Source organism: Gossypium hirsutum, chromosome D04 (assembly GCF_007990345.1).
Source record: "Gossypium hirsutum isolate 1008001.06 chromosome D04, Gossypium_hirsutum_v2.1, whole genome shotgun sequence".
NCBI classification, from domain to species: domain Eukaryota; kingdom Viridiplantae; phylum Streptophyta; class Magnoliopsida; order Malvales; family Malvaceae; genus Gossypium; species Gossypium hirsutum.
The window spans coordinates 4,254,623-4,326,711 of NC_053440.1; the positions used below are offsets into that span (position 1 = coordinate 4,254,623).

At 32.3% G+C, this 72,089-nt stretch overlaps 9 protein-coding genes across 10 annotated transcripts in view; 1 reads left to right on the top strand and 8 right to left on the bottom strand.

The window, feature by feature from the left end:
- Window positions 1-3,440: 3,440 nt before the first annotated feature.
- On the bottom strand, window positions 3,441-4,114 carry LOC107961399 (RING-H2 finger protein ATL78). The gene has a single exon (XM_016897542.2). It carries the CDS (start codon window positions 4,067-4,069, stop codon window positions 3,500-3,502), a length of 570 nt encoding a protein of 189 aa, XP_016753031.1. The 5' UTR covers window positions 4,070-4,114; the 3' UTR covers window positions 3,441-3,499.
- Window positions 4,115-11,546: 7,432 nt separating this feature from the next.
- Window positions 11,547-12,780, bottom strand: LOC107961401 (RING-H2 finger protein ATL78). 2 transcript variants are annotated; one of them, XM_041091728.1, is made up of 2 exons: window positions 12,079-12,780; window positions 11,547-11,997 (listed from the first exon to the last, which is right to left on the bottom strand). In XM_041091728.1, exon 1 carries the CDS (start codon window positions 12,733-12,735, stop codon window positions 12,127-12,129), a length of 609 nt encoding a protein of 202 aa, XP_040947662.1. In that variant the 5' UTR covers window positions 12,736-12,780; the 3' UTR covers window positions 11,547-11,997; window positions 12,079-12,126. The 2 variants fall into 2 exon arrangements, with proteins under 2 accessions (XP_040947662.1, XP_040947663.1); XM_041091729.1 differs by lacking the exon at window positions 11,547-11,997 and having other exon boundaries at window positions 12,068-12,488; window positions 12,528-12,780.
- A 3,647-nt stretch (window positions 12,781-16,427) lies between these two features.
- LOC121216255 (L10-interacting MYB domain-containing protein-like) lies at window positions 16,428-21,422 on the bottom strand. The gene is made up of 4 exons (XM_041091730.1): window positions 21,253-21,422; window positions 21,040-21,166; window positions 17,176-17,523; window positions 16,428-17,112 (listed from the first exon to the last, which is right to left on the bottom strand). Exons 3-4 carry the CDS (start codon window positions 17,521-17,523, stop codon window positions 16,435-16,437), a joined length of 1,026 nt encoding a protein of 341 aa, XP_040947664.1. The 5' UTR covers window positions 21,040-21,166; window positions 21,253-21,422; the 3' UTR covers window positions 16,428-16,434.
- Window positions 19,325-21,003, top strand: LOC107959439 (transcription factor HBI1). The gene is made up of 4 exons (XM_041091731.1): window positions 19,325-19,539; window positions 19,812-20,338; window positions 20,461-20,682; window positions 20,768-21,003. The coding sequence occupies exons 2-4, from the start codon at window positions 20,024-20,026 to the stop codon at window positions 20,912-20,914; spliced, it is 684 nt and encodes a 227-aa protein (XP_040947665.1). The 5' UTR covers window positions 19,325-19,539; window positions 19,812-20,023; the 3' UTR covers window positions 20,915-21,003.
- A 2,605-nt stretch (window positions 21,423-24,027) lies between the features above and the next one.
- LOC107960884 (RING-H2 finger protein ATL78-like) lies at window positions 24,028-24,779 on the bottom strand. Its single transcript, XM_016897139.1, has 3 exons — window positions 24,772-24,779; window positions 24,182-24,575; window positions 24,028-24,135 (listed from the first exon to the last, which is right to left on the bottom strand). Exons 1-3 carry the CDS (start codon window positions 24,777-24,779, stop codon window positions 24,028-24,030), a joined length of 510 nt encoding a protein of 169 aa, XP_016752628.1.
- Window positions 24,780-26,366: 1,587 nt separating this feature from the next.
- On the bottom strand, window positions 26,367-27,318 carry LOC107961403 (RING-H2 finger protein ATL78). The gene has a single exon (XM_016897544.2). The coding sequence runs from the start codon at window positions 27,185-27,187 to the stop codon at window positions 26,573-26,575; it is 615 nt and encodes a 204-aa protein (XP_016753033.1). The 5' UTR covers window positions 27,188-27,318; the 3' UTR covers window positions 26,367-26,572.
- Window positions 27,319-30,850: 3,532 nt separating this feature from the next.
- LOC107961404 (RING-H2 finger protein ATL78) lies at window positions 30,851-31,706 on the bottom strand. The gene has a single exon (XM_016897546.2). The coding sequence runs from the start codon at window positions 31,682-31,684 to the stop codon at window positions 31,031-31,033; it is 654 nt and encodes a 217-aa protein (XP_016753035.1). The 5' UTR covers window positions 31,685-31,706; the 3' UTR covers window positions 30,851-31,030.
- Window positions 31,707-51,506: 19,800 nt separating this feature from the next.
- Window positions 51,507-52,688, bottom strand: LOC107959441 (RING-H2 finger protein ATL78). Its single transcript, XM_016895507.2, has one exon. It carries the CDS (start codon window positions 52,633-52,635, stop codon window positions 52,003-52,005), a length of 633 nt encoding a protein of 210 aa, XP_016750996.1. The 5' UTR covers window positions 52,636-52,688; the 3' UTR covers window positions 51,507-52,002.
- Window positions 52,689-71,934: 19,246 nt separating this feature from the next.
- LOC107961405 (RING-H2 finger protein ATL78) overlaps window positions 71,935-72,089 on the bottom strand; it is a 1,049-nt gene continuing 894 nt past the window's right edge. The window contains exon 1 of the mRNA XM_016897547.2: window positions 71,935-72,089. This exon is cut by the window's right edge and continues 894 nt beyond it. The gene's annotated coding sequence lies outside the window, so the exon portion shown is untranslated.

Consider the following 72,089-nt stretch of genomic DNA (forward strand, 5'->3'; position numbering starts at 1 on the left):
ACCTCGTTTATATAAATTGAGTCGTAAATATTTTATTAAATATTTACGGAGCGTTATTAGGATCATATTAAAATTTGGTTAAGAAATTTTAAGGTTTAAATAGTTAATTTAGCAAAAAGAACTAAATCGTAAAAGTTACAAAAGTTAGTTTTAATCGTTAAAAGGAGTTAAATGGCTAATGAATCAAGCTACAAGGGCTTAAGTAGCAATTCTTCCATATTTAAAAGGCATACACGGCTAGTGACTATTTTTTTAGTTAATTCTATGTTATAAATTAATAATATAATTAAAAGAAAAGCAAGTTAAAAGAAAAGAAACAAACATATCACCTTTATTTCTTTTATGTTGATCCTTTTCAAACCGATAAAACACCATTGGAGAAGCCAAGGAGTTTCGGCAAACTTTCTTCATGATTGTTTTTTTAGCTTAGTTTTTAGTTATTTTTATGTTTTTTAGATCGATTTAGTTTAATCTAGCTAGCTTGGGGTCAATTTGTAAAATTGTTAAAAGTTTAGGGACTTTTCATGAATGAATTGGAAGTGTTTGGGAATTTAGTTGATAGATTGTTAAGGTTAGTAGTTAAATATAAATATTTTGTTAAGTGATTTTTGATGATTTTAATTAGTGGACTATTTAAGAAAATAGAAAAAAAAATTCAATGAAAATAGGGTGAATTGATGAAAGATATGGGTTGTATTGAACACCTAGGAAAATCGGCTAGTAGGGTTTCTCTTTAAAAATGGTTAAATTACGCATTTCGCGTTCAATGACTAAATTGCATAAAAAATAAAATATCGAGGTAATTTTGTAAAATGATAATGGAAGGACTTAATTGTATTAAACAACTTATTTAAGTGTTAGAATTGTTTTAATTGAATGACATATTATTATCTAGATCAAGAAACGCAATAGTTAGAATTAAATCAAGGAAAAACTAATGTATCAGATTATTCATCGACTTTGTTTTTGCAACCGTTTTAGTCGAGTTAAGTTCGTATTTCAATTAAAGTAGTTCATTTGAATTATAGAAGTGAATTAATATCTAAATGTACATATTTATGAATTAGTGATTGGATTACTTTATTTGAAAAAGGAAAAGATTATGATTAAAAGATATCATGACAATAAGTTCAAAAAGGAAAGACCATGGTTGAAATATACTATGGCATCATTTCGGGATTATGTAAGACCTTGGTTGAAAGTATAACAACCTATTTTCAGTAAAATCGAAATATTAGTTTCGGGACCACAAATTTGAAGTCAGAAAATTTATTTTATCATTATTTTATTGCCTACAGCATGATAGAAGTACCGTATAAAAAATTTGTTAAGAAATTTTACCGTTTACGTGCTTAATTTGATAAAAAAGACAAAATTGCGTAAAGTGAAAAAATTGAGTTTTAATATCTAAATGTATTAAATAGTTATAGAACTTTACTATATTATAATTTTACCCATACGCTTGAAGACACCACCAATTCAATTCTATATATTTTTGGTGTGCTATTTTACTATAAACAATAACATATGTTTATAAGGGGTCAAATATATTTAGAAATTTTTCGAAATAATTTTTTAGAGAATTTTTTTTACAACTTTTCTTTAATGACCTAGGCTCTCTTTAAAATTTATCATATTAATAAAATCATATTTAGATAAATATTAAATTAAATTAAATATCTTATATTAATATTAAATTAATAAAATACTATCTGGATAAATATTAAATTCATTAAAACAATATGATATTTGGAATACCCACTAGGAGCCTAGTCTTTTCACTGCTCTACTGTCGAAGAACCACTGCTGCTAGCCATCCGCCGATAGTCGGATCGCCTCTATCGCAACCACCATGCCCGGTGGTGCTGTTGTCGATGCTACTTCCCTTGACACCTCGAACCGTTGTTGTTTTGCATAAACGGGTTTGGGCGGTTCGACTACTACTGGTTTGGTCTTGGCCAGTGATGGCCTGACTAGTCCGGTTCAACTACTGGTTGGACTGTTGACCCAGTTTCATACATAGGGCCCAGTTCAACCAGTTTTGGGTTCAGTCTCGGGTTTTGGATTTCGAGTTCAATTTTTGATATCAGGTCTAATTTTTTTTAAAATTTTTTCAAATCGAATCGAGTTTTGTTTACTCTTAGCCTAGCTGGTGGCATTATTCTCTTTGGTTTTGTTAGTTTTCCTTTATTGTTTTTTATGTTTGTGTTTGTTTATGCGTTCCAGTTGGTTTCCATTGTAAATGATTTGAGGATTTATTTAACGAAGACGTTGTTTTATAAAAAAATAAATTATTTATTGATGGAGCATATAAGATAAATAATATCTCATTAGTGAAATTAACATGTAAATCATCACGGAGATAAAAATAAATGTGTAAACATACGTTAACGTATAAAGGCGAAAATTAGTGTTCAAAATGCTTAATCGATGCAATTTTCAAGTTTGAGATTTCAATTAAATAATATTTTCACAGAGAGTTTAAACATTATGAATGAATTATATAATTCTATAATTTAGACACAATTGCCTTGAAAGTTTGAGTTCTAAATTTTGCAAATTCTCTCATTCCCAAACTACAATTTTTTTTAACAAGGAAAAGGAAAAAAGTAATAGTTCTTTCCATATCCATAATTAGCAAAAGTTGGAGACATCACTTATACAAGGAAAAGAGGTTTCTTAACTGATTCATACATACTCTGAATCGAATAAACATGAATCACAACATATTAGGAATTGTTCCCAAATTTCCCTGTCGTTTTTTTCCTTCTTTTGTCGATAAGCTGAAAGTGAAAGGCAACCAGGAAAAGCGATATTACTAAACTCATAAAGGGTAGTGTGTCCCCATAAAAAATGCCAAAAAAGAGGCAATGAGATTAAGGTTTGGAGGGCAACTGGCCCCTTCCATTATTGTCTCCGCACTAATTAAGTAGAAAAATAGTTGCCTCATTGCTTTCTTTTAAGATCCTTACTTGGCATTTATTTTATATAAAAAAAAACTTTTTAATTTTTAAATTAGAAGATATATACATGCACAAATTTAATTTCTTTTAATTGTTACAATAACAACTATACTCAACTATAAATTCTAACCAGAGCTAACATTAATTATTTAGCTTTAGTTGCTTTTGCTAGATACTGTTTCTTAACAGTATAAAGTGCTTCTAGACTACTGCTTTTTCCCTTTTTTTTATTTAATTCCTCTTTGCCACTGCCACATTGGATTTCCCTTGTGCAAGAGACAAAAATCATCATACTACCTGTTGAACTTGAATATTTATTTTGATCCAATCACTGGATTTTACTCGATTAACTTTTTAATCAAAAATTGCAGTGCTTGTTTGACTTCACCCTTCGACAAGCTGCACGCCTGCAGTACATGAATCTTGAAGAAATTAGTTGACAGTTTAAGTGGTAAACTGATAAGTGATAACTACTCATGCTTTTCAACCTCTTAAGATGGTATTATTAATAACCACTTCACCAAAATGTTCAATTTCTAGTTCACTTCTATGTTCATGGTTTCCTGCATCGGCACAGGCACTTCCTGGCTACAATTATTGGCCTTTTGGTCCGTTTCAACCAGGGAGTGCCGGCATGTAGGGCATGAAGAATGTGAACTAAGCCATGTATCTATACATAGAATATGAAATCCATGATTGCACTTTGGCAAGATCCGCAGAATCTCTCCAGCAGCAAACTCGGACAAGCATATAGCACAAGTGGTGTCTAGGCTCGGCAGTTTCAACTCGGTTGCATATTTTACTATAGGGAAGGCATTTAAGGCTTTCCGCTTAACTCCTACATTGGCTGACTTGGTTGAACTGTTCTCACCAGATTCGGCAGCAACAGAACTTGAGCCTCTAAATGAACACTTGGCCATACAAAGCAACCCAAAAGAGGAAACGATGGCGCAACTGAGGACTAAGAGAACAGTGGCTGCATTTGCATGGAAGTAGTTAATGATGAAAAAATTGTGTTCTTGAGCTGGGTGGTAAAGAAGTTTTCTTGGATGGAAGCTATCAAGCAACTCTAGGGGGAAATGGGTGGATGTTGTTGAACTTGTCATATTTAATTTGCTAGTGTTTTTAGTTGAGATGGTTGAAGGAGTAGGTTCAATTGAAGGATTATATATATACACGAAAAGAAGTTAATTAAAAAATGGGTTAGAGCCATTATATTTTAGGATTAAGGGGAACCAAGTCTATCTTACAATATTTCTTGTGGATAATTAGTTCGTTCACTCAGTTAGGACTTTCAACCCCCACTATGTCTTCTGTGGTTTAATAGATAAGTCCATTTTAATATTGCTCAAAGGTCAATTCAACTTTCCAGCAGCCCAAAAAGGTAGCACGTGGTAGTTTCCACCTCTCCATGGAACATCTAGTCACTAGCCGGTATGAGCCATGAAAAATATCTTGTGGGATCAAGGAGATAGACTCACAGCCATGTAAAATATCTTGTGCACCCAGTGCAGTTTTCAAACTAATAGAAAGGAGACTTGTCAGCTGCGAACGGCATTTTCAAGTCTAAAGGAATACTGAAGGCATTTGTCTCAAATGTTTGCCAAAGAGTACTCGTAATCTGCTGGATATGACTTCTAGGACACCCTTTAGTCCTATCGTGAAGGCTAATACAGTAAGAATCATATTTATTCTTGTTGTCATACAACATTGAGAGGTACAACAGGGTGGACGTCAAAATATCTTCACACATTTATATACAATTTTGCAAACTACAAAAAGCTTCGTATGGGCTCAAACAAGCGCCTCATACTAGGTTTGAGAAGCTAAGAGTACTGTTTTTAGAACCCGATTAGATTAGTTGATTAGACTAGTAATTAATTAGAATATCAATCGAAATAAGGGGTTGGATTGATTAATCAGTACATTGGTACAAACCAGTTGAATCAATTTTTTTCTATTTTATAATAATTTATTCAATTAAACCAGACAAATTAATTAGATTAATCGAATCAGGAGTTGATGCTCTGATCAGTTCAACTAGACAAATAATGGCTCATGTTTGTTCTTTGCTATGCATATGGTTTAGGGGAATGTTCAATTTTCTCTTTTAAGGCTACTTTTTGATATTAGAGATGACTCGCAAGTATCTATTGGATGCTTAAAATAGGATTGCTAGATGAAAATCCTGTACTTCTTACACCAACGGCTAGCTTTCTACCATTGCCGTCATTGTTAGGTGTTCCCATTGAGGATGCTATAGGCATTAGGAGCATAGCTGGAGCCTTACGGTACATGTGCCCAACTAGACTTGATATTGCCTCTAGTGTGAACAAAGCAAGTCAATTCATGTTACAACCTCTTGACAGTCGTTGGTGCGCCGGTAAGAGAATCCTTAGTGATGGATGCTCATCATGACGATATTTGAACGGCCGATCAGCATCAGTGAGGAACGTTTTGAGGCAAATTTCGCTTGCAATGTCACAACATTGCTGTTTGGATGGGATTGGCCAATGCAATGAGGTTCTTCAAATCTCAGTGAAGGATCGTTGGGTTAACTGGAGCCTAAACCTTCAGTCAAGCACAGTGAGGCTGAATTTTTTTTTATTTGACGAAAATACTCATACTTTATGTTACTATATTTTCCTGTATGAAAATAATATTTCGCATTGTTATAAAAATTGAATTAATTATAAATAAATAAATTTAAAATATTTATCATTTAATATAATAAATAATTTAAAATGATTATATAATTAATTAAAATATTTATAAAAATGTCATAATGCATATTCATATTTTATGAAATAAAATTACAAATTCCCATATTTTTAGTAATTTCATAAAAATAAAATAATCTAAAAGAATTCTATTATATATCATTTTTAATATAATGTAAGGTCTTTAATAGTCATCTTTTACAACTGTATTTTAATCTAAACACACATCCCATGGTTCTTTTTAATCTCCTAAAATATTTAATCTCATTGCCACAATTGCTTTTAACCTCACCAAAATTAAATATATTAGGCATCCAAAGGAAGCCTTAATTTATTTCTTTTAAGTGTTTTTATACGTTTTAGTTTCATTTTAGTTGAACTTATATATTTTATATTTGCATTTTGCATTTTTTTATTTTTAGTGTTTTTTACATGTTTATTTTCAATAAGATGATTCGGGTGTTATTTGTAGATTAAATAAATTTGACAATGAAGATTTGAATGTGTGAATTTATGAAATTTGTTGATGGGAGGCCGATTTCTTTAGGAGAAAATTTGAAAGTATTATCCACTTGAAATTAACGGATCTCTCAACAAGTTAATGTTCTCCCCAGGTCGAATCAAAATTGTGTTGCTTAATTCCTTCTAGAACCCAACTCTAAGATAGAGTTCATAAAAGGAGAACATCTCATCAAATTTAGCTGTACGTCTCGTGCTTGGTAGGGTTAAGAAAATATGGTACCGCTTATCTATATGGAAGATTCAGCATATTAGAGGTTGTTGGATAACATGAAAGTGAGAGGCAACAGACAAAAGGTCAGAAAAAAGAGACGAAAAAACTGTTAAGGGAAGAGTAAAAAGGCGAAAAAAGAGGCAATGAGAATAACGTTGTGAGGGCGACCAACCCTTCCATTCTTTTCTCTGCAATAATTAAAATCACGTGGAAAGCAAAAAGCACCACCAAATAGTTAAAAGATAAGACTCAATGTATGCCACAAGTGAAGAGTTTGGACATCTAATGGCCTGCACTTTACTCTTTGCAAGAATGATTCTATTTAATTTAATTCTTTATTCAACAGAATTTGCTAGACTTTCGCGAATGGAAGCTAGAGTATATTTCGCGAGATTTCAACGTGAAAGTAATAAGGCTTTTCAAAGGAACGATAAGATATCTTCGATTAAATGAAGACCCTCGTTCCTTATGTGTTTCTACGACTTTATGAAGACTCTGAAATTTTGATAAATTTTTTTTTTCTTAAGAACACATATAAGATTTGTCACTACAAACAGGATAATGGTAATCCCACGATTAATTACTTATTTATGAATTTCATAGTAATAGAAATACATGTCTTACCGGAACAGAATTTATAACTTGCTATTCTCTTACCTTGCGGGCAAGGATTTACCTCGTGGAAAAGATATTCCTCTATATTGGATTAAAAGCATGTAATATTCTTGTTTGTTTTATCTCACACACACACAAAAAAAAAACCCGAAGTTTTTCCACTCAAAAAATTGTCAACAAATCAAAATGTAACTAACATAGTTTAAACTCAGACTATACTTGAGGCAGTGAACATCCTGAACCATCGAGCCATCACATGGGGTTTAAAGTGTAACTAACAGTAATACCCTATTATATAAATTATTAATATAGAAAATATATAATAAATTAAACATGATTATAAAAAACCAATAATGCAGGGATTATAAAATATTTTTGGTTGTCGCAAATTTTAACCACAGATAACATTATTAATTAATTCCTCCATTAATTACTTTTCTGCGTTTGCTGGATATTGTTTCTTAACAGTGTAAAGTGTGCTTCTAAACTACTCATTTTCAGCGATGGGTAAGGCTTCATTGCTTTTCATATTTAATCAATTTTAAAAAAAATAAAGTTTCGCTTTGCCACGGCCACATTGCATTTCCCTTGTGCAAGAGTGACCATACGCTCTGTTGAATATTTTGATCCAATCACTGGACTTTATTCGTTTAATCAGCACTTTGTTGCTTGCAATTTCGGTAATCGAAAATTGCAGTGCATGTTTTAGTTCATTGTTCCTCTAGCTGCAATACATGCATCTTGATGAAATTAGTTGAGAGTTTGAATTGTAAATTGATAATTGGTCATGATTTTCAACCTCTAGGTGGTTGTTATTATTATTAATCACTGCACCAAAATACACGATTTCTAGTTCACTTGTATGTTGATGGTTTCCTGCAGCGGCGGGGACTCTGCCTGGCTGCAATTATTGGTCTTTTGGTCCGTTTCAGCCAGGCAGTGCCGGCATGAAGAATGTGAAATAAGCCAAGTATCTATACATGGAGTATGAAATCCATGGTTGCACTTTGGCAAAATCCGAAGATGCTCCCCAGCAGTGATAATAGACGGTGTTAATAATAAAAAGTGATTTATGTACTAATTGGAACCTCTTTTTCAAATATGGTGTATCAATCACCAATGTCTCAAGATTTAAATTTAGCATTACAAACCAGTTATGCTGAAATTAGCAAAGGGTCGGAAAATTTGTTGAAAAAACAACAATTATATTTCTAAAACCCAACAAAAGGGATTGCAGCAACAAACTCCAAAAAATGATTTGTACCTGCACAAATTCCATTTTATCCTAATCAGGGATATTATATATAAGCCATATCCAATGGTAAACCAACCGGTTGTAACAAATATTTTAAATTATCCAATGGTAAACCAACCAATTGGAACCTCTTTTTCAAACATGGTGTATCAATCACCAATGTCTCAAGATTTAAATTTAGCATCACAAACCAATTATGCTAAAATTAGCAAAGGGTCGGAAATCTGAGGCAAATCTATACATAAATGGAAACTGAAGGACCAAATTGAACGCGCATATTACATGGAGGGACCGGAAGGGAAATTTCCCTTATTTCCCTAAACGGCGTCGTCCAATCAGGATCGAATTGAAATCGAAAATAAATAAAGGGGTAAATTTAAAAATAAAAAAAACTTAATTACAAAAACATTAAAAGGCGAAGGGGCTAAATAAAATAAATAAATAAAATTTGCCGTGGTATCACCTTCTCCCTTTTTTAAAATCGTAAATAAGTAAAAAATAATCGAAAGAAAAAAATAGTAAGTCACATTTAAAAAACTGCCAATCGCTCTCTTTTTTTATTCCTCCTTTTTTCTTTTACAATGAAGGGAGAGGCCTCTATTTATAGTTGAGCCTTCCCAAATCCAACAGTACAGATCAATTACATCAACGGTTGAGATTAAATGGTATCTACAAATTAAATCTCTAAGATTACAAAATCATATCTTCTAAGATTGCATATCATATCTAAGATTATATATCATATCTAAGATTGCATATCATATCTAAGATTATATATTATTTCTAAGATTGCATATCATATCTAAGATTGCATATCCCTGAAGATTATGTTTCCATAAGCTTGTAGATGGACCTTCAACCTTTTCAAGTAATGGGAAATTCCGATCGGGCCAAATGATATTACTTTGGGTTTTTTTTGTGAGCCCGGGCTAAAATTAGGTATTACAACATTATTTTCTATAGTTTTGTTAGTTTTCCTTTATTGTTTTTTATGTTTGTGTTTGCTTATGCGTGCCAGTTGGTTTCCATAGTAAATGATTTGAGGATTTATTTAATGAAGACATTGTTTTATAAAAAAAATTATTTATTGATGGGGCATATAAGGTAAGTAGTATATCGTTAGTGAAATTAACATGTAAATCATCACGGAGATAAAAATAAATGTGTAAACTGTTAGAGTATGCCCAAAGATCAATCATTAGATGATTGTAATAACATACTTGATTTATCATGTTTATTAATATAAGACGTTACCATTATTATTTCAGTTTCTTTTCTGTGTGTATAAATAAACTGTTTTATAATAATCTTCTGAGAATAATATGATTATTCTTAAAAAGTCCTTAGTCAAGTATTATTATTGGATAGGACAACAATAATGCATTAAGACTAACATGTAGTTGATTGATGATAAAGAGTTGTCATTGATATGGAATGTCAAAATCGATGCATGAATATGTGTGTTAGAGAACAACATATTGGACTGACCTGTTATGAGTATGTTTCTTGGATTGTTATGTAATTGTCACAACATTACTCATAGTGATTAATATGTATATGATCTTCAGACTTGAGATCATCATAATCCCAACATCGTGAGTTGTATATTTTGATACAGTCAAACATACACCATAACTGGTTGTTCTATAAAGGCTAATGTTGGATATACCACGATCTATGTAGAGGGATATGGTTGATCGATATAGGATAAGTCCCTCCTACATAATGGGAGTAATATCTTAGGCCATTTGATTGAGTGAGACTAGAAATTCATGGCCATGCTCAAATAAGCTGATATTAGATGTCATACTTATTTGTATATCATAATCTACTTAAGATATCAATGAACATGGAATAGATTTTGCAAGTGTGACTATTCCATTACTTGAGTCCAATCCAGAGATAAAGGATTTAAGGATTATTGCATGAAAGGTTAATCATAAAAATGTTATGTCGAATCATGTTTTCTTGTGACTTAGGTAGCAATGATGCATTGCTAGGTGTCACTCATTGTTTGTAACATTGGAATCGTTCTAGTATTACTGCTAACGTTACAAGAACCTCGAGGGTCACACCCTATAGTTGAAATGAACGGAATAAAACATAGTTGGTATTGTGTTTGGTTGTAGCTTGAATTAAATTAATTATAGAATTAATTTAATTGGGTAATCAAATATCGAACACATTATGTACAAGGTTGTTGTACGCATAATGGGAACATGAATTTGGTTAGTATATAAATTCAAATAAATATATAGTTTACCAAAATCATTATTATAATTAATGTAATTATAATTTTCGGTTTAAAACATTGTTATATTTATTTAATTTCTAGAAACCCTAAAAATAGATATAAAAATCCCGTTTTTTCTTTGCTTGGGGTCTAGCAGCCGTCAAAGCAAAGTCTTTTCCAAAAACAGTTTTGGGATTTCTTCCGTTCATTGTCAATTGGGTGGATTACGTAAAGGCCGGAGTCACGATAGATTGTGGCTTGGTTCGATAGTAGATCGATTACTCGTTGCTGAGGCGTTGCTGTCTACTCAGAAAAGATTCGGTAATTTCGAAACCTTTATTTCACCCCGTTTCGTTCCTCACACGTGGATCCATGGTTAGGATCGCCGAATGTTTTTTTTTCCATTGCGCCGTAGGAGTGCCGGCGTTCATAATTAACATGTAAATCGTCACGGAGATAAAAATAAATATGTGAAAACATCAGTTAACGTATAAAGGTGAAAATTAGTGTTCAAAATGTTTAATCGATGCAATTTTCAAGTTTGAGAGTTAAATTAAGTATAATTTTCCCAAAGGGTTTAAACATTATCAATGAATTATATAATTCTATAATTTAGACACAAGTGCCTAAATATATGCTTGAAAGTTTGAATTCTAAATTTTGCAAATTCTCTCATTCCCAAACTACAATTTTTTTTAACAAGGAAAAGGAAAAAAGTAATAGTTCTTTCCATATCCATAATTAGCAAAAGTTGGAGACATCACTTATACAAGGAAAAGAGGTTTCTTAACTGATTCATACATACTCTGAATCGAATAAACATGAATCACAACATATTAGGAATTGTTCCCAAATTTCCCTGTCGTTTTTTTCCTTCTTTTGTCGATAAGCTGAAAGTGAAAGGCAACCAGGAAAAGCGATATTACTAAACTCATAAAGGGTAGTGTGTCCCCATAAAAAATGCCAAAAAAGAGGCAATGAGATTAAGGTTTGGAGGGCAACTGGCCCCTTCCATTATTGTCTCCGCACTAATTAAGTAGAAAAATAGTTGCCTCATTGCTTTCTTTTAAGATCCTTACTTGGCATTTATTTTATATAAAAAAAAACTTTTTAATTTTTAAATTAGAAGATATATACATGCACAAATTTAATTTCTTTTAATTGTTACAATAACAACTATACTCAACTATAAATTCTAACCAGAGCTAACATTAATTATTTAGCTTTAGTTGCTTTTGCTAGATACTGTTTCTTAACAGTATAAAGTGCTTCTAGACTACTGCTTTTTCCCTTTTTTTTTATTTAATTCCTCTTTGCCACTGCCACATTGGATTTCCCTTGTGCAAGAGACAAAAATCATCATACTACCTGTTGAACTTGAATATTTATTTTGATCCAATCACTGGATTTTACTCGATTAACTTTTTAATCAAAAATTGCAGTGCTTGTTTGACTTCACCCTTCGACAAGCTGCACGCCTGCAGTACATGAATCTTGAAGAAATTAGTTGACAGTTTAAGTGGTAAACTGATAAGTGATAACTACTCATGCTTTTCAACCTCTTAAGATGGTATTATTAATAACCACTTCACCAAAATGTTCAATTTCTAGTTCACTTCTATGTTCATGGTTTCCTGCATCGGCACAGGCACTTCCTGGCTACAATTATTGGCCTTTTGGTCCGTTTCAACCAGGGAGTGCCGGCATGTAGGGCATGAAGAATGTGAACTAAGCCATGTATCTATACATAGAATATGAAATCCATGATTGCACTTTGGCAAGATCCGCAGAATCTCTCCAGCAGCAAACTCGGACAAGCATATAGCACAAGTGGTGTCTAGGCTCGGCAGTTTCAACTCGGTTGCATATTTTACTATAGGGAAGGCATTTAAGGCTTTCCGCTTAACTCCTACATTGGCTGACTTGGTTGAACTGTTCTCACCAGATTCGGCAGCAACAGAACTTGAGCCTCTAAATGAATCAGATTCGGCAGCAACAGAACCTGAGCCTCTAAATGAACACTTGGCCATACAAAGCAACCCAAAAGAGGAAACGATGGCGCAACTGAGGACTAAGAGAACAGTGGCTGCATTTGCATGGAAGTAGTTAATGATGAAAAAATTGTGTTCTTGAGCTGGGTGGTAAAGAAGTTTTCTTGGATGGAAGCTATCAAGCAACTCTAGGGGGAAATGGGTGGATGTTGTTGAACTTGTCATATTTAATTTGCTAGTGTTTTTAGTTGAGATGGTTGAAGGAGTAGGTTCAATTGAAGGATTATATATATACACGAAAAGAAGTTAATTAAAAAATGGGTTAGAGCCATTATATTTTAGGATTAAGGGGAACCAAGTCTATCTTACAATATTTCTTGTGGATAATTAGTTCGTTCACTCAGTTAGGACTTTCAACCCCCACTATGTCTTCTGTGGTTTAATAGATAAGTCCATTTTAATATTGCTCAAAGGTCAATTCAACTTTCCAGCAGCCCAAAAAGGTAGCACGTGGTAGTTTCCACCTCTCCATGGAACATCTAGTCACTAGCCGGTATGAGCCATGAAAAATATCTTGTGGGATCAAGGAGATAGACTCACAGCCATGTAAAATATCTTGTGCACCCAGTGCAGTTTTCAAACTAATAGAAAGGAGACTTGTCAGCTGCGAACGGCATTTTCAAGTCTAAAGGAATACTGAAGGCATTTGTCTCAAATGTTTGCCAAAGAGTACTCGTAATCTGCTGGATATGACTTCTAGGACACCCTTTAGTCCTATCGTGAAGGCTAATACAGTAAGAATCATATTTATTCTTGTTGTCATACAACATTGAGAGGTACAACAGGGTGGACGTCAAAATATCTTCACACATTTATATACAATTTTGCAAACTACAAAAAGCTTCGTATGGGCTCAAACAAGCGCCTCATACTAGGTTTGAGAAGCTAAGAGTACTGTTTTTAGAACCCGATTAGATTAGTTGATTAGACTAGTAATTAATTAGAATATCAATCGAAATAAGGGGTTGGATTGATTAATCAGTACATTGGTACAAACCAGTTGAATCAATTTTTTTCTATTTTATAATAATTTATTCAATTAAACCAGACAAATTAATTAGATTAATCGAATCAGGAGTTGATGCTCTGATCAGTTCAACCAGACAAATAATGGCTCATGTTTGTTCTTTGCTATGCATATGGTTTAGGGGAATGTTCAATTTTCTCTTTTAAGGCTACTTTTTGATATTAGAGATGACTCGCAAGTATCTATTGGATGCTTAAAATAGGATTGCTAGATGAAAATCCTGTACTTCTTACACCAACGGCTAGCTTTCTACCATTACCGTCATTGTTAGGTGTTCCCATTGAGGATGCTATAGGCATTAGGAGCATAGCTGGAGCCTTACGGTACATGTGCCCAACTAGACTTGATATTGCCTCTAGTGTGAACAAAGCAAGTCAATTCATGCTACAACCTCTTGACAGTCGGTGTGCCGGTAAGAGAATCCTTAGTGATGAATGCTCATCATGACGATATTTGAACGGCCGATCAGCATCAGTGAGGAACGTTTTGAGGCAAATTTCACTTTCAATGTCACTACATTGCTGTTTGGATGGGATTGGCCAATGCAATGAGGTTCTTCAAATCACAGTGAAGGATCGTTGGGTTAACTGGAGCCTAAACCTTCAGTCTAGCACAGTGAGGCTGAAATTTTTTTTATTTGACGAAAATACCCATACTTTTATGTCTTATGTTACTAAGGGCTAGTTTGGATGGGCGGTGTATTTACCTCCGATGAGGTTAAAAATAGCGGTGGAGGTGAGAATAGTTACTGTAGCGGTGAGATTGGATACTGTAGCGGTGAGATTAAAAACAATGGTGGAGTGTGTGTTTAGATTCAAACGCAGCTGTAGCGGTGAGGTGAGAATAAAAAATGACTATTAAGTGCATCAGATTAGAATTGATATATAATATAAGTTTTTTAAATTATTTTACTTTTTTAAAATTATTAAAATTTGTGAATTTATAAATTCATTTAATAAAATATTAAAATGTATCTTCCAATATTTTAATGAATTATATAATTAATTTAAATTATTTATTGGATAAAATGATAATTATTTTAATTTTTTACAGTTAAATATTTTTTTATGACAATGATAAATATTATTTTCACAAATAGTAACATTATACTTAGATAAAATTTTGAAGTATCTAAACGGATGATTTTTAATAAAAAAATAATAACATAAGACATAACAAGTTTCATTAGTACTAGAAATTAGGTTATGATACAAAATGTTTTTACAAATATGGATTCATTAAATTAGTTGCAATTGTTTCCCTTAACATCGTGATTTCAAGGTTACTTTCTCTGTTAGAAGAACTCGATTCACATCTGTCAAACTGACTTGAAAAGACTGGCATGTCGGGTATATTCTCAAATTCTCGAAAATCCTCATCATTTGACCAAGCATGTCTTTGAATGTAATTATGCAAAACCATTGTTGCAATAACTATTAAAACTTGCTTGTTGAATGAATAACTTGGAATATCTCTTAATATTGGCCATTTTTTTCCACACTCCAAATGTTCGTTCAATCATAGAGCGTAACGAAGAATGGGCATGATTAAAGATTTCTTTTTTTCCAGATACTTGATGATTACCTTGACAAAAATCAGGTAATGATATCGTTCCCCCATATATGGACCTAGAAAACCTGCCATTTGTGGATATCCTGAATCCACAAGATAATATTTTCCTACAAAAAAGTAAAACATAATATCAAGTTTAAAAATAATTTAAAGATTTTAATATTTTTATGTAAAAAGTAATTAAAAAATTAAAGTTCAACCTGGTGGAGGGTGTGAAAACTTCAACTCTTGTTTTCTAAGTGCTTGCAAAAAATTCTACTATCATGTACTGTTCCTTCCCAACCAGGAAATGCAAAAATAAAGCACATGTTGAAGTCACAAACTGCCATAATATTTTGAGTTGGTTCACCTTTCCGTCCGATATAAGGTATTTGACAAGAAGGCGAAATGCATGCTTTTATGTGTGTTCCATCTATGACCCCGATACAATCCTTTAAAATAAATACAAGTAATAAGATAAAAGTTAGAAATAATTTATATTTTAAAAATATAAAGATTGTGTAAATATTACCTTAAAGTGAGGCCAATATCTTGTATCATGTCGAATATGGTTCGGTACTTCCTCGAATTGACCTTCAGTGGGTTTAATCGTGTCTATTCCCATTCGAGCAAATATATGCAACATATCAGTAAAAATTCGACTAACAGTTTCCCCAGATCGTTGAAATCGCTCTGTTGCATTTGAATTTGATTCTCTATTTCCAAGAATGTACAATGATAATGCTAACTTCTCCATCGCTGATACTTTCCCATTCTTTAAGCCATAATTTGTTTCCAAATCATGCAACAAGCTATGAAATTTATCTTTGGCATCCTAAAACTATATATTCATGCAACGATCATCGTGCCCATTTAATACTTCGTCCACCCACATTTGACCTGTATAATTTGAATCCATACGCGGTTACAGAGTGAAATAAGTTTCATGGTGCACCAATACACTGCTTAACACATATTCTTCCTCTTCATGATAATTGTTGTTCTCAACTTGGGTAACAATTGTGGCTATTCTTTGTTGAGCTTCTTCACTTAATTCAGGGGTATCATAATTCATATCAAAACTATTATACATATTGTTAAATTCATCCATAACCTGAAAAAGTAATCAAATGAAAATAAATCCTTTAAAATCTCGTGACATTCTATACAACACAAAAACTTGATTAAAAGTATAGCATAAAAATACCAAACATAAAAAGTATCATACATTAGTTTTACATATAAAAAAATAGTATAGTTATATTACAATAATAATTCTAAGGAGCTTATGGTGGAGGTGGTTGATGGTATGGTTGGAAGGGAAATGAGGATGTTGCTACCAAGGATGAAAATGATGCAATTGGATTTTGTTCAGCATACTCATGTCGAAGCCACCAAACCCTATCATCTGGATCTAAGTTCAAAAACACTTCTCGTTTCACCGATATTTGGAACATTTTGGTGGCAAAATAGTACAGTTCATCTTTTTTTGGAATTTCATCTCCCAAAGCACGCAAAGCATCCATTGCATTTGAAATAGTATATTGAGAGTGAGGAAAAATAATTTCATTCACTGACTTCCTTGGACTAGCCATACTCTCACACAATTTCTCAATCTGAGTAGTTAAAGTATTTCTTGATGATTTTCTACTTGAACTTGATTTTTTTCCTTTACCGTGTACGACCCCAAGTGTTTGCTTTCTTCGATTAGGAATTTCATGAGAAGGGTTTGACGGTACCTCATCAGGAGGAATACATTCATTCTCGTTACTATGTTCATCTAAGTCACCAAATCCCTCATTAGGTGCATCATCTCCCATAGGAACCCCACTTGGAAGAACACCAGATGAAGGTGCCCATGCGTTCTCTCCAGTGGCTACAATGCCACCAAAGATTTGCCACATTAACTCATTCAATCGTGGTTCAATTCCTTTCTTCTTAAATCCTTTAAAATCAGAATTTTCCTACATAACATGTTAAATCTTAAATGTCATACTAAGATTTTTATAATTGTAAATTATACTAACCTGTATTTTTGCAGCCCACCATTCTTCGGTAGCATCGACCGTCTTTTTAGATGGACACCATCCAATACCTGTAGATTCCTTAAGCAACTCCCTCCATAACCTCCATTCCTTTTTTAATGTATCCCACTTATTTTTCAATTGAGGTTTTCCATAATTTTTTTGTGTTTTTGCTTGAAAAAGAGTAATGACATTTTCCCACCCTTTTGAGTTTAGATGAGTTGTCGGTCTATTACTAGCATTGACTTCATTCACGCAAAGTTCACAAAATATCAACGTCAGCTCATCATCCCAAACAGCTTTTGTTGCTAAGCTACTATCTCCCTCCACAAAATTTCTTGTCTTTACCATCTATTATCATTGATATAATTCAGTCAATATGCTAGCATTCACCAAGAAGCATAGAGCAAATATATAGTCTATAATTTATATTAGACGTCTCCCAATGCTAATCTTTATCTAGCCATACCCAAAAAAAACTGGCACCTTAATTGAAGCTTCAACTTAATGGAAAAAGGGGAAATGATTGCAACAAAAATATAATATTCAAGTATCATATTTACTCCATTTTTGATTCTCTTGGACACAAGACATATTTATATGGATATCAGACTTAAGTCTCTGGGGCAAACTGATAAAATTAAAGAAAAAATCTGCAAGAAGCATTGGTTCGTTTATTGCTTAAAAATCTATCTACAATACAATTTCTTCATGTTTCTGTCAAATAAATACAGGGCCTTTGGGCCTTTGGCTAGAAGCACTAATATGTTTATTTAATATGAGTTGTCAATGTTACTTTCACTATATTTTAGAAATCCCAGAACAATCTTTTCAAAACCACCAAATCTAAGTTCAGAGAAAAGAAGAGGAAAAAATCATTCCTTTTTGTTTTTGTTTACATACTTCAATTTTCTATCTGTCCAAACAGAATTTAAAACAAAAGAAAAAAAATGTTTCTTGTAGATTGGTTTTATGGGATTTTAGCGTCTCTTGGTTTGTATCAAAAGGAAGCAAAGATCTTGTTCTTGGGACTTGATAATGCCGGTAAAACAACTCTGCTTCATATGCTCAAAGATGAGGTATTTTTTTTTAAATTTGTTTTTCAATTAATTTTTAAAGTAATAATCTGATACGAATACCATTTTTTAGCTTTAAGCTATTACTTGAGCAGAGTTTCTTATTATATGTGAAATCTCAAGGCTTCTTCTGAGTCTGCTTGGTTGCTGAGAAACTAAATGAAAATATCAAAGTAAAAGTATTGAGGAGTATTGGAATTTGAAAATTGCAGAGACTAGTTCAGCATCAGCCAACACAGTACCCAACATCAGAAGATCTAAGCATAAAAATGATCAAATTCAAGGCCTTTGATTTGGGTGGTCATTAGATTGTTCGTAGGGTCTGGAAGGACTATTACGCCAAGGTATTTGCATTTATGTATGTGTGTATATATATTTTTTCAATAAGAAACCAACTAAAAAATTCAAGTATTAATCAATTGTTATCACTAGTTTAATAAGAAACATGTTAATTGATGGTTGGATAGTGAAAAGACTCAAAAGACAGCAAAATTTTGCCCATATACATATTTGCTTGGTTGTATGCCCATATTTTTGCTGTAATTTTGTGATGAGAGAATTTTGTTATCTTTTACAGAGCATAGGTCATCTTTTAACAGGTATGGATGAATTTGGTAACCTACCTATGTGATTCAAATCGTTTTGGGATAGTTTTAGCATTTTTTTATATTTTGATATATTTTAGAAATTATTAATAATCATTAATAATTTTATTTTTAATAACTTTTATAGCTTTTTTTGATTAAATTTTATTTTTTTAATGATAATATTCAAAAATGAATTTGTACATATAATTGTTTAGTCATTTGTTCAAGTTAATTATGAATGTGCAAAATTTATTTTTTAATGATATATTTTCTTGCACCTACTAGGTTGGATTGATGCTAAGAGGAATGGGATTCAGTAACAATACATATATCTTTTTGGCATCCGGGAAAATATACAATGCTGAGAAAACAATGGCTCCATTAGTGGCTACATTTCGTTCAAATCGAAGCATAGAGCAAATATTACCCTTTGCATGTGTCCAATGCATGTGAGAGGCAGGACATGTTGTAACCTGTACTGCCACATTGCCCTACGTGTCTACCTCACAACTCAAATAGAATAAAATTCAGCCTATACAACTGCATGGGAGCACTTATGACTAAAAAGAAATGCATGACTCGGCCTATAGCTTGACTTTAGGCTAAGCCTTTCTCTAGAATCCTGGGAACCTTAGAACCTTGGGAGAGATTCCCTACTGCCTTAGGAAATCAAACAGCTATCCCTGCTTGAGAAACATAATGAGGTAAGGAAATCAAACCTTTTATTAGGTGATGCAGGCTATGACTGCTTGATTTCTTTCTTCCCCAAAGTACCAAAAATTCCCTTGGATAAAAGAAGGAATTATAAGATCATATATGCTTGTGATATATGGTATATGGTATATGGTACTAACCCCCTCACGATGAACTCGTGTTAGGCATGAAGTCATATAGCAAACCTGCCTAAACTTGTTCATATTACTACAAGCTTTTGTTGTTTCGTTTGTTTAGTTGTGCTTTGTTTTGTTTTTGATAGTTTTAGTTTTTGAGGGTTTGAGACATGAATACAACATTGCCGGAGATGTTACAATGTTCGGACTTGACGGTGCTCGAGAGGCAAAGGGCTCGCTTGAAATGGCAAGAGGAACAGTTTCAGCAACAACAACAGCAGCAAAGCTATTTCAGTGAGTTAAGTTGTGGGGTGTTTTCGAGCCAACCAACCATGTACAAGGCTTTCAGGGTGGTTTCATGGGCCGTGCCAGTGGTGACTCGGTGTTACCAGACATGGTTATGGCTCGGCAAGTGAAGCCTGACCCTGGTTTAGAGAGTCCCTGGCCTGAGTTGGGGAAGGTTGACATGGCTGCCATGGGGTTTGGCCCATGTGGATACGGTAATGGCCCTAGTTTTGACATGAACCATGCCATTTCTAGGACTTCTAGCTATCCGCCAGCTGTGGTGGCGACCAAAGCGGTGGAGGTCAAGGGTAACTATGAGAAGATGGCTTCAGCTGTTGGTAAAGAAAGCTTCAACAAAAGGAAAGCTGAAAAGTTGCAAAACTCAAATGTATGTGTGTTGCCTATTGCTTCATTTATTATATTATCATTATTGCCATCAATACACCATGCCAAGGTATATAGACTTATGGGTATTTCACCTTTTCTTTCACTTTTTGATTATATATACAGGTTGTTGCAGAAGAGTCCAAGAGGATCAAAGCCTGTGAAGATGAAGGAGAAGAGTCGAAAATTACAGGGCCAAACACCAACAAAAGCAGTAACAACAAGAAGGAAGCTTCTGGTGATGCTTCTAAGGAGAATTCAAAGGTTTTTGAGGTTCAAAAGCCTGATTTTATCCACGTCTGGGCACGTCGTGGTCAAGCCACTGATAGCCACAGTTTAGCTGAGAGAGTGAGTATTATTACCGATTTGTTTTCTTATTTTATCAAGTCTCTTTCATTAGATAATAATGTTTTAATTATGTTGATTTATATAGGTTAGAAGGGAGAAAATCGGTGAAAGAATAAAGTATCTGCAAGATTTAGTACCAGGATGTAACAAAATCACAGGCAAAGCTGGTATGCTTGATGAAATCATCAATTATGTTCAATCTCTTCAACGGCAAGTAGAGGTAAAAAAATAATGGAGAAAGAACATATGGATTTGTGTATGAACACAAAAATTCTTTTTCATTTCTACTAATTACTTAACTACTTTGATACAATTCAAACACATATATAGAGTATAAAAAGAAGGGTTTTGACTTACCAGATCAAAGTTGAGAACAAGATTGATAGGATGAGTCGAAAAATAGAGCTTCTTTGAGTCTGCTGTGCTGTTGGTGGGGTTTTGTAGGAGTGTCAATTGAAGAGCAGGAGTTGAAGAGCAGGGTTTTCTGCAGATTGGGAAAGAAATTAATTTAATTTTCAAGTATAAAATGGTAAAATAATAAATAAAAGTAAGGTTAATTTTGTCTGCTACAGTGCCAACAGCTCAGTTTAGCCCTCCACTGCTGCTGATTTTGAAAAAGAAACCTCACTGCACTGACAGTCTAAACGAAACAACACAGCAGTGAGTTTGGCACCATATTTTCCATGTAAACCCACCTCACTGCCTGTAAACCTCAATCCAAAGGAAGCCTAAATTTTCCTGTATGAAAATAATTTTTTGCATTGTTATAAAAATTGAAATAATTATAAATAAATAAATTTAAAATATTTATCATTTAATATAATAAATAATTTAAAACGATTTTATAATTAATTAAAATATTTATAAAAATATCATAATACATATTCATATTTTATGAAATAAAATTACAAATTCCCATATTTTTAATAATTTCATAAAAATAAAATAATTTAAAAGAATTCTATTATATATCATTTTTACTATAATGTAAGATCTTTAATAGCATTTTTTATAACTGTATTATTTTAATCTAAAAACACACCCATGGTTCTTTTTAATCTCACCATTAAAGTATCCATTCTCATTACCACAATTGTTTTTAACCTTACCAAAATCAAACATGCATCCAAAGGAAGCCTTAATTTATTTCTTTTAAGTGTTTTTATACATTTTAGTTTCATTTTAGTTGAACTTATATATTTTATTTTTGCATTTTTTTCATTTTTAGTGTTTTTTTACATGTTTATTTTCAATAAGATGATTCGGGTGTTATTTGTAGATTAAGTAAATTTGGCAATGAAGATTTGAATGTGAATTTATGAAATTTGTTAATGGGAGGCCTATTTCTTTAGGAGAAGTTTTGGAAGTATCATCCACCTAAAATTAATGGGGCTCTCGACAAGTTAATGTTCTCCCCAGGTCGAATCAAAATTTTGTTGCTTAATTCCTTCGAGAACCCAACCTTAAGAAAGAATTCATAAAATGAGAGCATCTCATCAAATTGAGATGTATCTCGTGCTTGATAGGGCTAAGAAAATATGGTACCGCTTATCTATATGGAACATTCAGTATATTAGAGGTTGTTGGATAACCTGAAAGTGAGAGGCAACAGATAAAAGGTCAGAAAAAAGAGACTAAAAAAATGTCAAGGGAAGAGTAAAAAGGCGAAAAAAGAGGCAATGAGAATAACGTTGTGAGGGCGACCAACCCTTCCATTCTTTTCTCTGCAATAATTAAAACCATGTGGAAAGCAAAAAGCACCACCAAATAGTTAAAAGAAAAACAAGACTCAATGTATGCCATAAGTTTTGATTAAAAATTGAAATTAAAGAAGAGGAGGAGAAGAGTTTGGACATCTAATGGCATGCACTTTACTCTTTTCAACAATGATTCTATTTAATTTAATTCTTTATTCAACAGAATTTGCTAGACTTTCGCCAATGGAAGCTAGAGTATATTTCGCGAGATTTGAATGTGGAAGTCGATTTTATTACTAATATAGCTTTTCAAGGGAATGCGGGTCTTCATTTAATCGAAGATATCTTATATGTTTTCATGACCTTTAAGATCTCGAAATTTTGAAAAATTTCTTTTCTTTTCTTAAGAACACATACAAGATTTGTCACTACAAACACAGAAACCCCACGATTAATTACTTCATTTATAAATTTCGTAGTAATAGAAATATATGTCTTACCGAAACAGAATTTGTAACTTGCTATCCTCTTCCCTAGAGGGCAAGGATTTACCTTCGTGGAAAAGATGGTTCCTCTAGATTGGATTAAAAGTATGTAACCTTCTTGTTTGTTTTATCAAAAAAAAGAAAAAAAAGAAAAACCCAAAGTTTTTCCACTCAAAAAATTGTCAATAAATCAAAATATAACTAATATAGTTCAAACCCAGACCATACCTGAGGCGGTGAACGCCCTGAATCATTAGTCCATCACACCTGAACGCCCTCGATCATTATATAGAAAATATGTAATAAATTAAACATGATTATAAAAAAACTATAATGCACGGATTATAAAACATTTTTGGTTCTCGCAAATTTTAACCACAGTTAACATTATTAATTAATTCCTCCATTAATTATTTTTCTGCGTTTGCTAGATATTGTTTCTTAACAGTGTAAAGTGATTCTAAACCACTCATTTTCAACGATGGGTAAGGCTTCATTGCTTTTCATAGTTAATCAGTTTTTAAAAAAATAAAGTTTCGCTTTGCCACGGCCACATTGCATTTCCCTTGTGCAAGAGTGACCATACGATCTGTTGAATATTTTGATCCAATCACTGGACTTTATTCGTTTAATCAACACTTTGTTGCTTGCAATTTTGGTAATCGAAAATTGCAGTGCATGTTTTAGTTCATTGTTCCACTAGCTGCAATACATGCATCTTGATGAAATTAGTTGAGAGTTTCAATTGTAAATTGATAATTGGTCATGATTTTCAACCTCTAGGTTTGTTGTTATTGTTATTAATCACTGCACCAAAATACACGATTTCTAGTTCACTTGTATGTTGATGGTTTCCTGCAGCGTGTTGGAACTTTAGCAGCAAGCAAAGGCAAAAAATAGCAAAACAAAAACAAAAGAATCGAAGCAAAACAGAATGAAACACTTGCAAGAATGATAACTGAAAATTCACACTGATTTTCATTTAAAATTTGAAATATATGAGAGTTACAGTTACCTAATGACTTAACTGCTCCCACTAATACATGACTAATGCTAACTTAAATTACACACAAAAGAAGCTGACATATCAGCTATTACATCAATTCAAATCAAGAACACATCTTACTAACTTTGTGAACAAATTACAAATCAACTAGCCAAAGTTACATAGGAACAAAATGATCAAAACCGATTGCTGCATTTGGTTCAGCTTCAATGCTGCACTTCAAGCAGTGTTGCTGCTGGTGTTGTGCTGAACTGCTGCTGGTCTCCTGTTGCATTGCAGGCCAAAGCTTAACACAGCGGGAGGGACTCTGCCTGGCTGCAATTATTGGTCTTTTGGTCCGTTTCAGCCAGGCAGTTCCGGCATGAAGAATGTGAAATAAGCCAAGTATCTATACATGGAGTATGAAATCCATGGTTGCACTTCGGCAAAATCCGAAGATGCTCCCCAGCAGTGAACTTGGACAAGCATATAGCACAAGCGGTGTCAAGGCTCGGCAGTTTCAACTCGCTTGCGTATTTTACAATAGGGAAGGCATTTAAGGTATTTTCCTCGACTCCTGACTTGGCCGAATGGATCACACCAGAATCAGCAGCAACAGAACTTGAGCCTCTGATTCCACACTTGGAAACACAAAACAACCCAAGACAGGAAACGATGGTGCAAGTAGTTGATGATGGAAAAACTGTCTTTGTCGTTTCTTGTGTCCTAATAAAAAGTGAGTACACTAAAAAAATTCTTCCAAACTTTTATTGACAGATGTCTCTTTGTTTGTTGATAACTTGAAAGTGAGACACAACAAGGAAAAGGTGAGAAAAGAAAAAGCGAAGTTAATAAAATGTTAAAGGTAGAGTGTCCAAAGAAAAAGAGGCAAATGAGATGAAGGTTTTGAGGGCGACCAAACCCTTCCATTCTTTTCTCTGCAATTATCTGGAAAGCATAAAGCACCTTTCAATAGGTGAGGAAAATAGACTAAATGTTTACCACATATTTTGAGTAAAAACCGAAACTATGAAGAAACTCAAAATTTTAAACTCTCACAAATCTGTTTAATTTAATCCCATAATTATATATATGAACCACGCATGGTACGTTATTTTGATTGAAACAAAGAAAGCTTTTAATTGGTTTGGAAGAAAAAAAATATATTTCACTTGAAGTTGACTAATTTGAGTAGGATAATGGCATGACATTTGTTGAGTGAAATATATGACATCACATGTCACCTTTCACTAAACTCGTGCAGTAAAAGGGTATTCCACAAGTTAAATACAAGTTTCGTTTTGACATGAATAATTGGGTAAAATTTTATATATACCAGTTTCGTTTTTATATTCATAAATTTTTGGCTAATTGATTTGGATAGCTCGGGTTCAAACCTCTTCTTAAGCATGTTGAATTTTAAGTTGTGGCTTATTGGTCGGATGTTCATCTATTCCGAGAATAGTTTAGGTTTGAATTATCATTGTATAAAAAAACATTTATTATTTAAAAATTGTTATCTATTGTTTGAACGGGTTAATTTTGTAAACAGGGGCGAAGCCAGAAAGGTTTTTTAGGAGGGGTCGAAATTAAATTGTAATTTTATAATAGTAAAAATGCAATTTTACCATCTGAATAGCCTATATTTTTATAATTTTTAAAGGATTAAATTAAATTTTTATCATTTTTAAGGAGGACAAAGTGTAATTTTACGTTTACTAATTTAAAATTTTAAAAATTTTAAAGAGCTAAAATAAAAAATTTTCCATTTTAGGGGGATTGGGATCATGCCAGCCCCCTAGATACACCAATGTTTGTAAAGATTTTAAGGTTTTGCAAATGAAAATTTTTTTAAAGTTAAATTTTAAATGCAAAAAATAATAATTTCCGTTTATCTGGTGAGTTACTCCTTGTCTTATAATGCCACGTGGTGGGCCATATTGGTAGGTCAAAGGTTAGGGATCAAGGGTCACTAGCCAAATGAGTACCATTGGTGTGGGTATTTTGGCATTCTAGTACGTCTTGTGTGATCTTGCCTGTATTCTAGGTCATCTTTGTTTTGACATCATAATCACATAACTAATGAGTGGGCTTGCTTATTGTATGGACCATTAGTCGAGGAATTTTCATGAGTGGTTGTCATGGAAAGTTTCTAGAAGTCCACAAAAAACAGTCCTATTAGATGTAACAGACACTAGGATGCAAATTCTAACCAGAGTTAACACTAATTCCTAAGTTTCTAGAAGGGGAGATAGTGGCCATAGCCTCCTTAGCTAAGAGGTATAATATTCCTTTAGTAATTTTTTGAACAAAATTTTTAACTTTGGCCAGCTAAACTTCTAAAATTTTATTTTGACCCCCAACGGCTGCATCATTTCTCATCGCTTTTCATATTTAATCACATCTCTTTGCCATTCCCACATTGCATTTCCCTTGTGCAAGAATGATCATACGATCTGTTGAATATTTTGATCCAATCACAGGATTTTTGTTCCATTAACTTTTAAGAAATTTCAGTTCAACTAACACTTTGTTGCTTGCAATTTCGTTAATAGAAAATTGTGTTGCATAATTAGTTCTATGTTCCACTAGTTGCAAGCTTTGCATAGCAGCCACATATGATATGAAATTAGTCATGATTTTCAACTTCTAATTAAGACGGCATTTCTATTAATCATTACACCAAAACCGGCTTAGTTTCCACCCTGTATTTATGTACAATTTCAGTTCTCTTCTACGTTAACGTTGATGATGCTTTCTTGCACCGGCAGAGGCTGTTCCAAGGAACCTATCGGGCTGCAGTTATCGGTCTTTTGATCTGTTTCTATCAGGCAGTGCCTGCATGTAGGGCATGAAGAATGTGAACTAAGCCAATTGTCGATACATTGAGTATGAAATCCATGGTTGCACTTTGGCAAAATCCGCAGACGCTCCTCAGCAGCAAACTCCGACAAGCATATGGCACAAGCGGTGTCTAGGCTGGTTAGTTTCAACTCGGTCGCGTATTTTATGGTAGGGAAGGAATTTAAGGCTTTCCTCTCAACTCCTTTATTAGCTAACTTGGCTAAAGGGTTTACACCAGATTCAGAAGCAACAGAACTTGAGCCTCTAATTGCACACTTGACCATACAAAACAACCCCAAAAAGGAAATGATGGTGCAAATGAGGACTAAGAGAATAATGGTTGCATTTGAATGGAAGTTGTCATTGATGGGGGAATTGTTTTGTTGAGCTGGGGAAATTGCAGGGGATTCTATAGGGTGAAGAGAGGAATGTAGGAGAAATTTTCTTGGATACAAGTCTTGGGAGAAAAGGGTTGATGTTATTGAAGTTGTCATATTTAATTTGCTGCTAGTTTTTTTAGTTCAGAGGGCTGTAAGGAGTTGGTTCCATTGAAGGATTATATATACATGGTAAATAATTAATTAGAAGGTGGCTCAGAGACTTATATTTTAAGATTATTAATATTTTTTCCGCCCACCCTTCGCGTCGGGTTTAGTGTTTGTTTGCTAAAAATTTGAAAGTTAAAATATGCTTTTCATTCCTGTATATTTCATATATTTGGAATTTAGTCTTTCTATTTCTATCAATTCCTTTAAATCTAGTTGTTACGGAAGTTAAAATTTTTCTATTAAATTTACTAGTGTGATATTTTAAAATTAAATAAAAATCACTTGGTAGTCATGTGAAATAAAAATATTAATTATTTAGATTAATCAATGACATTATAAAAATTAAGGGATCAAATTATTTCAAAAATTAAAATATATAGATTAAATATCAAATTTTAACATATTATAGGGGTTAAACTCAAATTTTACCATTCGAATAACCCGAATAATTTGAATAACAGATTGATGTAAATACCCTCTTGGTTTCTGTCAAATTTGAAAAATGATCAAATTGGTCTCTCTCAACAAACAATATAAAAAATTCAGAATAATTTTTTAAATCCAAAATATTTATAAAAGTTTCAAAAACAAATCTAAAAAAATATATAAAAAAGTTTTAAAATTAAAATTTTTCTAGAATAATAATTTTAGGGACTTAAATAAGTAAATAATGATTCAAGTTTATCATATTAAAGTATTTTTTTTATTTTTCTTTCAAAAAAAACTTCAAATATATATGGTTTCAAATTTATGTGCTCTAACATTAAATTAGTTATACTGTAACAAGATTTTAATTTGACATGTTTAATTTTTTAATTTCACTCGATTCAGTTCGACTCGACTCGAATCGAAAAATTCTCAACTCGAGTTAGAATGATAAAATATGACTCATCAACTCGATTACCTCAAAATTTTTTTACTGGATTCGATCAAACGGTCACGCGGCAGATAAAAGAATGTAAATTATAAAGGGATATAGATAGATATAGATATTAAAGGAATAAAGTGTATCTCAAATATTTCTTTAGGGTAATTTACTCCAAGATTTTATTTAGGACTTTCAACAAGTTGGATACCCACTAGGTCTTTTGTAGTTCAATAGATAATTCCTTTTTTTAATATTGCTGAAAGGCCAATTCAACTTTCCAGCAGCCAAAAAAGGTACCACATGCTAGTTTCCAACCACTGCTTCTCTCCATGGAACATCTAGTCACTAGCCGGTAGCTTTTTTACCCGGATTTGCCAAGTATTACAGGCACAACCGCTGAGGAATTCTGAAATCTAATGAAGAAGGGATGTTCAAAAACTTGATGAAATCAAAGCACCAAGCACTGCCCTTATAAAACTATATGTTTTGAGCCTTAAAGGATAATATGATAGGGACAGTACTAGTGGAGTTGGTTTCGAAGCAGCAAATTTGCTGCATAAACAAAGTACAATTTGCAGTCCTTTTTTCTTTTCGGCTAAGGCCAAACTTTATATATATATATATATAAACTGGGTTACTTTGCTGCTATTACATAGTTATTGGATCAGCTTCTTGCATGCTGTTATGCAGGCCAGGTTTACAACAATAAATTAACATTACTTTTACATTCGACGATTAATTCATCTTAGCTGTCAAACTAGTACAAGAGTTACTTGCACTTAAATAAGATGTCAGTTTCCAAAACTCCAAGTTGTTTAATTTGTTTATTTTGGTATCAGATCAGATCAAATCAGATCAGATGAGATGAGATCAGATCAGATCATTATCTTTCAGCCATATAAGTAGTATGATAATCTGATTAACAAGTCAGGTTTTACTAGGGGCTAAGATTAGAGCTGGATGATATATGAGATCTTTGGAAAATACTCATGCTATTTTTAATTCTCAAATTGGTATTATGAAAAGCAATATAAGGGTTAAAAAAAAGGTTGATCTAATCTAATCTATCAAGGGTTGTTACTATATAACATGTAAAGTACTTTTGGCACAAGAAAAAAAATATTATAGATTTTGGACCAAAGTCGTGAAAAGAATAGTGGGTCCTCTTTTTTCACTTTTTTATCATGTTTGAATTTTCATATACAGGTGATAGATCAAGGATAGGCTAATTTCAAAGTTAGGCACTTGTTTTTGTTTCATACCAGATACACCACTAAATGAATCCATATCCTCTGACGCACGAAAGTTGGGGAAGGAATTACTGGAAATGTGTGTGTAATACTGGCATTGGCTACACATTTATAAGTGACTTGGAACTGCTACTTGAAAATTGAAGTGATGCTATTTCTAGCCAAATTTGCTGTAGAATTTCCAACACTAATGGTCTTGTACTATGATTGTTAGCTTTTTGTTGTGTTTGAACTGCAATTTTTTCAGAGGAGGATACAAGGATACAACACCCAAATACACAACAACCAATATAAAATCATCATGTTAGCATACACACTTCCAAAGCCTCACGTCATACATGCCTAACTCTTGTAGCTGAGTGTAGTTTATGCACACTGTTTAGGTTTTTCACCAAAACAAGTTGACTTTTCAAGACGAAATTTCCAACTTAGTATAGAAGTTAGGTTTTTTGCCGTCAATTAGGTTACCTATTATACAAATATTTTTAGGGGTCTTTTAAGTTTACATGATCTATTTAAAAATTTATAATTCAATTTCAACTTTCTTACATGTAAAATCATTATCTTTAGCCTTCAAAATTTATAATTTTATTTTGAATTTAATCTAAAATTGATGTAAATCAACGAATAAATTAACTTAGAAACTAGTAAGCTAGTTTTTGAAGTTATATGATATCACATAAATAAACAATAATTTATCATAAGGCACATTAATTCCAACAATCGAGCATGAGGGTGTGGAAGATGGCACCTTGAAACACTTTCCAATACTTCAAGGAAAATGGAGGAAACTTAAAAGAGAATGAAGCAAAATAGTGGTTAGGTGGAGAAGGTAATGGGAATAGAGAAAATACCAAAGATTATACTTGACTTTTGTGGGGCTGACCTGGAACTTGGGGCCCAAGGAAGCATGGGATTGGGTTTTTCCTCGTCTTTTAGATGACAACTTAGGCAGAATAATGTCCACTCTTGGCAGCATGGTGCCATTGTTGCAGGTTAAAAGCTATAACTCGTGGCTTGATTTACTGCCAGGCCAACTATAAATTGTCAATGTATTGTGCCCTTTGATCGATATAGTTCTTAGTTTTTAAATTATTATTATTATGAACTCGTATTACAGTTTTAAAAAAAAATTAATTAGTCCATCAGGGCAAGTTATTGTTCACCGTACATACTCCAGTAATAACATTGGACTTGATTCAAAGAAATCTTCTTGACAAAAACAGTCTAATGAAAAATAATTTCCCCTTCCTATATGCTAAATAATTCTTGACAAAAGCGTTGTCAAATTAATCTGATGGATCCAGGCATGCAGCTTATCTTCATATGAATTCATATTTACATTTTGGGATAACTTTATTATATACAGCTAATGTTTTTAGCATCTTATCTCTGTCTGGGTGCCTTGGTTTTATTGTTGGAATTAGCATTTTGGTGAAGTACAAGTGGGGTCTCCATGATACGGTTAAAGTTTTCTCTTTTTGCTTGGCAATTGGTGCCATTCTTATCAGGCATTTCTAACAACACTTTTGCAGTGATAATTACTTTACATATTCAATAATTTTACTTGAATTTTATAATTTTCAAGAATATTCGAATACAAGTTGACAGTATGGTTTTCCACTTCCAAAATGAGCTTCGCTCATGGAATATAACACCTTCAGAATCATATCAGCTAACACCCCTATAATCACGTGCCATACCTTCAGGTTCCAGAGGTTGAATATTCATAATGCTGTCCTGAGCTGGAACACATGATTCCAATGATCTACTACTTTGATTACATCCCATGATCTTTTGGCATGTTTCAAGCAAACAATGCCTGCATTTGGGGCATGATGTGTGTGATTTAAGCCACTTATCAATACAACGAACATGAAATCCATGGTTGCATTTCGGTAGAAACCGCAGGCCCTCGCCAGGTGTAAACTCCGACAGGCATATCACGCATTCCCCGTCCAGCCCTTGCAGATTCATCTCCGCTGAGTAATTCACCACAGGGAAAGTCTTGAGTGCCTCTGGCTCGATTCCTTTATTAAGTATTGCAGCTGAAGGGTAGTTGATGGAGTCGGAAGCCGACCCGTTTGAGCACCTTAGCACACATTTGATTATTAAGTTTAGCCCCAATGAGAAAATTATGCCACAAAAGATGACTGAAAGTACCATGCAAACATTTTGGTCTAAACTGGTATTCTGAGGGTAAGGAGGAGGAGCTGATGGTTGGTTCGATTGTTTGTAATAAAGCAGTAATTTTCTGGAATGGAAGTTTCCAAGAAAATTCTGCAATAGTTGGGATGAAGTAGAAGAAGTTGAAATTGAATACATGGTTTCCAGTAGGTTTGCTGAGTTTGGATGAAATTTGTTTGGAAGAGCAGTCAAATGGTGGAGATTATATATAGCGAAAGTTGGAAGGCTTAAAAGTAGTGATCAATAGGTCATTGTTTTTCTTTTTTTTTACTCTTTTGGTGGCTAGATATGAGCATGAGAATATAATGATCCTCTCTGCCTGTTTCCAATTTCAATTCACGACCCACTAACTAAAGAAAAAGACAATCCAAAATATTCCACTGGATTTCATGTTCAATCTTTTTGTTAGTACTGTCACCAACCTTAGGACAAATAGCCTAGGTGGAGGTACAAGCATAGCACAGTGTGAGTAGGTGTTATTCCTTACCCTGGACAAAGGGACAAAAATCCTAACGATCTAACTGGCAATCAGCAGCAGCCAACACAAACCGGCCAAAACTCCAATTTCTCCTCCGTGTTACTTGTATAAAACATATCCTCCATAGTTTTCTTTAATGAAATGTCAAGACAAAAATATATAAAGTTTTCACCATATGTTAAGGTTAATTAGCCCAATTATGTTAAAATTTTAAAAATTTAGAGATAACGTAAAAATCTATAATCTTAGAGTTACCCATGATGAAAATTCGATTCAAAATTTAGTATAACATCAAATCTCAAGTTTAATGAGATAAAATATATCACCAATATATGACTGCTAGTACTATAAAATAATATATAATATATCAACATAAGTTAAAAGTGTTAAGTATCGATAATGGTAGGGAAGAATGGTATCTACCTATGTAAGTACGAAGTTTGATAGCTTTTAAGAGCTTAAGGGGTTTTTTGGATCACCAGTGGGATCGACTTTGATGGGTTAAAAACAATGGTAATTATGAAATTAATTATAATAGCGGTGAGATTAAAATTAGTAGTGAGATATATGTTTAAATACAATTGCAGCGATGGCGGTGAAATGAATTATAATGAAATGATGAAATTACCATTAAAGACATTTGATTAAAACTTGTATATAATAAAAATTTCAATTATTTAACATTTAAAAATTAATAATAAATAAGTAAAAAAATAATTAAAACTCGACAAAAAAATAAAAAAATATTATTTTTATATTATATTATTTAATATTTCAAAATTAACCATATATCAAATATAATTATTCACTTTATTATTACTTTATTTATATAAATATATATTATCTATTTGTAGTTAGGTACTTTAATATTATATAGGATTAGACCTATTCATGAGTCGGGCCACTCGTCTAGGGTCAAAGGCTCACTCAAAAAATGGGAGGTTTTGGACAAAATACGAGGCCTAAAAAATGGGTTTGGATAAAGTTTTATACTCGTTTTCTGTATAGGTCGGGCCTTGTGCAAGATTTTTTTGCCCGAGCCCGGCCTGAATATTATCTTATAAAAAATATTATATTAATTATATATTTATATTTATATTAAATCACTTGCCCAATAACAACTAAACCCATTACCCAAAACCTAAAAAAAAAAGACCCAACTAAATAACCTAACTCAAAATATAAAATTTTTAATATTCTATTTAATACAATAACATATTTTTATATTTATTTTTGTTTTTTAATACAATAAAACATCTATTATATGTATGGTAGTGTTTTTAATATAAATAATCTTTAATGTGTAAAAAACTTTTATTTTAACCTTCTTTTATTGCATTATATTTTTTTTAAAAATATTTTTAAATAAAAATCAATCTTAAAAAATTAAATATAGGCGGGCTGGGTCAGACCTGGGTTTACCTTTCTTAAATTGGGTTAGACTTGGGCAAAAAAGAAACCCATTTTTTGGATTGAGCCAAATCCAAACTTAAAATATTTATTTAGATACCTTACATAGATTTGACCCAAACACAACCTAACACGACCATGAGCACCTCTATAGGATTTCTTCCTTCTAGCCATCAACGGGTTTTTGTATTAATTCTTTAAATGAAAAAGGACAAAAATGGTATGTGAGCTGCAAGCAGCTTTCAATTTTCAACATAGTTTTTCATCCAAATGGAGTTTGTGCTGCGATTGCATTGATGATAAACAGGTATCTAAAGAAGCTGATGGTCACTAAATTAACTATAACTACGACAAAGGTAAGCGCACCTATCGAACAATAGTATAGCTATGGTGAGTAGGGAATATTGTATCCACGAAGACTAAAAGTATTAGTAATTACCGTTTTTCCATTATTTAACTGATAAATTGGAGTGATTGTTTTTAATCTAAATTTACTGATCTAATTTAACTACGAACGCAACAGAAAATAAAATAGGAAAATAATCGAAGATACTCAATGAGATAGTCAATACCCAAGAAAGAATCCATCTAGACTTCACCTATTATTATGAATCTGAATTAAACGATTTATTCACTTGTGCCTTGATCTGTAGAAATCCCCAAATTATGTTAATATCTCTTTCGAGAGTAAGAATAACTGACTCTAGGTTGATTAATTGAAATCTATTTCTAATTAAAACCCCTATTGTCACATTAACTCGATCTATGAATTCCTCTATTAGATTTGACTCTAATCCGGTTGATTTATGTAGTCTTATTTCTAGGATTGAATGCAACTCCACTCAATTATGCTAGATCTACTCTTAAATAGGGACTTTTGCTCCACTGAAATAAGCACATTGAACATGAATTAATATCCTGAAAATATTAAAACACGAAATAAGCATACATAATTGAGAACAAGAATCAAGTATTTATCATGTAAATCAGAAATCAAATAATAAGATTCATCATAGGTTTTATCTTCCCTAGGTATCTAGGGAATTTAGTTCATAATATGGAATGAAAACATCTCAAAATTAGGATAACAACAAGACATAAAACATCAAGACATAAAGAAACTTAATAAAACTTTGAAGGAAATTAAATGGAGATCTTCAATCTTGAAGGAGATCCGCTTCCGAGTTGAATTTGATGGCGTTCTTTGAGTCTTTTCTTCAATCTTCTCTGAGTGCCCCTTTAGGTCTTCTTCTAATTGGTATTTATAGACTTTAGAATGCTTAGAAAGCCTAAAAATTGAGTTTTTCCATGTATTTAGGAAGCAGGGTGCGATATCGACATGGGCTAGCACATGGGCGTGTGGCCAGCCCATGTGGCTCACACAGGTTTGTGGCCTACCCGTGTGGATATTGGAAACAGCTCTATTTGTCTGATATTAGCTCGTTTTTCGCTCCTTTTGCTCTCAAATGCTCTCTTAAGTATAAAGACATGAATTTAAAGGATTCATAGCATCAAATTCACTAATTTACATAATTAATCATCCAAAAACGCATCAAGAATGAGATTTAAAAATATGTTACTTTTATGGCTTATCAAAAGCCCTAACGACTTATTCTAATATAACTATGAAAAGAGGTCATAAACACAAGATTATGATATTATCATGGAATATTTTGTGTTGATTGATATGAAAATTATTGTATAAGATATGTTTGATTAATCAAATAGAATTGCCAATTCAAATCATAGTTTACCATGCACATGCACTAAATGAAAATTCAATCATGTAAAACACCATTTATGCAATTGATTTTCAAAATTATCAAATTCTATTTTTCTTTTTGAAAAGGATGAGATTATTGAAAGAACGATGGGTTATATCTCTTATTTACTAAAAGTCACGAAGCTTCCTATAAAGAATTATTGTAAAAATTGTTTATAGAAATCAATATTTTTGTTATACATTCCTTAATGCTAAATGAACTGAATTCATCATTACTGGACTTTGACAATCATTGAATTTTATTATATCTTGTCAACATATATATATATATATATATATAATTATGATGAGAGGAATAAAACTGCCTTGAAACCTTCGGTAAAATATACCATGATGTCCTTTGACTCATAGCTATCAAGGACATGAACTGTATGTACCGTACCATGTTGTCTGTTTTTCATGTATCTGGAACTATGAATCTCCACTTCTGTAACAAGTAACTATTGGCACAGCCGCACTGGAATCCTGGAATACTCTATATTGGAAGAAGATATGTTTAAAAACTTGATAAAACTAAAGCACCAAGCACATTAATGTTAAAAAACTCTAGTTTTTGAGCCTCACAGGAGCATGATAGGGACAGTAGTGGAATAGGTTTCTAACTAGCAAATGGAGAAAGTACAATTATCAACTGTGTATTACATAGTTATTCGACCAGCTCTTGCATGCTATTGTGCAGGCCAGGTTTACAACAATAATTGATGACTAATTCATCTTAGTTGTCAAACTAGTATAAGTTACTTGCAATTTTTTTATATACATACGGTGGGTTGTTATCAGAAATATTATACAGCCTGCAACTCATTGCTATCAGATCATATCAAATCTTTCACCTATGCAAGTAGTCTAATAATCTGAGTTCTTTTAATAGAACTAAAATAAACCAGCTTTTACTAGTGGCTGCGATTAGAGCTGGATTATCTACAAGATCTTTTGAAAATACTCATGCTTTTTTCTTTTTTCTTTTAAATTGCCAAATTGGTACTTCATGAAAAGCAATAAAAGGTTAAAAAAGGTTGATTTGAATCTGTCATGGTACTAAGTTATTACTTCAGAACCATCTATATAACCTGTAAAGTACTTTAACACCCTATAAAAATATTATAGATTTTGGACCAAAGTTGTCAAAAGAACTGTGGGGACACTTCCTTTTTCCTTCTGTTACGTTTATTTTCATATACAACTGACAGATCAAGGATAGGCTAATTTTAAAGGTAGCACTTGTTTTTGTCTCATATTGTTGTAACATCTTAAAAATATTGATATTAAGTTGGTTTTGGATGGGTGGTGAAATTAGTTATTGTAATAGTGTGATTAAAATCAATGAACGTAACGATGGCAATGAAAATGACTATTAAAGATATTAAATTGAAATGTATAATAAATTATTAAAATTATATTTAAGTTAAATTATAATTAAAAATATTTTTATATTAAAATTTTATTATTAAAAAAATTATATCATATTAAATAACAATAAAAATCGTTATTATATTAAAATTATAATAAAATTAATTTTTAAAAAAAAATTAAAACCCTAAATTCTAAAATTAAATACTAAATTTTAATCAACTTAAACCTTAACATCACCCCTAAATCTTATTCCATTTTCCCCTAAAATCATAAGTATTAAACTCTAGATTCTAAATCATAAACCTATTTTAACAAAAAGAACACCATCAACCTGCGTTATTTTTATTTAATTAATTAATGCGATAGAGTTAAAATATTGTTAAAGAGAGTTGATTTAGTGTTAGAAAATACATAATATTAATTAAAAATTCTTTTAAAAATATGATGTGACATATTTTTATTGAAATATGATGTGACATATTTTTATTGAATACATAAAAAATATTTTTTTGAAATCATCAATAATAAGGATACTCTATGTTACCGTGTTCTATGTTCTAAGTACTTTTCGGATTGGGATGTGCTCCACCCTAATGTAGTTGATAAGCCCTCCTTCTCTTGGACGAGTATCCTGCACGCGGTTAAAGCACTTGAGACTGGGTTTGGATGGCAAATAGGGATGGCATGACTCCTAGGTTCGGGTTCGACAGATGGGGCTTTGAGGATCTTGATGGCAATTCGTTGAGGGCTTCTTTCAATGGCATTTGGGATGGTTTGGATGGCTTATTGAGTTGAAGAGGTCTAACTTGTGTGTGTGGGACAAAGATCAGGTGGAGGAGCTTTATGGCAGTAGGTTGTGTGATCATATTTGTGCCTTGCCGACTATTCAACATGGTCCACTAGATCGGATTGTTTGGTTTCACAAGTCCGAGTGCTATTAATCAAAATTTGGCTACTCTTGGCTTATTCTTAAGAAGATGGGTTATGGGCCGCATCGCTTATTCTAGAGGACTATCTGGAAACTCCATGTGCTTCCCAAAATCCGTATCTTTGCCGAAGGGTTGGTCACAACTTACTCCCAACTAATGTTAAAATGGCCACGATTTTCCATGACTTCGATCGCACTTGCCACCGATGCGAAATTGGAAATGAAACTATTATACATGCTCTTAGAGACTGTCCTAAGGCTCGTGTGGTTCTTTCTTTTGGTGGGCTTGACGGACGCTTACTTGATTCTCCCTTTGAGAGTGGTATTGATTGACTTGAGGATGCCACCCGCTTATTGGATCTTAAGGCGTTTGAGAATCTCATCATAGTTTTATGGAATAGTTGGAATGGTCGTAATAATGCTCTGTTTCGGGGCAAGGAGGATGATGCTTAGGGGGTTTGGAAGCGAGCGAGGACTTTGGGGGATGATTTTAGGATCCATAATCTATCGCATGCCCAATGAACCCCAGTCCCCCTAGGTCCCATAGGTAGATCAAGCCCGCGAATGATGCCAGTAAGATTAATGTTGATGTGGAGATTTTTGACTCGGTAGTGGGCATCGGGATTATTGCGAGGGACCATGATGGTTTTGTGTTAGGGAGTCATGCAGTCTTTTTTGGACCATAAAATGGATATTGAATGGGCTGAGGTGGAAGCCTTAAGGGAAAGGATTATGTGGGCTCGTAACAACGTCAAGGGCTTTGTTTGAGATTGATTGTGCGAGTTAAGTTAATCGGTTTAAGTCTCGTCGGGAGGACATTTCGATCTTTGGTTTTCGATTGAAAGAAATCTTTGGGTTATTGGAGTCTTTCATCGATTTTAAGATTGAGTGGGTTGCTTGTTTGAGCAATAAAGTGGTTGATAGCCTTTGTAAACTTGCTATTAACAAACGTTGTACCTTTCCTTTTAACATGGAGTATCCGAGCGATATTCATGGACTTGTATTTGCTAATGCTTGTTAATTCGAGATAACGGCCTTTGGACCCATTTTTGATTAAAAAAAAGACTTTTATTAATTAAAAGTGGTGACTATTCAAATACAACCATTTGAATAGTTTTTTATTGTTAAGAGAGCAATTATTCAAAACATTTAGTCGGATAGTTCTGTCTGTATTAGCACATGAGATTTCTTCTAAGAGTTGGATTTCATTTGAAACAAATTTTCCTTATATTCTCCGTCCATTTTCTAATATTCATAAATTATTCGATAAAGGATCACTTTAGAAATTTTGAGAATTTGGATATTAAAACTTGAGTAGTAAAATAGTTGGAAATGTAACATTTATGATAATTTCTCAAATCTATATATTTGTTAGTAATAAATTTGAAATTCTTAAAATATTGTTAGTTCTGACAAAACCAAGATTTTATACTTTTTCAAATATATATCATATCAAATTTCAAATATATATCATATCAAATCTCAACTAGTTTATTCATAATGTATGTATTTCATTCTTACTATTTGCCTAATAAGTGATATCAGGGGCGAAACCAGGGGGGCTGGTAGGGGCCCTGGCCCCCTTAAAATAGAAAATTTTTCATTTAAGCCCTTTGAAATTTTTTAAATTTTAGATTAATAAAAGTAAAATTACACTTTGCCCCCTTAAAAATGATAAAATTTTTTATTTAATCCTTTTAAAATTATAAAGATAGAGTCTATTAAAATAGTGAAATTATATTTTTACTATCATAAAAATTACAATTTAATTTCGGCCCCCTTAAAAAATTTTCTAGCTTCGCCCCTGAGTGAAATCTAAATCTAAAATTTCAAATCTTTGTTCCTATATTGAGCATTATAAAAATTGATATCTTGTAATACTTGAATTGTTTTTGTCTGTCCGAAACACAAATAGTCATTGAGTTTTATTACATCATTGAGACTCATTTGCTTATATCTCTTTTGCACACAAAAATAAACTATGAAGATTGTCGAAACCATTTTTTATTTTTGGAAAAAAAACAAAAATTAGTTGTCAACTTAAAAAAAAACAAAAATTGGGAGTCGCCACCAATCTTTTATTAAGGTGTGATTGGATCACCTAAAAAATAGCTTTGGTCTACGAGTTTCAGAAAAATGGATTCGGGAGTCAATTACGTACGAGGAATGATTAGCACCCTCGTAACGCCCAAAAATTGGTACCAAATTGATTAATTAATGTCTTAAAGCCGAGAATTTTTAAAAAAATACTATCCTTAGTTAAATGAAATTATTTATTAAGACTTTCTCTTTTTGAAAAGAAAAATATCACACCCAATGCGTTAGAGCACAACATTTTATTCTCTTCAAGATGAGTTGGTCCAAAAAACTTGAATAATAAAATTTAACAAAATATTTAATTGTTTAAAATTTATGAAGAAATCGCAGCCCAATACGTTAGGGCACGATTTCTTAAAATCTCAAACATTCAATATTTCCTTTATATTTAAAAAAAAATCTTTATCTCGAGAAATCAACGTGTCATATCCAATACGCTAGGACACAACACATTGAATTCCCGATGACAAGTTTTATTTTGTTTGATTAAAGAACAATCCTCGATTGTTAGATTTTACGAAGAAAATCGGAACCCAATACGTTAGGGCTCAATTTTCTTGAAAATCTGAAATACGAGTATTATCTTTATTTTGAAAATTTTCCATTTTTAAATTCGAGTAAAAGATAATGTAATGTTATAATGTATGTATAAATATCGTGATAACAAATACAATAGTAATAAATACAACAATGGCATAGAAATAATTATATAAACAAATAAATAAATAAAAATAAATCAATAACATGCAAAGCATCAAATAAATGAGCGAAATAAAAAAGCATGCTTTTAAAATATAAATGAAAACATAAATTGATAAACAAAAGAAGGAAATAAACAAAAAAAATATAAAGAGAAAAAAGGTTATAAAATATATACATGTACATATATAAAAAAATTATATACATATATATAGATTATAAAAAAGATAATTACATATATATATAAACAAATAATAATAATTACATATATTAAAATTAATTAATTTAGAAATATATATATATAATTTATGAAGAATAATATAAGAAAACATACGTATATACATATTTATCAAAGTAAAAAATATATAAAAGCTTATATATATGCATATAAAAGTTAGGAAATAAAAAATGTATATGTATATAAAATGTAAATGTATATATATGTATATAAAAGTTATGCAAATAGAATAATAATAAAATATATATATATAATATGTGCATGTGTTTATAAAATTTTTTAAACAAATGTATGTATATATATTATTGTAAAAAATATGCGTATGTGTATATATAGTTATAATAATAATAATAATAATAATAACTTAATAACAAGAAAATCAAATTTAATAAAAATAAATAATAAATAATAAATAAAAAAAGACTAAATCGAGCTTTGACATAAATTCTGGGCCTAAATCCGCAAATAAATGAAGTTGAAAGGACCCTATTGAACACGCCAAAGAAAATAAAAATGCAAGAGAAAGAGAAATTTGAGGGAATACTCTTAAGAATTATTATTACTCCCAACTTCCCCTCCTTTACAATGAAGGGAGAGGCCTCTATCTATAGTTGAGCCTCCCCAAATCCAACGGTACAGATCAATTACATCAACGGCTAAGATTAAAGGGTATCTGCAAATTAAATCTCTAAGATTACAAAATTATATCTTTCTAAGATTGCATATATCATATCTAAGATCATATCTAAGATTACATATCCTTGAAGATTATGTTTCCATAAGCTTGTAGATGGACCTTCAACCTTTTCAAGTAATGGGCCATTTCGACTGGGCCAAATGATATAATTTTGTACTGGACTTAGACTTTGTTTTATTATTTTGGGTTTATTATTTTTTGTGAGCCCGGGCTAAAATTGGGTATTACAGCTGCCCCTCTTTGCTCGTTGTCGTGTAACAGGAACGGAGCAAAGACTTTAGAAATGACCAACTTTTTCCCGGTCGTGCTGGACCTTGGTACTCTTCTTCTTCAAGTAGCCTTATTCCTTCCTACTGCATCTTCAGAGGTATAGGAACTAGTGCTTCAATCTACTCCATTGCAACTTCAGGGAGATAAGACTTATAACTTCAACTTGATCTGCTGTCACTTAAAGATGAATTTGACGCGATCTACTCTTTTGTAATTTCAGAGAGATAAAATCTATCACTTTAATCCGCTCCATTGCAACTTTATGGAGATAGGATTTGCCATCTTTAATCTACCCCGTGCAACTTCAGGGGGATAAGATTTGCTTTCTCAGTCTGCTCCTCTGCAACTTCAGGGAGATAAGACTAGAGTCTGCTCCACTGCAACTTCAGGAAAATAAGACTATATACGATCTGTTTTCTGCAACTTCAGAGAGATAAAATTTGTGATTTTAATCCACTCCACTGCAACTTCAGGGAGATAAGATATAGGCTTTAATCTGCTCTACTACAACTTCAGGGAGATAAGATTTGCCATCTACAATGTCGGGGAAACAAGATTCGCCATCGTGGCTTCAATCTGCTCCGCTACAACGCCAGGGAAGTAAGATTTGCCGTTGCGGCTTCAATTTGCTCCACTGTAAAGCCAAAGAGATAGAATTCGCTACCCACAGCTTCAATCCGCTCCACTTCAGCTAATCCAAGCCTTAACGCCAAGGAGATAAGATTCACCGTCGTGGTTTCAATCTACTCCGCTATAACGCCAGGGAAATAAGATTCGCCATTGTGGCTTCGACCTTTTCCATTGCTACGTCAAGGCGATAAGACCGATGTCTTCGATCTGCTTCATTGCTAGTACAGGAAGGCAAGATCTGCTATTTTCAACCTACTCCACTATTGCTCAGGGAGATAGGATTCAACCTATTCCACTGCTGACCAGGGAGATAGGACCTACAATCTTCAATCTATTCCACTGCTGCCCAGGGAGATAGAATTCTCAATTTTCAACCTATTCCACTGTTGACCAGGGAGATAGGATTCACCATCTTTAACCTATTCCACTGCTGACCAGGGGGATAGGGTTGGGGTCATCGATCTGCTTCGCTGTCGGTACAGGAAGGCAAGATCTGCTATTTTTAACCTGCTCCGCTACAACCCAGGGAGGCAAGGCTGGTGTCTTCGATCTGCTTCGCTGTCGGTGTAGGAAGGCAATATCTGCTATTTTTAACCTACTCCGCTGCAACCCAGGGAGGCAAGGCTGGTGTCTTCGATCTGCTTCGCTGTCGGTGCAGGAAGGAAAGATCTGCTATTTTTAACCTGCTTCGCTGCAACCCAGGGAGGTAAGGCTGGTGTCTTCGATCTGCTTCGCTATCAGTGCAGGAAGGCAAGATCTGCTATTTTTAGCCTGCTCCGCTACAACCCAGGGAGGCAAGGCTGGTGTCTTCGATCTGCTTCGCTGTCGGTGTAGGAAGGCAAGATCTACAATTTTTAACCTGCTCCGCTGCAACCCAGGGAGGCAAGGCTGGTGTCTTCAATCTGTTTCGCTGTCGGTGCAGAAAAGCAAGATCTGCTTTTTTTAACCTGCTCCACTGCAACCTAGGGAGGCAAGGCTAGTGTCTTCGATCTGCTTCGCTGTCGATGCAGGAAGGCAAGATCTGCTATTTTTAACCTACTCCGCTACAACCCAGAGAAGCAAGGTTGGTGTCTTCGATCTGCTTCGCTGTCGGTGCAGGAAGGCAAGATCTGTTATCTTCACTGATCAGCTCTCTGGGGAACATGACCTGTATAATGAACCTGATTATGCCTAATGATTAGGATGGCATAAAATGAATCAAATGCTCCTAACTAGACATGTGTGAATGGTGTTTGCATGATTGCATAATTTTTTAATAATTTTTTTCCAAGAATGATATCACTTAGGTTGTCATTACTTGAAGTTTATTAAGGCTTTAACACTGATGTGCTACAACGCCTTCTTGCTTGGCTAGCTTTTCTGAAGAAACATTTAGTCAGGTTGCCCCCCGTTGTAAACCTCAAAGTTTAATCCATTGGGGCGCAAAATTTGTACCATCATTCTCCCATTGCAACCCAAAAGTAGGAATATATGGCTTTTTCTCGATCCTCTCATATCATAATTCAAGGATACCCTTACACCATTCCCAGGGTATCGTACCAAAGGCTCATGCATAAATGAAAGCTTTCTTCTCCGAGGAAACCTCTTTTTACTGTCTGGTGATCATTGTTTATTTGTTTATTTAAGCTTTGTCATTTTGCTCAATCAATGTTTTTAACAACAAAATCCAAAGAGAAAGTCCTAATTTAGACTCTTCATTTTCAGATTTCCAACCTTTAAACATGGTGCGTTCTAAACAATAGTCCTATTTCAGGTTCCTGTATTATTTTAGAAACTTTTAGAGTAATATGCCAAACTTCCCTTGTGAAAGTTTTATTAGTCCGTTAATCATTATTCCAATGCAACATGCTTGCAAAAAGGGTATAACAATGGATGAGAATACAATTGGTTCTGAGCATAGCTCGAAAGGAATAGATTATAAAAAAATAGTAAATAAAGATAACAAAGAAATTGATTGGGAATGTGTATCTTGGAAAAGAATGAAGTATTCCAAGAATAGAAAATTTAATATAAAAAGTGGATGCCCCAGATATCGTAGCTTGAACTTATCTATACAAAATTTCTGAGTTTGACATGTGTTTAGGAGATCTACAATACTCTGTCAATGTCCCAAGATGTTGTCTACCCTTTCCTGTTGATTCAAGATCATTATATGCCCCAATCTGATCAAAATTTGAACTGTTCTGATCACCTTATGCCCCATTCTGATCAATATTTAAGCCGTCTTTTTAGGGTTTTCAACTCAAACCCCCTTTGGTCTCAAGGCGTCCTTTGCGGGTTTTCACCTTGGCCTCTCATTTTTCTTTTCTTTTTTTGCCTTTTTTGAAATATTTTTTGATTGAATCTGAACTCATAGGATTAGGCATGTCTTTTTTATCCCTTCTAATCAAAATCGACGCTTTTCCAAATAAGGCCTTCTACATAAGGTCCTTCCCAGCTTGGGAGAAAGTTCTTTTTGTATGGGAAGGATCTTCTTCAATACCAGGTCCCTCTTAAGGAATTCTTTAGGGCGGACCTTTTATGTGAACTCGCATCATTTGCTTTTGGTGCATTTGACCATGATGGATAACTTTGAACATTCCTCTTCAATCGGAATTGGATCCAAAAACTCAGAGAGAAAGAATCTTGTCTTCAATAGGCAAAACCGCGATGGGCCCCAGAGAAAGGCATTGCCCCGGCAGAATTTTTTTGGGCAATATGGCATTAATCGTGAACAGACTACAAACTTTTGATATTGTGCTGTTGTTCAAATTTAGTACATTGTCAGATATGATCCTTTTGGCGTTCCATACTAATATATGATTCTTTACAAATTTCCTAACTATCGACTTTGTGACATTGGCATATGAAGCAGCTTCCATTCATTTAGTAAAGTAATTCACGATCACAAAGGTGAATCGATGACTGTCAGAATCTTTTGGCTGGATCGACCAAATGACCTTTATGCCCCACATAAGGAGAAGTCATGTATCCCAATGATTTTTTTGTAAGGTAAAATCCGTTTCTCGACTTGTTCTACCATCCTTAACAAGCTCAGAAATAGGCTACAATATATGTCATCTTCAAAGTCATGAAATCCCTCTAAACACATGCCTTGCTCAAAAGGAAATTCTGAGCCTGTAGCAATGTCACTCATGTTATTGATATCTAGGGACCCATAATAAATATAAAAGAATATACAAAAGAATGTATTTATGAATAACTATTTGTACAATATAATTATGAATGAAAGAATGATGTGGAAGAAAATCCAAAAGAATGAAAGAATAATTATTTCAAAAAGAATGAAAAAATATTGGCTCAAAATTGAATGTAAAGATGTATTTTATTAGAATAATGACATTCAGACATGAGCCTATTTCACAAAGGAATTTCTATCATTTTTAGGCTAAAAACAACAAAAATGTTCTGAACATTACTCTAAATAAGCTCTAAAAACTACAGGGATTTCTTCCGCAGTTCAATTACTTAGAACACTCCTAGATTTATAAGGGCGGATATCTAACAAGGTCCCCCTTTCATTTGTGTCTTCCTATATGTCATTGATGTGAACACTTCCCAACATCTCTTCATATATTGCTTTCACCCCATTGTCAATCATTCCCGTTGATGAATTTTTCGACTAGCTTTTTGAAAGTAATGTAATTCTCTATTGAGTGTCCCGTCATTCCCGCATGATAATCGCATTGTGCACTTACGTCGTACCATTTAGGATACGGAGGCTATGAAGGCTTCACATGTAAAGGAGAAACAACATGCGCATCGAATAAGCTTTGATACAGCTCCTTGTACGACATTGGAATTGGCGTGAACTGGAGTTTTTCAATAACTTGCTTCATATATGATTCTTGTCTTGATGAACCCTGCTGATTAGCAATCGATTTGCTGTACGTATTCACGTTGTTCACCTCATTTTCTTTTTCTTTTGAGGCTTGTCTTCTGTTATTTCCTCCAGCATCAATTTTTCTGCTCTTTATGGCGCTTTCAATCATTTCACCATTCATGATTATGTCAGAAAAGCTTTTTGTGGCACTCCCTAACATATGTGTGATGAACGAAGCTTTCAATGTATTTATGAATAGCATTGACATTTCCCTTTCCAGGAGCGGTGGCTGAACTTGGACGGCGACCTCCCTCCACCTCTGTGCGTATTGCCTAAAACTTTCACCGGACTTCTTTTTCATGTTTTGTAGAGTGATTTTATCAGGTACCATGTCGGTCACATGACTATACTGCTTTATAAATGCTTGTGCTAAATTTCTCCATAAATTAATCTTGGTATGGCTCAATTGATTGTACCACCTAGATGCCGCCCCTGTGAGGCTATCCTAGAAACAATGTATCAGCAGTTGGTCGTTATTAACATACCCAGTCATCTGCCTACAAAACATAGTAATATGAGCTTCGGGGCCACTAGTTCCATTGTACTTCTCAAACTCTAGCATTTTGAACTTGTAAGGGAGAACTAAATCTGGAACCAAGCTCAATTCTTTAGCATCAATCCCATAGTAACTCTCAGCACTTTCCATCGCTCTAAATTTTTCTTCAAGCCATTTATACTTTTTTTCTAGTTGTTTTGGCAGTTCATCATTCATTTTCTCCTTTTCAGCTGTTTCGTCGAAGTCAGGTATAGCAAGATTAGCAAGATTGTCTCCAGGGTTAGAGCCTGATCCAACTTAAAAATTCATTGGCATTGAAGCACTGGCCTGAAACTGCTGAGGCCTAATGGTGACAGAGGATTTGCGCGGACATTCCTCAACTTGCTGAGGGTTAAAGCCTAGAGGATAGACAGGTCCCTCACTGTCTCCTTCTTCAACATTAAGCACAGAGTTTTTTCCTTTATCAATTCCTCCAGTCAGCAACTGAGTCAACTTATCCATCATATTCCCCTAAGATTCCATCATTTTGTCCATCAAATTCTGCTAAATCTTCTCAAGCTACTCCTTTATTTGCTGCTGAAGCTGATCCTGCATTTCTTTTTGGAATTGTTCGAGCTTTTCTAATCTTTGGTCCATACTTTTTGATTTCGCCCGAGTACCGTAAAGGTGTTTAGTTGATTGGTTGGTTTCCAGGTTAACTGATGAATGATTTTAATCGATTAGGCTCTTTTAGTGGATTTTAATGCCTATAATGTCATGTAATGCGAATGCATACAATGAATGCATAAAGAGACATTGATTCTGATTCAATTACATTTAGAAAACTTTTCTAGAAAACAAATCTCTTTACATAAAATGGATATTTATACGGCTTTGCCCTCATAGGCGAAGACATTCGGTCCTCTTCTTCATTCGAGCGTTAAGATAAATCTCACGAACTTTTCAAAAGGGATGTCTCTTCCATCTCCTCTTTGCTTGATCCGGGCTGCAACTCATTACTCACTCATCCTCGTGATGCTCGTTGGCTTCTCTTTAAGAAAGTTCAGCGGCTCTCGAATAATCTTTGTTATCTTGAATCCTTGGGCAACGGAGCCATAGTCGTGTAATCCTCCATTAAACTATCATCCTTCTCTTACCATATTTTCTTGGACCATATTCGGACAACCATATTGTCTTCCATTTTATCAAGAAACTCATTTTCTTATGACAAGCTCTCTATTTCGCAACTGAATGTGAACCAACACCTCTTTTTATGATGAAAATGTAATGCGATCATAACAAAAAAAGAAACATGTTAGTACAAAGCAAAAACAAGCAAGAATAAATAGAAAACCTATTCGGGTGACCACTAGGGGTTTGACATAGCTCTACCTAGGGCAAGTTCCTAAGGTTCACTATATGTGGTTTGGTTTCTAAAGTAAGGGTACCTGAACCAGCAGATTCCTCGATCCTCACCCATTATAGGCTCATACAGACTGAGTTCAGTTCAGGGGGATACATTTCTCTATGGCTTCACGGAGATGAAAATCTCACGAAGACATAGGTACGAATGTATCCTGAAAGCGATCCACTATCCTGCACGGAGGTGAAAACCTCACGAAGGACTAGTTTCTCACTCCCACTTAGAGGGGTAAAATCATTCAACTCATGCAATGTATAATGCAAAAATAACTAAAATACTTAGATTGATTAAGCAATAAAATGATGAATGCAAAAGGATCTTATGAATTTTTTTAAAAATTTATTTTTCGACCATAAGAAAGAAATTAATCAACTTTGTGGCTCGACTCTCTTATTTTAGTCCCCAGTGGAGTCGCCAAGCTGTTGAAACCATTTTTTATTTTTGGAAAAAAACAAAAATTAGTTGTCGACTTTAAAAAAAACAAAAATTGGGAGTCGCCACCAATCTTTTATTAAGGTGTGATTAGATCACCTAAAAAATAGCTTTGGTCTGCGAGTTTCAGAAAAAAGGATTCGGGAGTCAGTTACGTACGATGAAGGATTAGCACCCTCGTAACGCCAAAAAATTGGTACCAAATTGATTAATTAATGTCTTAAAGTCGAGAATTTAAAAAAAATACTATCCTTAGTTAAATGAAATTATTTATTAAGACTTTCTCTTTTTGAAAAGAAAAATATCACACCCAATGCGTTAGGGCACAACATTTTATTCTCTTCAAGATGAGTTGGTCCAAAAAACTCGAATAATAAAATTTAAGAAAATATTTAATTGTTTAAAATTTATGAAGAAATCGCTGCCCAATACGTTAGGGCACGATTTCTTAAAATCCCAAACATTCAATATTTCCGTTATATATATTTTTAAAAAAATCTTTATCTCGAGAAATCAACGTGTCACATCCAATTCGTTAGGACACAACACATTGAATTCCCGATGACAAATTTTATTTTGTTTGATTAAAGAACAATCCTCGATTGTTAGATTTTACGAAGAAAATCGGAACCCAATACGTTAGGGCTCAATTTTTTTGAAAATCCTAAATACGAGTATTATCTTTATTTTGAAAATTTTCCATTTTTAAATTTGAGTAAAAGATAATGTAATGTTATAATGTATGTATAAATATCGTGATAACAAATACAATAGTAATAAATACAACAATGGCATAGAAATAATATAAACAAATAAATAAATAAAAATAAATCAATAACATGCAAAGTATCAAATAAATGAGCGAAATAAAAAAAACATGCTTTTAAAATATACATGAAAACATAAATTGATAAACAAAAGAAGGAAATAAACAAAAAAAATATAAAGAGAAAAAAAGGGTACAACATATATACATGTACATATATAAAAAATATATATATACATATATATAGAATATAAAAAAGATAATTACATATATATATATAAACAAATAATAATTACATATATTAAAATTAATTAATTTAGAAAATATATATAAAAAAATTTGTGAAGAATAATATAAGAAAACATACGTATATACATATTTATCAAAGTAAAAAATATATAAAAGCATATATATATGCATATAAAAGTTAGGAAATAAAATATGTATATGTATATGTATATAAAATGTAAATGTATATATATGTATAAAAAAGTTATGCAAATAGAATAATATATATATATAATATGTGCATGTGTTTATAAAAGTTTTTTAAACAAATGTATGTATATATATTATTGTAAAAAATATCGTATGTGTATATATAGTAATAATAATAATAATGATAATAATAACAATAATAATAATAACTTAATAACAAGAAAATCAAATTTAATAAAAATAAATAATAAATAGTAAATAAAAAAAAGACTAAATCGAGCTTTGACATAAATTCTGGGCTTAAATCCACAAATAAATGAAGTCGAAAGGACCCTATTGAACATGCCAAAGAAAATAAAAATGCAAGAGGAAGAGAAATTTGAGGGAATACTCTTAAGAATTATTATTACTCCCAAGTTCCCCTCCTTTACAATGAAGGGAGAGACCTCTATTTATAGTTGAGCCTCCCCAAATCCAACGGTACAGGTCAATTACATCAACGGCTAAAATTAAAGGGTATCTACAAATTAAATCTCTAAGATTACAAAATCATATATTCTAAGATTGCATACATCATATCTAAGATTATATATCCTTGAAGATTATGTTTCCATAAGCTTGTAGATGGACCTTCAACCTTTTCAAGTAATGGGTCATTTCGATCGGCCAAATGATATAATTTTGTACTGGACTTAGACTTTATTTTATTATTTTGGGTTTATTATTTTTTTGTGAGCCCGGGGTAAAATTGGATATTACAAAGATAGAATAGAACTTTTAACTATATCGACTTGATACATACTTATATTGGTCAATTATTCAACACTATTCCATTGTGTGTTCAAAAATTGAAAAAGTTTGAAGCCGACACAAACATGAGTTATCACTAAATGAATCCACATCCTTTCATGTGCAAAGGGTGAGAGGGAAGGCAAAACTCAATTATTGGAAACTAATAAAAATATTTCTAGGTTAGATGTCCAAATTAATGGTTTTGTCTTGTTTATGGAAAAACACTGTTAACTTTTGGTTGGATTTTGATCTACAATCAATCCAAATATTTGATGTGCTAAAGTGTAATATATATTTTGTTAGGTTTTTCACTTTACAAGCTATCTTTTAAGATTGAGTTTGAATTTCTTTAACCTAGTATCAGAGTTAAATTCTATTTTGAGTCATTTTAAAAATTTGTAATTCAATTTAATCCTTCTTAATATATTCTATTCAATTTAATCCAATTAACAATCTAGTAATGAAGGCAAGTTACTGTTTCTCTAGTTTAGTGAAAATCATTTCCCCTTCCTATATGCTAATTGTAAACAATTCTGGATAATGTAGTGATTCTCATGGAGGATATGTTTACTTGATCAATGTGTTCTAGAAGGCATCACATTGGTTTTATTCTTTTTATTTAAGAGCCAAGTTTCAAGGCATTAATAGAAAAGGGTCCCTTTTGAAAGATGAAACATGGAACCAATTGAAAAGATAAAGCATGCTCTTTTTTATTACTTAAAACAATGAGTGGGGTAATATATTCTGAGAAGATAATAGAAGCCAAAAGTTGCTTTAGCCAACAGCTTTGTCAATTATTTTCATGCATCTACAATCTATGAATTAATTTTCAGATCCTTTTGTTTTTTTTTTTCTAAATAAAAAACCTGCTGGATGTCAAGTTGCTCAATACGATGGGTTCAGACAGTTTATGTTCATGTGAATTCATTCTTGGGAAATCAATGTTTAGATAAGTTTATTAAATATAGCCACTGTTTTCAGCATCTTTGCCTTGGTTTTGTTGTTGGAATTTGGATTTTTGGTAAAATACAAATGGGGTCTCCATGATACGGTTAATGTTTTGAGTGCTCCTAGTTTTGTCTTTGTATTCCCTTTTTGCTTGGCTCTTGGTGCCTTTCTTATCAGGGATTTTTAACAACTCTTGCGCACTAACAATTATTTGAGTAAATTACACCAAAGTCACTGAACTATTAATAAGTTCAGTTTATAGTCATTCAACTTCAAAAAGTTACATAATGATCATTAAACTATTTGAAAGTTTTTATTTGAATCACTCGACCTCTGTTCACACTGCCTGCACCAATTGAAAGTTTTAATATTTCTCCTTCTCTTCTACAGTTTAGTTTCTTTTAATGAAACAATCTTTATCGAATTGAAGGGGAAATGAAGCAAATTCTTTAATTACATTTAAAAATTGAATAAATCTTTATCGAATTAGTTTAATTCAACTCATAATTTATATAAATATCTTCCAACAAAGAATTCGAGTTTGAACACATTAATGTTATCTTGGTTTGCTTGATAAATGGAACTAGCGAACAACATTAATGTTGTAAATTGGGTGCCTTTCAAACTCCAAAAAAGAGCTTCGCTCATGGAATATAACGCCGTCAGATGGAGTGGCAAAGGGATTTCCAGTTTCGGCCAAAAGAAAAAGAATTATATCAGCTAACCCCCCTAATATCACGCACCACACCTTCAGGTTCCAATGGTTGAATATGCACAATGATGTCCTGAGCTGGAACACATGATTCCGGTGAGCTACTTCGATCACACCCCATGATCTTTTGGCATGTTTCAAGCAAACAATGCCTGCATTTGGGGCATGATGTGTGCGATTTAAGCCACTTATCAATACAACGAACATGAAATCCATGGTTACATTTGGGTAGAAACCGCAGGTGCTCGCCGGGCGTAAACTCCGACAGACATATCGCACATTCCGAGTCCACCCCTGGGAGATTCATCTCTGCCGAGTAATTCACCACAGGGAAAGTCTTGAGTGCCTTTGGCTCGATTCCGCTATTAACTGTTGCGGCTGAAGGGTTGTTGGTGGAGTCGGAAGCCGACCTGTTTGAGCACCTTAGTACACATCTGATTATTAAGTTTAGCCCCAATGAACAAACTATGCCACAAATGAGTACTGAAAGCACCATGAAAACATTTTGGTCTAAACTAGTAGTCTGAGGGTAAGTAGGAGTAGCTGATGGTTGGTTCGATTGTTTGTAATAAAGCAGTAATTTTCTGGAATGAAAGTTTCCAAGAAAATCTTGCGAGAGTTGAGATGAGGTTGACATGGTTTTTTGAGAGTTTGCAGAGTTGGGAAAAAATTTGCTTGGAAGACCACTCAAATGGGGGAGATTATATATAGAGAAAGTTGATATGAGCATGAGACTGAGAATCCAATAGTATTCTGCCTGTTTCCAATCTCATTTCTGGACCCACTAACTAATAAAATAACAAAATATGCCCTGGATTTCAGGTTAAATCATTTTTGTTTGAAATAGATCATTGCCCCAAATAATGTGATATACTTTTTTTTTTAAAAATTTATTAAATATTATACTTTGGATTCCTAAATTATGAGGACTTAAATATAGTAGTTGGATTTTCTTTTCTATAGGCTTAAGTCTTTCTGATTTAATATAATTTTAGAAGGGAAAGCTATAAAAACAGTCACTTTTATTTGCCTTAGATTACATTTTAGTCACTTATGTTTGAAATGTTACGTTTTAGTCACTTACGTTATCGTTTTGTTACGAAGTGGTCACTCTACTGTTAAGCTCCGTTACCTCCCTAACGGCAGTCCTATGTGGCAGTCCAAATGGGTTTAAAATGCCAATTTAGATGTCTAGTTGTTGGGATGAAAATAGGTTTTTAATTAAATAAATTTAATTTGGATTGCTATGTAAGGCATCTAAGTTGGCATTTAAAACTCATTTGGACTACCACATAGGATCATCGTTAGGAAGGTAACGGAGTTTAACGGCAGAGTGATCACTTCATAACAAAACGATAACGTAAGTGACTAAAATGTAACATTTCAAACATAATTGACTAAAATGTAATCCGAGACAACCAAAAGTGACTAATTTTATAGTTTACCCATTTTAGAATTCTCTAAATTCAAATTTTAATTACTTTTTCCTTTTCTTTCTTTTAGTTCGTTCAATATCTTATTATTCATTGATCATTGCTATTTTAGTCTTTTCTTTTAACTTTCATAGTTGCTTTTAGTTTGGGTCCATAATTCTTATACAAGTATCGTTGGCATTGTTGGTTCTTATCCGATCACATTTAGATTAGATGCCATGATCTCCCACATCAACTGTGTGACTCTTTAGAAGTATGGTTTGTTGAAAGTGGGTATTATTTTTTTTTATAAATTTTATAGAGAATTTGAGTGCTTGAAGAAGTCAACAGTTCGACAAGTTGAGTTTATCTTGTTAGAGTTTGAAAATACATGTATGGCACACAATTACATATTAAGAAAATCTCTATAAAACACTTGTAATGGAATGAAAGTCTAATTACTACAAAGAACTATAATTCTCTGGAAGTGTTTAGCTGATAAAGTGTAATTACAATGTAATTCTCTATGTCAAGTTTCGTATTATAAATTATAATAACATTTGTTGGGTTATTCCCCCTCTTAATATTTAACACAAGCTCCTTTTCATCATATATTGGTCATTGACTGAGTTCATCATTGTCTGAATCTGAATCTATATTATTAAGATTATCAAGATCTCTTTATTTCATTTACTCTTCCAAGTATGGAATATCCTAAATCCACCTACGAATAAAGTTATGAAATATGCAACATGTTAGTACAATCCAACCATTTTTTTATGCTATACTAAGGTGATTTAATAATATATTTTATTTACAATTTATAATATAATAAATTTTTTGCTAAGAGTATATTCTTTTACAATTTTATAATATATATTTTACAATTGGATGTAATTACTCCAATTCTCATCCTTCTCCTAAGAATTAAAACCTGTAATTGAGCGCTCCAATTACATCTAATTCAGTGGGATCCATCAATTACAATGGTTACCCAAATATGCCACCCTGTTTAATAACATGCAATTATACTCAAATCTAATTATTAGGTGGCTTTTCAAATACTACCTTATATATGGGTAAAAACACTATCCATAGAGCTATAGGACAGGAGTCCTATATGTTATAGGACACATATTCAAAGCTCACCGAGCATAAATGTTCACATTTCTTTGGTAGGTGGTTGTACACCCATGCACGATTGCCTCTGCGCACCCATTTTGTTGAACTCATCGCCTCTTCAGGCACTCAAATTCTCTTGAAGTAGGGAGACAAATCTTCCACGAAGACAATATTACTAACTCGTTGAGGGTTTTGTCGACTCCCGTTAAACGACATTTCAAACTAAAAATGAACAGGGCATTCAATAAACCGTTTATGAATTATTTATTTTTTATTCGTTTATTAAGCTAAATAAATGAATATGAACAAAAATTTAAAGCTTGTTGATTAAATGAACCAAACAAGAACAAAACTTGTTCACTTCATTTATATTTATGGAGAAGCTTGCTCATATGCATTTAAAGCTAGTTTATTATTTTATTATATGCTAATAGAATTAACCTTTCTTGCTTATTTTATTTCTTTCTAATATAATTATTAATAATTATAGTTTATTATTTTATATTTTTTTAAAAGATGTGTTTATTTATTTATTTTTGTTTATTATTCATAAGTATTTTTCGTGAACATATTTAATTATGTATTCATGAAAAATTCACCAACACATTAGTTTAATATTCATAAGTATATTTCATTTAATTATACATAATTTTAAATAAATAAACATAAATACAAATTTAAAATTCTTAAGAACATAAAAAAAATTTAAAAATAAATACACAAACATAAAAAAATATACTGATTCAAACTTGATTTATTTACAATCCAAAACAAACTGCGCTATTATATTTTTTTTCATGTATGAATTTCCAGTCTGAAACTATGAATCTCCACTGCTGTAACAAGTAAATATAGGCACAGCCGCACTGGAATTCTGGAATCAATGGAAGAAAAGATGTTTAAAAACTTGATGAAACCATATCACCAAGCACATTATTAATATAATATAATATAATATGATAGAGACAGTAGTGGATGGTGATAGGGACAGTAGTGGAGTTTGGTTTCTAACCAGCAAATTAGCTGCTTGGAGAAGCAACAATTTGCAGCTATGTATTACATAGTCATTTGACCAGCTCCTGTATGCTGTTATGCAGGCCAGGTTTACAACCTTAAATTTACAAATATTTTACAGTGAAAGCTATGGAATCCTGCCACATGTTGCAACTCATTGGCATTAGATAAGGTATCGTTTCCAAAATTTCCATCTTCTTTAATTTGCTACCAAATCAGATCGTTATCTTTAAGCCATGCAAGTAGTCTAATAATCTGATTTCTTTTAAAAGTACCAAACTAAAGCAGCTTTTACTAGTGGGATTATCTATGAGATCTTCAGAAAATACTGATGCTATTTTTAATTGCCAAACTGGTACTTCGTGAAAAGCAATAGAGGGTTAAAAATGGTTTATCTGAATCTGTCATGCTTACTTGAGGGCCATCTATATAACATGTAAAGTATTTTATATAAGAAAAATATTATAGATTTTGGACAAAAGCTGTCAAAAGAACAGTGGGGACTTCTTTTTTACTTTATGTTATGTTTATATTTTCATATACAATTGATTCAACACGGATAGTGGATACAATTGATTCGAGTAAAAATATAGGCACGAAATATGGGCTTGGGTAAAAAATAAGGCCCGTTTAAAAAGTGGGCCGGGCCTCGGGCATCACTTTTTTAGCCCGGGCCCGGCCCAAATATAATAAATATATATTTTTTATTTTTAATTTTAATTTTAATTTTTAATTTTAAAATACTTTTAAAATAAATTTTTCTATTTTTTATTTTTAAAATATTTTTTTAATGTTTATTTTAAAAATGGGCTGGGATGGGCTGGGCCGGGCCAGGCTCGAGCTTATGATATTTTTCCCGGGCCGGGCCTGGGCAAAATTTTAGGCCCATATTTCGGGCCGGTCCCGGGCCTAAGAGGCGGGCCAAAAAATTTTTCGGGCCCAGCCCGACCCGGCCCATGGACAGGTCTAGGATACACTAATTTTATATTAGTCGCTTTTTTTTTTCTTAAACACTTTTTTAATATTTGTAATATTTCAATAGTTATTAACGAAAGATTATAAGTAACTCAAAAGTTATATTTGGTATATTGACGGTTGCAACTTATTCTGTAACGGCATGTAATATTGTAACTTGTTTATTTTGTACTCGTATGTTTTTATTCGATTTTTTGAGTTTATAATTGATTTGATCAAATTAGAATATTTTAAAGGAGTAGTGGTATGATCTACTTACATTAGTTAAAAGATACTGCAATTGACATCTTTCTTGAGTAGAGTGGACTCATATTCTCAATATCTTGTGTCAAGTAGGGGTGAGCATTCGATCGAATCGAATCAAAAATTTTCGAGTTAATCGAGTTTTCGAATCTCATTTTATCATCCTAACTTTATTTGAAGTTTTCTCGAATCTAGTCGAGTGAGATGGAATTCGAATTGAATCGAATCGAATATATTTGTTCGAGTTAAATTTTAAAAAATAATTTTGAGTCCTTGTTACCACTGTCACCCATCGTAATAAAATTTGTCCACCTTAATCAAAATTTTTATTAACTTTCGTCACCTAATAATTTATTTATTAATTTTTTATATATTAGTTAGCTTCTTTGCTTGCTTAGTTGTTTCAATTATCTTCAGATTCTTGTCACTATGTATTTTGGAATTAAAAAATATATTAAATGTAAAAATATGATTTTTTTAATAAAAGTTATTTTAAAAATAAAATGTGAAATTGATACCAATATAAAATTTTAACACGAATATTTTATGGCATAATTAATAATTCAATTTTAATATAAATATTCAATATGACTGAACAATTCAATAATATAAATAATATAAATAATATAAAATGTGAAATTTAATTTAATAATATAAATAGTAGATATAAATAAAATTATTACTATTTATGTTTAGTGAATTTTTTTTGGATAATTTTGATTTTTTATTTGAGGGTAAAGGGTGAGAAGTAAAAGTTTAGATGGAAAATAAAAAGTTTTGAAGAATAAAAGTTTGAGGGAAAGTAAATAGGGGGAGTAAAATTTTGGAGGGAAAATATTTAAAAAAAAATTGGAGGGGGGAGGGTTTGGGGTAGATGGGAGGTGGGATGGAAAGGGAATAAAATTTTTAGGGGAAAAGTGGGAGGAAGTAAAAATTTTGGGAGAAAATAAAAGGTTTTGGGGTTTTTGAGAGTAAAATTTTGAGAAAAAATAAATGGGAGAGTAAAATTTTGGTGGGAAATGAATTTTGGGTAGATTGGGGGGTTGGGAGGGGAGGGGAGTAAAAGTTTTGGGGGGAAAGTGGGAAGGAGTAAAAGTTTTGAGGGAAAAGTAAAAAGGTTTGGGAGTTTGGGGTAAAAATGTAAAATATTATAGTTTGTTATTCGAATTATTCGAATTATTCGAGTTATTCGAATTTGAAAACTCAACTCGATTCGAACTCGAAATTCGAAAAAAAAAATCAAGTTGATTCGAATAACTCGATTAACTCGATTCGAATCGAGTTTTGCTCACCCCTAGTGTCAAGAACCCAGTGCTTGAATTTTATGCAAATTGCTAAACTGAGTATCACTAACAAGAATGATGGGCATTATATGCAGGCTTATGTGTGTGGGAAATTTTCACTTTTAGCCCTAGAACTATCAATAGTTTCCTACATCATCATAGAGAAGATTATTACGAAGTGGCCATGTATGCATGGGCGAACCTAGATCACACAACTATGAGATCACCAAATGTGCGAGCTCTATAAAACTGCAAGCTTATCAAAGCTGCGAAGTCTCCAAAAGTGCTAGCTATGTTAGGTGAGCTTATATATGCGAACCTTTACTCTGTAAGTTGTCTACTTGCTAACTTGCCCTGAAACATTGATAATTTTTTATAATATGTTTTGGTTGCTAATTAGACTGAAACCAACCAATGAAGAAGCAAGTTGAATTAATCAAGTTCCAAGAATAGTCAAGTTGTAATTATTTTATTATTATTCTCAGCTTATTTAAGCATAATTATTCATGTAAACTTTGTATCAGTTTTTTAAGCAATGAAACAGTTGATTACAAGTTGATTTCTCCATTTTTGATCTTTTTTGCTTCTATTTCAATTCTTTCTTCATCAAATATCCAACAATTGGTATCTAGAACCACTTATCTTTGATTATCTATTTCCATAAAAATGTCTTCAACAAGCTTTTCATCACCTCCACCCCTTGTTTTCACAAGGTAGTAAAAATGAAAACTTATCTTCAAACCTTTTATCTTTGGGAGGTCGTAAATGCTAAAATAGAACCACCAGTTTTGAGACCAAATCCTACACTTGCTCAAATGAGACAATAGGGTGAGGAATGTGCAAAAAAGCACAAGGCAATATCTTGCCTACAAAATGGTGTTTCAGATGCAATCTTCACAAGAATTATGGCTTGTGAAACTCCTAAACAAGCTTGGGATATGCTCAAGGAAGAATTCCAAGGTTTGCAGAAGATAAGGCAGTAGCAGTTGATAAATCCTAGAAGAGATTTTGAAAACCTCAAGATGAAGGAAGCCAGGACTGTAAAGCAAATTTCAGATTGAATCATGGTAGTGGTGAACCAGATAAGACTGCTAAGGGACCAGTTCGCTGACAGTCGAATAGTTGAGAAGGTGATTACTGATCTGCCACAAATGACGTGGCAAATTAGGGTTTTTCGACACACTTAAATAGCTTTTTCTCGAGCAAAATAGAGTTTTTAGCGTAGTTTTCCGTTATTTTAATATTTTCAGGTAATAAGTGAAAACATCTCCTTTTTGCCTCATTTTGACCCAAATTGGCCGATAGCGCCATTAGGAGGCCTAACGTGTGTTTAAGTGCTGTAGGGACGTGTTGGAGGTAAAAAAAAACGAGCGAGAATGGCATCTAGGGCAAGGGTATTACGATATCCAACCCCTGGAATCGCGATACCTCTGACAATATAAAAAACCAAAGAGACCCTTCAGCGGTATCATGATATCCTCTTTGGGTATCGCGATATCCACCTTTCAAGGAAGACCCCAAGTTCAACACTGCCCGAGATATCGCGATATCCTCCTATGGGTATCGCGATATTGCCTTCGTTAAGTGGGCAAACTTGGACAAAAAGGACAACATTTGTCTACTCAATTAACCAATCACACAAGGCCCGTGTAGGGGCATTTTTGACATCAAAAAGTCATCAGAACACCCTTCAAAACAACCAAAAAGTGCTGAGGAGGAGAGAGACACATTCTAGCTTAGCTTTAGGTTTAGTTTTCTCTAGGTTTTCTTTAGTTTTTTCTACACTTTTCTAGGGTTTTTAGTTTTTCTCTTCTTCTACCTTAGATTAGACTTTATTTTCTACATTTACTTCTTCTTGTTGTTGTTCTTGATGTTAGTTAAGTTAGTTGATGTCCACAAAACCAACTAAAAATTCGATTAAGGCAAGTGCACCTATCAATTAATAGTATAGCAACAGTGAGCAAAGATATCATTCCCATGAAGATTAAAAGTACTAGTAATTACTGTCTTTCTATTATTTAACCGACAAATTGGAGAGTTTGATTAAAACTAAAATTAACTAAATTAATTAACTAAAGAACACGACAAAGAACGAATCAAGAAAACAAATGATTAACAACCAAGAAGCGAAATAATACTAAGGAAAGAATCCACCTAGATTTCATCTATCATTATCAATCTGAATTAAACAATTTGTTCACTTAACACCTTCATCCGTAAAAATCCCTAAATTATGCTAATATCTCTTTCGAGAGTAAGAGTAACTGACTATTATTGCATTAAAATTTCTTTCTAATTAAAACCCCTATTATTGCATTAACTTGATCTATGGATCCCCTATTAGATTTGACTCTAATTCGATAGATTTAGGTCGTCCTATTTCTTAGATTGCATGCAACTGCACTCAAATACGCTAGATCTACTCTTAAATAGGGTCTATTCCTCTTCTGATTTAAGCACACCAAACATGGATTAATAATCTAGAAATATTAAACCAAGAATTAAGCGCACATAATTGAGAACAAGATTAAAGTATTTATTACGTAAAATAGAAATCAAAAGACAGGATTCATCATAGGGTTCATCTCCTCTAGATATTTAGAAAATTAGTTCATAATCACAAATAAAAACATCCAAGAGACAGTATAACCACAAGAAAAAAAGAAACTCGTAATAAAGTTTAAAAAAATCAAAAGGAGATATTCAATCTTGATGGAAATCTGCTTCAGAGTCAGCTTCAATGGTGTGTTTCGAGTTGTTTTCTTGAGTATTCTATAACGGCTCATTCATCTTTTCTTATCTTTGTAACATATAGGTCTTAGAATGCCCAAAAAACCTAAAAATTGCATTTTTAGAGTGCAGTTCGTGATTTTCACATGGTCTGGCACACGCCCGAGTGGCCCATGTACCTTGCTCTAATTTTATAATTTTTGCTCGATTTTTGCTCCTTTTACTCACAAATGCTCTCTTAAGTATAGAAACATGAATTTAAAGGATTAGGAGCATAAAATTCACCATTTTACATCGAATAATCATCTAGAAATGCATTAAGAACGGGATTAAAACATGTTACTTTTGGCATTTGTCATTAGTTAACATTGTAGCTAAGGTTTATTTCCATTTTAGCCTTTGTACTTTGCTTTTAAGACTCTTTAAGCTTTAATTTAATATATTTTCGTTTATTTTACTTTAAATCTGTTAAAGCTTGTTCATTTTATATTTGTTGCTTTAGATTTTCTTGTTAAATGTTTTTGGTTTCATGCTTTTTAATTTTCATTGCATAAAAATCTCAAATTTCATATTTTTCTTAGACTTTACTTTCATGGTTACGTTGTTTTCCATTGTTATGTTTATTTTCTTCACTTTGAGCCTGAGTAACTAAACCTTAAAGGAGGTTGGTTGATGGAGATGTGGATAAACTAAAATCTTTGGACAAGGGACTAATTCGTAACAAATTGGACTAATTTGAATAGAACTAAGAACTTAGGTAGTGATGCCCTTAAGGGAATATCAAGATAAAGTGAGACGTGAGGTAATCTTGTCGCGCAACTATTCGTTAGTCCCGAATTAACCGGTAAGATATAGAGATAAATTAGACCTAATTCATTAAATTGAGAGATAAAATGAAACCAATTAGTAATTTAAGCGATTTATGTCCCTAGCCCGAAATTTAGTGAACCACATCAAAGTCAACCAACCCCCATTAGTGATTTGCTGGATAATCCTAGTAGTTTACTTTTCTTGTAATTTAGTCCTTAGAGTGGAATATTTAATTTAGTCATTGGAATACTTCGGTGTTTCATTGTAACACTATAAATATTACATCTAACACTATACGCTTGCAATAAAATTGGACCTTAGAAATATTTTCATAAATTCATTGTTTTAATGCGCACGAGCACAGTCGGTCAATTACCACACTTCCTTAGAGATATGAATCAAAGATATCCTTATTGGAGGATTCAGGAGACCTATCAACCATCTCACTCTTTAAACTAATCAATGTTCTGTATGCTCAAGAACAAAGAAAGGCGAGAAGAGAATAAGGGAACTTTGGGGGGAGCTTTTCAAGCCAAGAACAAAGAAGTTGGGAGCTCCTTAAATCAGAAAGGAAAAAAGAGCTGGTCAGATAAGAATGAGAGGTAAAAGAAAGACGATGGATAGAAAAAAATCCATTGTGCTTGTACTACAAGAAATTGGGTCATTCTACAATAAAATAGAGTAAGTGAAAGAAAAAATAGAATAGTGATGAATATGGCTCGTTGCATGCTGTTTGAAAGTGAACTACCAAATAACTTTTGGGTAGAAGTAGTAAACACTGCTATTTACTTGCTAAATAGATTGCCAACCAAAGTTGTTGAAAGGAAAACACCATTCGAGGCCTGGTATGGTTTTAAACCCTCTGTCTCACACTTAAGAGTGTTTGGTTACACTTGTTTTGTTCATGTTATAGGGGAGAAAAGAAACAAACTGGACAGAAGATCACAGCTAGGAATTTTTGTTGGATATTCCAGTTTTAAGAAAGGTTATAGAATTTATAACCTTTTCTCCAAGAAGGTGATTATAAACAAAGATGTGAAATTTGATGAAAGGAAAAACTAAAAGTAGAATGCAACAGAAGAGGAGATGTGGGAATAGGGGGACTGGAAAAAATCAACAACCCACTGGAGATCAAACTGAAATTGATGTAATTGATGAACATCCAATACGAGGGACTAGGTTGATCATCGATGTTTATCAAATGTGTAATTTGGTGAAGCTGGAACTAGTTATGTAACGACCCAAAATCCGTGGGCACCGGAAAAGTGTGTGTTATCGGGCCTCCGTCTTAGTAAATTGAGTTCGAAAATAATTATTAGAAATATTTACGAGACTAGTTGTGTGTTTAATTAGGTTTTAGATAGGTGAATTTAGCTTAATTACGAGTAATTAGTAAAAAGGATTAAATTGCAATAGAAGTGAAAGTTTAATTATAGATTAAAAGAAAATAATAGGGACTAAAATGACAATTAATCCATTTAGCATAGTTGAGGCGGCACAAGGAATAGAATTTAAGATTTTATTTGTTTAATAATATATAATTAATGATATTTAAATATAATTTATATTATATGAATTTATGATAATTAAATTATAATGATATTATATTATTAAATGAATTAAAATATGCCAATTGTATGGATATGATAAAATACATGTGTAATATGTGAATATATATATATTTGTATTAAAATTATTTATTTGCTTCAAAATTTAAGTAAAAAGATATTTATAATATTAATTAATATTATTATCATGATATTGTATTTGTACCAAATGTATGATGATTAAATAATACATGTGTAAAATACATAAAAAATACACTTGTAATATATTTGTATATTTTCTTAAATAATAAGCAAAAGATATTATTTAGTTATTAAAATATTATAAAATAAATATTTTCTTAAATAATAAGCAAAAGGTTTTATTTGTTTAATAATTAATGATATTTAAATATAATTTATATTATATGAATTTATGATAATTAAATTATAATGATATTATATTATTAAATGAATTAAAATATGCCAATTGTATGGATATGATAAAATACATGTGTAATATGTGAATATATATATATATATATATTTGTATTAAAATCATTTATTTGCTTAAAATTTAAGTAAAAAGATATTTATAATATTAATTAATATTATTATCATGATATTGTATTTGTGTCAAATATATGATGATTAAATAATACATGTGTAAAAGATAAATTTATACAATTGTAATATTTTAAATTGTATATTAAATAGATATTTATTATTTTAAAGATATTTATTAGATAAATAATTAAATAATTACTATTTTTATTATTTTTATATTGTGAGATGTTAAAATAAGACAAGTGTATGGTGATGATTTAATGTAAGTGTATTAATAAAATACATACACTTGTAATACTTATAATAAATTAATTAAACATAAAGTAAAAATAAAAGAAACAAAAGAAGAATAGAAAAAGAAACAGAATAGAAAGGGACGAAACAGAGAAGAAACAGGGGAGAAAGAAAGAAAGAAAAAGAAAAAGAGAAAGAAAGGAAAAATTAGGGTTTAAGGTTTTAAAGCTTTAAAGGTAAGTCAATTAAGTCCTTTTATTTTAATTTTAATGTTTTAGAAGTTTTAAAACAAAGTTTTGTTGAAAATAAGTTTAGGTTTTGGAAGTTTATAGATTTTTAAGCATGGTTCATGTTGAATAAATTGTTAAATTAGGGATGTATTTGATAGAAATTTTGATTGGAATTGAATAAAGGATTGAATTGTAAACTAAACTATAAGTTTTAAATTTTAGGGGTTAAATTGAAATAAATTCGAAATTATGAAAATATGATAAAAATTAGATAGTTAAATGTGAGTTTGGCAAGAAATTGAGTAGCAAGAAGGTATGAATTGAGAAAGAAAAATATATAGGTTTAGTTAGGATTAAATTGGAATTAAAGTAAAAGTTAGATAAAAAATTTAGCAATTAAATTGTGTTGTGCTAATGATTATGAAAATTTATCTTAATTTTTTTCGTAGCTAATATAGCACCCGAGGCATCCACGAGGAAAGGAAAAGAAAAAGTGGACGAGGAATAGACAAGAGAATCACGGTTTGTATACTATAATTCGAACTTTATTATTATTAAATGTTTAATTTGCTAATTATGTGTGGTAAGTATTTTAAGGTAAGTGTTTAATAAATGATAAATTTAAATGTAGTATTGAAATTGAAACTGATACTGAACTGAATTATAGAATACTGGATATTGTTTTGAGTACTGAGTGAATTGTGAAAATACTAAATATAGTTATGTGTAATGCATTGAATTGTGAAATTACTGAAGTAATAAATTACTATAATATTATGGAACTGATTGAAAGAAGGAATTTATAATTGATACTGAACTAAGATGGAAAGTTTTACTGAAAAGTGAATTAAATACCCTATTAACTAGTCGGGCTAGTCGGATATAGTTGGCATGCCATAGGATATGGAAGAGTACGGGGTATTTGCCGGCTTACTGATAAGGTACTTATGTGCCGACTACTGTTACTGTTACCGATTCGGCACTTTGTGTGTCGAATACTGTTACCGTTACTGTTACAGATTCAACACTTTGTGTGTTGAATACTGTCACTGCTACTGTTATTGCTACCGTTACTGATTACTGTTTACTGGTGTGATTGGTTGGAATCCGTGTATCCGCCTAGTCTGAGTCAAGTTAATAGGGATAAATGAAATAAATTTATTGATAAAACTAATCTCGAATAATATAGTATATGTGAAAAGTGAAATTTGAAATAAAGAAATAAAGAAATAAGAATGATATTTATATATATATAATTAATTGATAATATTAAAAGATTGAATTGTTTATTAGTAGTGATAATTGTAATGAAAAGTATGTGTGTGATTTAATGTATTTAATTATAAATCGAATTTTAGTGATACCACTGAGTATATGCATACTCAGCGTACGGTTGTTTCCGTGCGTAGGTTGTAAAAGTCAAGTACTGAACTAGCATCCAAAGCCAGACCCGACTTCAGCATAACTCTGGTGATGTATATTTTATTTTGGTAATGTGGCATGTACATAGGATGTGTATAAAGGTTACTATATTTTGATTATAAATAGTTAAAATGTTAATATTATAAGTCTAGGAACTATAATGAATGAAGTTTATCTATTTCAATTTAATTAATATGTTGATAAATTTAAATTGTTACTATGTTGTATTGATTGAGTTTCATTAGAAGGTATTTAGAATAGAAAATGAGAATGTGAAATGAATTGGCTGAATTGGTTGTATTTGGAAATGATATGGTTTAATTGCAGGGGGTTTTATATAAAAATAAGTAGAAATGCTGCCGAAATTAAAAAAAAAATTTGGAGTACTTAAACGAGTTTCATTTCACTTTTAATTCATGTTTTAAACTTCGAAAGTTTGTTACAGAGACTTAGTTATACAATTATATTACGATTGTTATTTTATTATGAATTATCCGTAAATTGCTTGATATGTCTGGTAATGCCTCGTAACCCTGTTCCGGCGACGGTTTTAGGTTAGGGGGTGTTACAAGTTAGCTTCAAAGAAGCTACCTAAGAAGCTGAATGGCAAAGTTCCATGAAAGATGAAATCACTATGATCAACAAAAATGAAACATGGGAGCTAGTAGATAGACAAACTCGCAAGAAAGTGATTGGAATTAAATGGGTGTTCAAAACGAAGATAAACCCTGATGGATCGGTTAACATATATAAAGCTAGATTGGTTGAAAAGGGGCTTAGCTAGCAATATGGAGTGGATTTCACTAAAACCTTTTCCTATGTTGCAAGGTTAGGCATTATAAGGTTGTTACTGACTCTTGCATATCAAAAGGGTTGGAGGATATATCAAATGGATGTAAAGTCAACCTTTCTAAATGATTTTTTGAAGGAAAAAAATTATGTCAAGCAACCTCAAGGGTTTGCAATACTTGGGTGCGAAGCCAAGGTGTGTAAACTGAAGAAAGTATTGTATGGCTTAAAGAAAACACTATGGGTGTGGTATGAAAGAATTGACAATCATCTAACATAGGTGGGTTTTGAAGGAAGCATCAACGAACCCACATTTTATGTGAAGAAAACTGGTAATGAAATACTTCTCATTAATTCATTATATGTTATTAATTTACTTGTGATTGACAACAATAATGAATTGGTGATTGAATTCAAGGAACAAATGCAAGTAAAGTTTGAAATGTCAAATATAGGTGAAATGACATACTTTCTAAGTCTAGAGGGGAATCAAGATCGCGATACAATTTTCATAAACCAAAAGGGGTTCAAAATGAAAATTCTGCTAAGATACAACATGGAGAATTGTAAATTGGCGAGCACCCCTATCATACAAGGTGAGAAGCTCACCAACAATGAAGATGTTGAAAGGGTTGATGAAACAAACTATAGAAGCTTGGTTGGATGCCTGCTTTATTTGACTGCATCTAGACTTCACATAGTGTTCACTGTAAATCTATTGTCAAGGTACATGCATTGCTACAATGCGTACCACTACAGAGCAACAAAAAGGGTTTTGCGATAGATACAAGGAACTCTAAGCCATGGAGTGAAGTTTGTGAAGACTAAAAATGTCAAACTACTTGGGTATTCAGATAATGATTGGGCTGGATCTACTAAAGATATGAAGAGTACCTAAGGTTATTTATTCACTCTAGGATCGAGTGTGTTTTGTTAGAGCTCAAAGAAGTAAGAAATAGTGCCACAATCAACTGTTGAAGCTGAGCATGTTGCAGCCGTAGGTGCTGTAAATCAAGCTATCTAGTTAAGAAAGCTGCTGAATGATTTGAATTTAAAACAAGAAGAAGCAACAGAGATTAAGTGTGATAATCAATCTGCTACTGTAATTACAAAAAATCCAGTGTTCCATGAAAGACCAAAACACTTCAAAATCAAGTATCATTTTGTGAGAGAAGTGAAACAAGCCAAGCAAGTAACTTTGGTTCATTGCAATTCACAAGATTAGTTAGCTGACATTCTAACAAAGCCTCTTGGGAAAATGAAGTTTGAAATGCTGTGTTATGATATTAGGATTCACAACATGGAGGCCAAGGAGTGTTGCGAAGTGGCCATCCATGCATTGGTGAACCTAGATCGTACAACTGCGAGCTCACCAAATGTGCGAGCTATGTTAGGCAAGATTATACATGCGAGCCTTTACTGTACAAGTTGCCAACTTTCCCTGAAATAGTGATAACTTTTTATAAGATGTTATGATTGTTGATTAGACTGAAATCAACCAACGAAGAAACAAGTTGAATTAATCAAGTTCCAAGAATAGTCAAGTTGTAATTATTTTTTTGTTATTATTAGCTAAGCATAATTGTTCATATAAACTTTGTATCAATTTTTTTAAACAATGAAACAATTGATTACAAGCCGATTTCTCCATATTTTATTTTTATTTTTTTTGCTTTTGTTTCAATTCTTTCTTCATCAAATATCCTTCATCAAATATCCAACAAAGATAACGATAAGTTTGTGTGTGACTATGATCACCTTGCTTCCTAACTCACCAACAAGCTAAAATCCACCTAGCTAGCTTAAAAGACAAGACTTCAGAACCTTAGAGCTTGATCCCACCTATGTAGCACTACAAGGAATTGGCCTCCATCCAAATAGTGCGTGGTTGTCAACAAAAGGATGGTTGCTCTTCTGTATAAGGTAGTTTCATTTATTCCAGTAGATCTTGGTAAACTAATCTTTGATGAGGTTATCAAACGCATAGACTAAGAACACCAGACAAATGTTACCTTTTTCCTCACTTATCTAGTAGATCTTGCTACAATAGAAGAAAGACATTGTGTAGGAAAATGAAGTTCCTGATGCTCCATAAGCTGAACTGAAAAATTCTACAAGTGGAATAGAAGGAAACATGCAGCTGTTGACTCTCATATTGAGGCTGTAGAATCTGACCATGAAGATAACCTAGTGCAAGATGCTGCACTAGTTGCAACTAAATCTACATCTGCCCGGACCTCAATGTTGATAAGGCCAGGGTGATAAAACATTTAGATGAAGAGGTTACTTGCATTCACAAGTAGCTTCAATATTTGGCGAGTCAAATCAAGCTCCTTAACAGGCAAAAAAAATCTCGAGCTTTACGCTACAAAATTGATTTTTTTTCTTGTGACACCTAGCCAGACTTTTGGATTTTTGAACAAGAAAAAAAGGGAGAAAAGAGTAAGAGTTGTGTGTGGGTTGATTTTTGCTTGCTCATGATACTTTATTATGGCTTTTGTTTTTTTTTTTTTTATTATCAATGAACGTTTATTTCGTGCATGTACTTAAGCAGGAATGATTGCTATTGCTTGCCATGTTACCATGCTTTTATGCAAAAATTCCTTATTACATTCATGGTTGATGATTAGATTAAATGGAAGTACCTGGAGATTATTGTTGTGTTTTTGGTTTAAAACGTTAAATGGGAAATGTTGGCGTGGGCTGCACGTTTCAGATGAAACATCAGTTGCAACTCATTTTGTAAACTTATCTGTATTTGTTGATATTAGTTTAGCCGATAAATTTTAAATTAATTCTTACAACACTTGAAAGATTTTAAACAACAAGTTGATAGTTTGGATCATATCGAAAATCTTGCCAGATTTGGTAGGAAGAGCAATTTAATTAGTGTTCAATAGATCATTGATTTTATCTTTACTTTTTGTAGATATGAGCATGAGAATCTAAAGACCATCCAAAATATGCCTGGATTTCATGTTAAATCCTTCAGCTAGTATCCATTAATTTAAAATTTGATCCTTGCTCCCAGAAAATGTGAAACTTTTCGATCTCCCTTTTTAAAGGTGTAGAATCTTATGCTTTGGATTTCTAATTAATTACAAGTTAAATAGGTTTGGAACTTAATTGTAATGATTCTCTTTCCTTTGATCATTATTTACTCTACTCACATTCATAATTGGGTACTCAATGATGATATTAATTTGCTCAATTAGTTGTGTACGACCTAAATCCCTGTTAAAAATAAAATATAAATGATAAGATAGGAGATCTACGATAAGCATTTCGTTTGATGTTGTATGAAATTTTGGATGAAATGCTTATTATGAGCTTTTTAGGTATCTGCTAATAACTTAAGTATTCATATAATATTTGATCCGTATATAAGTTTACTCCCTCTATTTGATGTTGATTAGAATAAGGTGCTTGAACCTTACTGCATTACTTCTATTTGACTTTGATTAGAATATGGCTTTACAAACCTATAAATAGACGTAGTCTATACTCTTCTTGTATCATTCAAATTTGACATAGTGAATTTTCTTCTTCTCTATCTGTAATTCTTTTCCCAAAAAAAATTTCACGTAAAATTGTATTCTTTATTTTCTTTCTTTTTCTTTGCGATATATCGCTCGATTATTTCATAATTATTATTTATATACATGTATAATTGGAGTTGTGAACCCTAAACCTAAACCTCTTATCCCGTCATAATTAAGAAAGATACCATGATGTCCCCCTCACTCGTACATTTCTAAATCTCCATTAAAAAAAATCTAATTGCATTTGTTATCTTCTAGCTTGCAAGTAGTCTGATAGCATCTATTGAATCCCACTTAAACTGTAATGTGCGGCTCTAATTTAAAGGTAAATGATGTAGGAGATCTTGCAAAAATCTGAGGTACAATGATTAAGAGAGCAATAACTTAGTTTTAACATTATAAAACCTTATCCTTTTGTCTTTCTTCTCAACTTTACTTAAAACCCCTACTAAAAATTATCCTTTAAAAAGTTTAGGGTTTAGTATAGATTGGTGGTGTTATCACTATTTTACTAATTATATATTTTTCTTTTAAATTATGGGTAGTATTTTCTTTTTTGGCAAGGTTTTTTTACTAAATATGATTGAACTATAGCACACAGAATTTTTATAAAATTATTAAAAATAAAAAAATTACTATATTTTTAACTGAATAGATACTTAATTAACTTACGGCACTAAGTCAATTCAAAATTATTAAAAATATTATCACATGAGTATGCATCTAGAAACCACAAATATAAAATATAAATATGTATTTAAAAATAACATACGATGAATAATAAGTGTATGGCTTGAAACTAATTAATAATAGATACACATGAAATATGTACAATATTAAAATTTAAAATATATATATATTTAATTATTTCGAGTTAACTTGTAACACCAACTCAATCAAACGCATTATTAAAATATATACAATTGATAGAAATAATAAAGTATGCGTAATTAAAAATGTATAAATATAGTAAAATAAAGTTTTACTAATGCAATTGGTTGAAGTTCAAATCTCACCATATGCATATTTTTATTGATTTTTTAATGAAAAAGATTAAAGTACCCTCAAATAATTTAATTTAATTTAATTAAGGAAGAGCATTTTCTTAATTTAACAACTGAGTTGGTGACTCGATTATGAGTGACATTTGCTTTTTTAATTAAAAAGACTAAAATACCTTTGAATAATAATATAACTTAGTTTAATTATAGAATGACGCCTTCTTAATTTAACAACTGAGTTGATGACCCAATTGAAAATGTCACCAATTCAATAAAACACGGAAATAATAATACAAATATAATATTAATAAGAGAGAAAGGTCCGAGAAGCTTCTTATATAAATTTGATTGTAACTTTTTGTAATATTCTAACAACAATATCCACAATAATAGTATTAGGTGTGTTTTATGTAGATGTGCCCATTTTAGTTTCTTTTTTATAATATAGTTAAGGATGTAGAGAGAAGAGATCACAAAGACATATGGGTTCGAGTATACTGAAACGCAGTATTCTTATATTGAAAGATTGGAGAGGGGCTTTGGGTAATTCTAGGTATTATATTAAAAAGAGTAGATATGATAAGAAGACAATACGCTTTAAGCGCACTTAAACTCATATATTCCTGTATTGACAATAATGCATATGCCAATTAAGTTAAGACTCAATCAACAATTTTGCAATATTTAAATCTATATTTAATATTTAAATTCAATAAATAATTTTTTTAGAAAGTAAAGAAATAATTATTTCAAATATATAAATTAATATCTTTAATAGTATAACAAATTTGAATAGTAAATATTTGATATTCACACATTCACCTTAGATCTTTTAACTTTATAGAAAGAAATAAAACACATGAATTGTGGGGACAAGTACTCTAAAAAATTTATTATTTTGTTTCTTAAACTTTGAGGGTTATAACATGTATATCTATTCAATGAGATATCTTTTTAAGAATGCAATATTAATGTTGATTTATCGAAATTTTGCCATTGATATGTTTAAGGGTAAGAGTGAGAGAATGATATTATCTGAATTCAAGATTGATGTCAACTGAAAACTTGAACACAAATCTTTTGTCACTCCACATATTTAAGAGTAATGTCATCATTCAGCTTGTTCAGCTGAAGGGAAAATGAGGCAAATTCAACTAATAATTGCAAAGAAAG

What these genes read in the sequence shown, in the direction of transcription:
- LOC107959441 (XM_016895507.2), bottom strand. Translation starts at nt 52,635, where the DNA reads ATGTCAACCTCATCTCAACTCTCGCAAGATTTTCTTGGAAACTTTCAT.
- LOC107961399 (XM_016897542.2), bottom strand. Translation starts at nt 4,069, where the DNA reads ATGACAAGTTCAACAACATCCACCCATTTCCCCCTAGAGTTGCTTGAT.
- LOC107961403 (XM_016897544.2), bottom strand. Translation starts at nt 27,187, where the DNA reads ATGACAACTTCAATAACATCAACCCTTTTCTCCCAAGACTTGTATCCA.
- LOC107961404 (XM_016897546.2), bottom strand. Translation starts at nt 31,684, where the DNA reads ATGTATTCAATTTCAACTTCTTCTACTTCATCCCAACTATTGCAGAAT.
- LOC107961401 (XM_041091728.1), bottom strand. Translation starts at nt 12,735, where the DNA reads ATGACAAGTTCAACAACATCCACCCATTTCCCCCTAGAGTTGCTTGAT.
- LOC107960884 (XM_016897139.1), bottom strand. An exon ending in AGACCAATAATTGCAGCCAG is followed by an intron (nt 24,136 to 24,181) that starts GCAGAGTCCCTC and finishes GCAATGCAACAG; the next exon opens with GAGACCAGCAGCAGTTCAGC.
- LOC121216255 (XM_041091730.1), bottom strand. Translation starts at nt 17,523, where the DNA reads ATGGTAAAGACAAGAAATTTTGTGGAGGGAGATAGTAGCTTAGCAACA. An exon ending in GGTGGGCTGCAAAAATACAG is followed by an intron (nt 17,113 to 17,175) that starts GTTAGTATAATT and finishes CATGTTATGTAG; the next exon opens with GAAAATTCTGATTTTAAAGG.
- LOC107959439 (XM_041091731.1), top strand. Translation starts at nt 20,024, where the DNA reads ATGGGCCGTGCCAGTGGTGACTCGGTGTTACCAGACATGGTTATGGCT. An exon ending in AAAAGTTGCAAAACTCAAAT is followed by an intron (nt 20,339 to 20,460) that starts GTATGTGTGTTG and finishes TTATATATACAG; the next exon opens with GTTGTTGCAGAAGAGTCCAA. An exon ending in GCCACAGTTTAGCTGAGAGA is followed by an intron (nt 20,683 to 20,767) that starts GTGAGTATTATT and finishes TGATTTATATAG; the next exon opens with GTTAGAAGGGAGAAAATCGG.